Source organism: Sciurus carolinensis, chromosome 1, assembly GCF_902686445.1.
Source record: "Sciurus carolinensis chromosome 1, mSciCar1.2, whole genome shotgun sequence".
NCBI lineage: Eukaryota > Metazoa > Chordata > Mammalia > Rodentia > Sciuridae > Sciurus > Sciurus carolinensis.
The window spans coordinates 143,953,098-144,025,186 of NC_062213.1; the positions used below are offsets into that span (position 1 = coordinate 143,953,098).

At 36.3% G+C, this 72,089-nt stretch overlaps 1 protein-coding gene across 1 annotated transcript; it reads right to left on the bottom strand.

The window, feature by feature from the left end:
* Window positions 1-5,587: 5,587 nt before the first annotated feature.
* Ptgfr (prostaglandin F receptor) lies at window positions 5,588-46,817 on the bottom strand. The gene is given in 7 exon segments (XM_053743432.1): window positions 5,588-8,619; window positions 8,622-8,678; window positions 8,681-8,740; window positions 8,743-8,798; window positions 8,800-8,915; window positions 44,219-45,088; window positions 46,551-46,817. Coding segments are annotated over 6 exon segments (1,110 nt in total). The 5' UTR covers window positions 45,017-45,088; window positions 46,551-46,817; the 3' UTR covers window positions 5,588-8,596.
* Window positions 46,818-72,089: the final 25,272 nt, after the last annotated feature.

Sequence of the window (72,089 nt, forward strand, 5' to 3'; positions counted from 1 at the left end):
AAGAAAGTTTCCAATTATCTAGAACTGAATGATTCCTGTAACTGAATCTTCTGCTTCCTTTCCCAAGTGCTGAACTAATCAATTCTTTGTGATTTATCTCTAGATAAGAAAGTAGTGCAGACAGTTTGTAAAACTGAACTTGGAAATGTTTAGAATCATTTGTATGCCACAGTCCAGTAATTCCCAGAGTAAAGTCATTAACATTCCTATGACAAAATGAAATTCAGATGTCACTGGAGAGACTTGGCTATCTTAGATTCTCTTGTCTTGCTTACCAACAATTTATCAGTATAATTGGCCTACCCATTTTTGGTTTATTTGTTTTGCTCTTGGTTTTTGTTTTGTTTTGTTTTGTTTTATTTTGTTTTTCTGTTTTTTTGTTTTTGTTTTTTGTTTTTTTGCTTTGGACATTTTTTGTTTTGATTTTGTTACACTAACCTAATTTTCTACCACATCACCCATATAATGGTAAATTTATGAGGTGATGTACAAAGTCTCCTACAAGATATTAGAAACCTACAAGATATTTTTCTGTACTTCGTTTATTATAAAACAGTGCTATTAATAACAGTCTCAGGGTCTTTTTGGAGAATTAGAAATGTGCACCAATACCTGGGATAGAGTATACTTAAGAAATAAATTCCTACCCTCTTCCCTTTACACACATATTCCCCTTTCCCAGCTACCCTCCTATGTTTGGTGTAGAAGTACACAAGCATCAATTTAATGCCAAATGACATTACTACTCAAAACCTTCTTAAGTCAATTATCAAGTGAAAACTAATATTTTTATTGTATATATTATGGTTTAAATATTAGGTGCCCCCCAAAAGCTCATGTGTGAGATAATGCTAGAAGCTTCAGAGGTGAAAGGATTGGTTATAGAGCCTTAACCTAATCAATGTTGTTATCCACTGAGAGGCATTAAATGGGCAGTGACTGTTGGCAGACAGGATATGGCTGGAGGAGGTGGGTCACTGGGGCTTCCTTTGAGATTATGTTTGTCGTGGTGTGAAGAGAAGTCTCCCCTCCCCACCTCTCTCTCTCTCTCTCCTCTCTCTCTCTCTCTCTCTCTCTCCTCTCTCTCTATCTCTCTCTCTCTCTCCTTCCTGCTGCCAGGTACCAGTTGCTTTCTTCCTCCACATGCTTCCATCATGACTGTTCTGCCTCCCCTCAGCCTCAGAACAGGGAGGTGGCTGTCTATGGACTGAGACCTCTGAAACCATGAGGCAAAATAAACTTTTCTCCTCTAAAATTGTTCTTGTCAGGTTTTTTAGTCACAATGACAAAAAGACTGGTTAAAAGAGGGCATCATTATTATTGTTCATTTATTAAGTATACTTACAATGCCAATTTAAACTTGATAAGCATATTTCTAGAAAAACAAAAATTGACAGAAGAGTATTTTGGAGCTATATCTATTTAATATATGGTATATATATATATCATATGGTATATATTATATATAAAATGTAATATATAATATATATAGAATATAGAATCCTTAATCACTTTTAAATAACATCAAACAAATAGAATTCTTAATAATAGTTCCAATATTCAACCCATAAATTAGGGATTCAAAAGGCACTTTGTTTACTGTATTTAATTTTTCTCCAGGAAAGCAACATAGCCTGAGTTCTAGAAGGCTGGTATTTTAATCATTTCCCTGCACATTTAAGCAAACAGCTTCTCCAACTAGATTTTGTCTATTTGAAAATATATAATAATAAAATGGAATTGTCATACCACAGTAAAGATAAATTAGACAACTGATAAGCTTTATCACAACTTGATGAAGAGGCATGTGGTCAACTCCATTTAGTCTCAGGGTACAGGCATAGCTATTAATAAACACCTCTGATGATCCGAGGGGACTCAGAAATATTAGAGCAGAGAATATGGTTTTCAGGCTGCCTAGACTCTCCAGAAAGGATCTACTAAGACAAAATAGAAGAATTTTGTTTGTTACTCTAAGTGGTTTGGACTTGATCCTGGAGGCAGTGGAGAATGAATACAATTTGAAAGCAAGAAAGTAAAATAGCCATAATTATTTTTCAGAAAGAAAATTTCATATTTAATGTACATGGTCAGAGTGGTACCTTTGGAGAACAAAGTGGTAGGAGAAAAACCCACATAGGCTACTTGATTTGCAGTGGCTAATGTAATGAGGAGCAAAATGAAGAAGCTTAGATGTTGGGGCTCAACTACCACCTGCCATCTCTTAAACATCAGAATAAAAACTGATTTCTCTCTCTCTCTCTCTCTCTCTCTCTCTCTTTTTTTTTTTTTTTTTTGTCATTAGACAGTGGAGTTCTAATCATAGACTATATCTCAGGTGGTGTAATACTTTAAATGTTAATGGCTTTCTTACCTATTTGCAAAATTTACTCATAGTATAAATAGAAATGTTGAATTTCAAGGGATGGTAAAATCTACTATAAAGAATTACTGGTAGTGCTTATGAGAGATAAATGACCTCCAAAAGCAATGTAATATGATGACAGATTATCTTCCATTCTTAAAATTGGAGAAAATTTTCTTCTGAGACTACAGACATTAAATCCTCTCCCTGCTCTGCTCTGCTTCCCCTACCTCCACAAATCAGGAATCTGGAAAGTTCCTAAACACATGTAAACGTGAATGATAGCAACACCAGACCACAGGCTAAGTGGTTGGCATTGCTTCACTGGTCAGAATGAACCACTGTCTTAATTCTGAATTGAATCACAATCCATCATAGGTCTTTTAGAAAAGGCAAGCTAGTTCACATATATTTATATTTTAGTTGCACGCAAGTCATACTGAGCTTAAATCAGTAAAATACTAAACTGCTCCTCTCCACAGGACCAGAGAATGAGCTCGCAGCATGTTCAGGAGACACAGGGACCAAAAGCTATTTGATTCTATAGTTGGACTAATATTATAGAACAAAAGCACAGCCACCTCACAGATTCTTGCCTCAGGACCCTGGTACATAGGGGTCTTCTTGGAAAACCCTTCCTGATCATCACTTTTTCTAATCAATGGATTAATGAGAAATGGAAGATGTGTACCACAAGTCAAAAATTGATTCAGAATACATAGCTAGGTCTTCTGGAGAGTTCTGCATAAAGAGAAATGTTATTTCATAAGTCTTCACCAAAAAACATTAACTAAAGACATTTTTAATATCTGCCTAACTTCAATTTAGGAAGCAAATAGATAAAAATTGCTTCTAACTTAGTTTCTATAATTCTCTGAATATTTTTGAACTTTCTATTTTCTGAGTATCTGTGAGAAAATTACTCATCTTATAAAATTAACTCATAAAGTGGTGACAAATGTCTCAATTTTAAGAAAACTGTCTTGATATTTTCAGCTCTTCTAATAGTCCAAGTTTACAAATTAGTATATTTGGCACTGAGATTCAGAAAATACATTTGGAGAAACAACTACATAGAACATTTTATCTCTGTTTGCATTGGTATCCTGTGTAAGGCACACAGTGGACCAATGACATCTTCTCCAGAGGACAGAGAGGGATTGTGTTTTGCAAAAGCACAACCTGGACTTTTGCTTCTATAGCTTTTTTTCTTTTAACTTTCTTTTTTTTTTTTCTTTCCTTAGAAATACCATTTTATTGGACTTGTCTAAAAGACCTTGATTTTCAGTGCCTTTAGAATAGGATTTGTGTCCAAGTATTTTAATTTGTTCTTTGTCCATTTATTCTCAAACTGTCATTTCAATTATTTCTAATAAAACCCATTAAAATAATTTACTTGTCCCAGAAGAAAGCAGGAATGCTATATTTTATTGGGAAAATGAATACCCAGCCCCATCCTGGAAAGCCAGACTGATTAAGATTCATTTTACTAGGTAGGAATTATTGTAACACCAACAGGAGTCAGACAAGAATGGAAAATACCAGGATCAAAGAAGATTATAAACATAGAAGCGTAGGGAGGTAATGTAGAATAATCCAAATGGCCTTGAACTCTTTCTTGAAAAAAGGAAAACTTTGGTTAGAGTGACAAAATGTAAGTAATATTCCCAGACACTGGTGTGATTTTGCCTGTATACATTTTGAGGAAAAATCTTTTTGAAACTAGTAAGAGATTTGTAGATCCACTAAACCTTAGCTGATTTATGTTGGCCTTGTTTTTGCATGATTTTTTATTATCAGTACATATCACCCCTTGTTCTTCTAACCCCTTTCTGCATACATTTTTCACATCTAATTTGTTTGAAGTTGGGGAGGAATTAGGGTAGGAATGAAATTCCAGAACTAAAACAATGGTGCTATTTTGCATATATCAGAACGGCCTTATCTTTATAGATTATAACAGCATTCTCTCATTATTTATGTTTTATGACATTATATTCCTAAATTAAAAATAAATTTTCAAAAATAAATGGTTCCTGTTTAAATATCAATAGGAAGGCAAGAATTAAAACATTTTATTGAATGTTGAAATCATTAGTGCTATCAACTATTTTCAGTCTTCTTCCTGGTGTATTAACCTGCCTGAAGACCTAAATGTGTAAGTAAATATGTATTCCTTCTGGGTGCAAGCTCTAACAATCTGTGTATGATTCATCATGTCCTGTTGTTTCCCCTATATTATGGTGAATATTTGGTCACTTGAGTTCTTTGAAGTGATATAATGATGAGAGCTCCACTTTAGAGTGGATGGGAGTCACAGATAACCTAGGAACAATTTCTGAGTTTGTGACACTAAGATATGGGGGTTGTTTGCTATCCTAGACCTATCTAGGCTATCCAAGACCATACCTAGGCACCCGATTTTAGAAACAATCCCATCTAAATTATGAAACTATGGTAAGACTCAGGTAAAAGAAACTACATGTTGCAAAGAGTGGGCAGGGAAGGAATAACAGACAGCAATAAATGGAAACTAAGTTGAAAACTCTTCCCATCTACAAGCTGGTAAAAACAGCAATTCAGGTTCAAGAGTTGACAGTTTTATATGACCATCTTCAACATAACCACTCTCAAAAAAGGTTAGTCCACATTTATTATAAAGTCATTAAAGTTTCAAGCTATTCAAAGCACTAAAATTACATGGTTGCATACTGATGTAAGCAAAAAACACATACACATCATGATTAATCTCTATACAAACCAGCAAATATAAGAGCACAAATACAATTATCACATAACAAGAAAAAACATTTCATCTACTATTAAAATGTGTCGTAATGAGTGAAGTTCAACATTATTTACCAGGTAACAAAGTCTTCTGATCTTCAGATGAGGGAGCGAGAAATATACATGCCCAGCTTGATATTCTAACTCTAGATGGTTAATTAATTGGAGCAGTGATAGTGCACAGGTGAAGCTAGAGCAGTTTTCACAAAAGGTTCACTCTATATTCACATCTTATAAGTGCTATTATTAGATTGTAAATTCAAATTACACACAAAACTAAAGCAAGTTTGTTTTAAGTCTGAAAATGAGCAAACAAGACTACTTGTTACATACCACAGATTCCTCGCTCTCTCTCTCTTCTCTCTCTCTCTTCTCTCCTCTCTCTCTCTCTATATATATATATATATATATATATATATATATATATATACGCACACACACAACACAAACACACACGCTGACATTTAGGAATTTTCCAATTTAGTTACATAAATCATTATAAGCAACTTTCCATCTCTAGAAAGAAATTTCAAGGGGCATATTTCTATCACTTAATTGAACCCTTCAGTAAAACATTTGATGTTTCCGGATACCAGGAGTCAGCATTCTCTTTGTATTCATAATCACAAAAATCCATATGCATTTTTATCTTATTTTTTAAACAAATTCGCAGAGATTCTAAAAAGTCTGACAAGTTTAGCTTTTGCCTAGAATAATATAATTCTTCAGAAATCATAAGCTCACATAGCATTCAAAGTTGCATGATTACTACTTTGTCCAATGCAAAGGGAAATTCAGTTACCTTGAAGGTCTTGTTATAAATTTTAAAACAGAGCTTAAAACATTCAAACCGGTGAACCTGTTGAAATTATTTTTACTATTTATTTCCAGGAATCAGAACAAGTTTACTTCCACTTGGAACATTAATGAAAGTTATTGGTGGATGTTACCCTCTATTATTAATTATACAGAAAATTGCCAAACTATATGCAGCATATATAACAACAGAAACAAATTCTGAAATCAGCTATGCCCATTCTTATGTTTGTTTGCTTCCTTTAATTATGCTTTTGTTGGAATAAAATTCTAAATCATGCAAACACATGTTCTTTTACTTATTTTTTTTCCAGTTTTGATGTCAGTATCATGTGTTTAACATCATCTTAAAATCAATTAGTTTGCCCTAAAACAATGCTCACATAATACAGATAATCTTTCTAGAATACTCAAACTGACTCCGTTGTCACTCCCCAAAGCTTTGCATCCCACACATGGTCATGTCACAGATCTCAGTTCAGATACAGATGGCTAGATGACACCAATACAGCAACAATTTTGCCATTACATTTGAAGGCTCTGGGAGAAGAGGTCTGGGACCTCTGAATGAGTTTCTTCTCAGCGCCTACCCCAGTTGAAATACCTGGAAATATTTGCTGCAGGTTTTTTATCAACACGACAAGGGAAGGTAGAGATCTGGTCCCTTGTGCTTCAGTTCACAGGACACCAATATTCTTAAGTAGTTGTGGAAAATAAATATCTGCTTTGAAAGTAAATGAACCATCTGCAAGTTTGTCTTGGCTTTAAGTGCTCTTGAAACACATGAGAACATTTATGCAATGTAATAGCAATCACAAATTGCAGTGGCTTTTGAAACATGTATTATATACACAAACATGCACACACACATACACATGTATATATACATATACCATAATGACCAATATGTCACTGTCAGTTTAAACTGAAACATTCAAAAACTTTCCAATTCCACGTCCAATTTGCATCAAGAAATTTTTGTCTATAATTCAATTTGACAAGTATAGTATAGTAGCATATAGTATGTGCTCTACATATGAGAATAAATTGCAAGATTAATCATTTACTGGCCTTAAATTAAGTATATCATGTGCTAGTGTGTTGTGATTCTGCTTTAGATTCACAGAAAAAGTATTGCCTTCAAATCTTCAATGAGGTTATTTGCTAATTTCTTTAATTTACCCAGAAATTTGCCAAAAATCCATAAAAATTAACAATGACTTCCAATGTAAATTACCAATAAAAAACAGAAATTTATAAATACAATAATTTAAGTCTATCTGAATTCACAGAATTTCTTAGAGTCTGAAATAGTTTCTCACAGAAAATTAATTTTTAAAGAGACCCAATTTAATGAAAGCAAGAAATTTTTTAGAAATGCATTCCTTATTATAAAGCAGAACTACACCCTATTTTCTGATGGGCCTAGGACTTTTTAAATGAGTACTAAAATCTTTGGATTGAATTATGCAAATAAGCAAAGAAAAAGTCTGATTTATTACTGGAAATTTTGGGGAGATTATTACCCTTGATCTCTTGTTAGCTATTAAAATCATGCCCAAAAGCCTTGGCTGATTTCCAATCTTCCCCCTGCAAACTGTAGCACAGGTTTTAGAAGATGCTAATTTACACATTAGTGGACATGTTGTCAATAGAATATTCCATTTTCTGTACTGAGTATATTTGTGTACACGCATGCATGTAAGCAGAAACAGACTAGTTGCAGATAATCTTTGAATATTGTGCCGACTGTGTGTCTTTTATTCTATGGACCAGAAATGATGGATCACAGCAAAGCTCCTTGTACTTATCACTAGGTGTAGGTGGTTGCATTATCCATGATAGAGTTTTTTAGGAACTGCTGTCATGCAAATTGCCTATGTCCTGGGCTAAGTTAAAACCTCTGCAGCTCTAATGTGAATGTATATCAGTGCACTAAATTTTCAAAGGAAAAGATTATTTAAAATTTTTAAATCCATGACTTATCAAAAAGCCTTCAAACAATTGACCTCATAATAATAAAATGAAAGTAATCATATTTGTCAAATATGGTAAGAATGGGCCCATTCTAACAGATTCACAAGATCAGACAATCTGTGAGCCAGACCTGGCCTATGTCGTGGTTTTTGTTATAAGCCACAGTGAATCCCAGGTGCCATGGTCATGCATATATTGATTGAGGCTACATAATGACTAATAAAACAGGCCAGACAAAAATACATGGGTGTTCTATTTCAGTGAGCTTTGTCTATGAAGAATAGCTGCAAAGCAGTGATCCCAAAATAGCCAATCCACTGTGCAGGTAGCGTTAAGGTGTTCTCTAGTAGACAGGCCAAGTAAAAGTACATTAGGCCTCAACCATCATTTATTCCAAAAGCATCAAATCACACAGAAAGCTCAAAATTGTTTACTATTTGACTCTCATGCATTATTTCATTCTATCTCCAGTTGACAAAAACAAGTGAAAATGTGTAATCCTACACTAATTTGACAGATTTCAAAAGCTGAATCCAAAGAAAGTATCCCCAACTACCTTCTGACGACTGAACTTTCCAGTTTAGGCTATGTATATTTATCGAATTGAAATATTGCCAAAATTTTCTAATTATGTTCTAGTCCTACACTGACTTACTGTCCTACTAAACTAGGTGCTGCTGATTTTTTTCTGCAACTGGTGACTCAGAAATAGCAGCAACCTTTAAGGAATTTTAATAGAGCTAAGCTCCCAAATATGTAAGCTGATGACATGCACTCCACAGCAACGTCTGGCAGCTTGAAGAGATTCTAAGGACGGCCTTCCGGAAGAAGAATATATACCCAGGGACTAAGATTGATTCCATGTTGCCATTCGGAGAGGCAAAGAGGTGTTGTTCACAGGTTCCAGAGAATTATTTCCATTTATGCCAATGTTGGCATTGTTACCTAGAAAACAAGAAAACAGAGAAATCTGTGATTACATTTTTTTCAATTCTGTACTTTAACTTAATTAGCTGTGCTATATGACATTCATTCCATTTCCACAAAGTGATGTTATGCTGCTAAATACTGACAAAAATAAAATGAGTGATAGAATCACTGATACCGACATTTGAATCCTTTGAATTCAAATTGACATCAGAACCCCAACAACAGTAACTTCTAGAGAAGTCAGATGTGCACAGCTAGAATGATCAGAGAGAACAGATGTTGACATCAATAAATGCTTACATGTTTGTGGATAATATCTCAAGGCCAGAACACATTTATGCATTCAATAAAAAATAAAGTTATATTAAATACATAAATTATAGATTAGCTAACAAAATTTTTTAAATGCACTTAGAACATTTGATATTAATTTGTACATATTATATAATATCTATTCTGGAATGTTATTTTTAGAATTTTGTATTCTCTTTTCTGAATCTCTCATCCCAACCTTAAGTAGGCTAAAATATTCTCAAAAGTAAGCAATGGAATTTTCTAAGGACTTTGTAGAAATGAGCTCATCTCTATACTACTATTTTGACTTAATCTTAGTCATGCATATTTGGTCTCCTGTGTCTATTTCCTGATCACTATGATTATAAACAGTTCATTTTGTAGAATCAGTTCCATAAATGGTCCCAGCTACTACTAGAATGAAGCAAATCATTGAGTTCAGTTTTGACTTTCAAATAGTTGCAGAACAGACAAATAAGAGGACTTCAAAATACCTTGGTTATAAAATTAATAAAAAATAAATTAAACAGGAGATGAAACTGAATTAATGGTGCTGGGCCATTGTGCCACAAGGATTCAGAGATGGTCTAACAAAATCTAAAACTGCCAATGAAAGAAAATCCAGACCAAGGTCTCAAAGAACTTGCTGAGATCAATGGTTAAAGAATAAATACCCCCTCATTAAAACTTTCATGGCCTGTATGACAAAGTGCAAAACTCTTCAGTGGTGTTGTAATGGTGCATCTGTAAGTTTACCTCTATAATTCACTATGTTCCAACCACTGGCAAATATCTAGCTGTCAGAGATGCACCATGACCTAAAAGCAATGGCTTGTGTAACACCCTCATTTTGAACTCCTATCCCCTTTTCTCTGACTGACAAACTTCAATCCATCTCCAAACCTCATATAAAAATGGACTCACACCTGTGCATTTTTCCCCATCTTCATCAAGATAAATTCTTAGTTGCTCCCTCCTGTGTTATTTCCACTGCACCCTGTCCAATTAACACTTTGAACAATGCATAATAATTATGCATTTATCTGTATATCTATGAGTATCTTTTATTTTTTTCATATTTCTAGTACCCAGTACAAAGCTAATACCTAAAATGTACCCAGTAAATATGGATGAATTCAATTGTTATTTTTATTCTTTTCCTTTATTTCTGAAACACATCATCATCAGAGAAACCCTCTAACCATCTGTCACAAGGGTCCAATATTTTGAGGCATTAAGTGTTTCCAAAGTTTTTAATCCACTACTGAAGGATTCAGGGTGGTTTATTGGCACTTAAAGAAAGCAGGATATGCAGACATGCAGATCACGTGGGCAGTAGTTCTCTCCTCAGGGAAATAATGCATCAAAGGGCAGACCTAAATATTCAGTAGCTAATAAAAATAGTATTTTCTGCACAATAGTACGGGTCAAAATCAGACTCTCATATCATTGTTATATTATGCTGCCTTAAATTATGCCCCTAGGATTTAAAACTACACCTACCTATAAGGGATGATTCCTCTAAGAAGAAAACAGAGCCAAGACTTGACTGGCATTGGACTAGATATTTTCACTTTATATTTTTTGTTCACTCACCAAATACTTATTGACTATCTGCTATGTGCAGGCAATATGCTAGGAATTGAAGATAAAAATGGTAAACAAAGCAGAAACTGTGGAATTTATAGTCTGTTTGCTAGAATTGGGATGGGGGAGCATATAAGGATGAATGAATAAATATTTCTCTTGTCTCAGAAGTATTAAATGTATGTATTTCTATTAATGAATAAGTATGTTCCTGGGTAGCCACTCTGTAAATATGGGAGCAAATATACTCAGTGTAATTGCATGGAAGAGTTGGCCTTGCTTTAGAGATACACGAATTTAAAGCACCTCAGTTATATGACATGCAGCTCTCTGATTCTTTCTCTTCTGAAAACACTAGTGTGTTCACCAATGGTGAAAAGACACTGAATTTTCTAAAGGAGCTCAGGGCTCAGTCTTCTTTCCAAATACCAGGGCAGGGCCCAAGCACTCATAATAACACTCTCCTTCCTTGACCACCAGCCCCAGCCATGAAGAGAGGTTGCTCCAGAACCTTAGAAGGAATGATTGTTTAGCTACCCATAAAGCTGTAGGTGGAATATATCTGTAAAATAAATATCTTTAGTATATTATTGATAATACCATCATTGGTAATTCTGGATAACCTAGGTATGCAACAAAAGATAAATCATGATAATTTCACATAATGAAAACTTATGTAGGTACTTCTGTTTGTGATTCAGTTTTAACTTTTTAAAAAAGCAAGTCACCCAGTTGCATCAATTACATCATCTCAATTTTGAAAAAACAACTGTTGTTTTGTGGAAAAAAAAAGACTGGGGTATACATAAATGTTTTCATTGGTTAACCCTAGACAGTACAAACACAGAGGAATTTTTATTTTCTTCTTTGGTTTGTATCTAATTTACTAACATTTTGGATATACCATACATTGTTTTTTGCAAGTTGTGCTTTTTTTCCCCAAGTAATTTGTGGAAATACACTATTTTACCAAAGAATCAGAAATTGTATGAATTATTTATGTACATCCATGGGTATATGAGTGGGGTGGTACTGAAGGCGCCAAAGAATTGCCTGGAAAACTTAACTGTGATAAAACTGGCAGGAGATATGTGGGATGTGAGGTCAGGCTGAGGAATGTCTGCAAGCTGGGCCAACATAGTCATTTTCCCTGGACCCTGATGACAGTCACTTCACATGCCTGGAGAACATTCTTCTCTGACTGGCCCACCCAAACTTGCATTCCAGACAGTGTGTCCAGACTCTCATCAACACTCGGTCTTTCATCTAGCCCAAAAGAACTAGAGGACACAGAACTAGAGGAATACATATTATTTTTTAAAACATCTTCTATGGATTTGGCAAGTTACAATTGTTGATCTTTATCAATGATTACAATTCTTTTTTATTTTTTTTTTATATTTGGGGGTAGCAGGGATTGAACAAAATACTATTTTGTATTGTTATTTAGAGACAGGGGCTCACTGAGTTGCTTAGTACCTCATTGTTGCTGAGGCTGGTTTTGAACTCTGGATCCTCCTACCTCAGCCTCCAGAGCCCTTGGGATTACAGACATGTGCCACCATGTCTGGTTCAATTATTACAATTCTAACTGAGAAAACAGACAGGACCAAGTGTTTGCATAGTCTATGAAAACATTAGTTAACCTGATACCTCTAATACACTCAATACTAAGATAAGAGAGAAACAATGAAGTGAAAAATGTATAGGAAGGAGAGTTTAGGTGTATTACCAGATTTCAAGGAGTAAAATATGATAAAATCAAATATCAAAAAAAAAATCCATCTACTTGGGCCACATAATACAAGTATATCATCTGTTAAGTTCAAAATTAATCAATCAAACAGGCCACTATACTCATAGATAATATAGTCATGTAAACTAAAATTTTACTTTGGAAGTTATTTCACATTCCGTTCCCTACGCCTGTATGTCTGTTGACTACAGTCAGGACCCCAGTGTCTGTTTACAATTAAAAGCAATGGTAATTCAAGAATTATGCTTCTATTCCTTTGAGTATTCATAAAAGTATATCAATCTAGAAGCAAGTAGTTTTTGAGTGTCTGCTATGTTCAGGTTTTTTTTGCTAGATGCTAGTAATATAGAGAATACTTAGTTAAGTTCTACCTAACAAATTATATATTTTGCTAGTTATTTATTTTTTATTTGTTTTATCTAATACTAAAATATAATCTTAAAAGCATGCACTTTTGTCTGATTGGCTCTTTGCTGATCCCTAGTATCTGGCATACAGTAGGACAGTCAATCTCTGTTAAATAAATTGAATGAATGAAGTCTCTGAGAAGAGACCAACAAGAAAGAAGTAGCTACAAAAGCCTTAAAAAAAAAAAAAAAAAAAAAAACTTTCTCTAGCACAGTTCCAGAATAATATGCTTAAAAAAATAAAGCTTGGGAGACCAAGATGGCGGACTAGAGGGTGACTGCATCTCATGTTGCTCCGGAACTTAGGATTCAAGAAGAGGGGGTATTGAGAGACTCGGGACAAACTCAGACCGGCTGGGTGAGTCTCTCCCACTGGGTAAGGCTCAGCCCGGTGGCAGGCCTGGTCCACAGGCAGCTTCTAGATGCAGGACCACCCAGTGAGAGGCTTTCGCACACAGCCAGACCCCATCCCCAGACCCAGCGGCGGGCCCAGACAGCAGGCAGCTTCTCTCGGAGCAGGGCCGGCTAGCAAGAGGCCTCTGCACAACCAGGCTCCCCCCAGCCCCAGCGGTAGGCCTGGACCGCAAGCAGCTTCTCAAAGCAGGGTCAGCCTTCGAGAGGCTTCAGTGCACAGCCAGGCTCCCCCCGGCCCTGGTAGCAAGCCCGGATAGCAGGCGACGTCTCGGAGTAGGGCCAGCCAGCGAGAGGCTTCCGCGCACAACTAGGCTCCCCTGGCCTGGGCGGCAGGCCTGGACACAGGCCCAGACCAGCCATGTCCCAGCCCGCAGTCTAGTTCCCCTTTAGCAGACCATCGGTCAACAAGTGGAGGTGCCTCTGCCCACTAGCAGGGAATGTACCCCACCTGAAGGCCACCACCCCTAGAGGGGCAGCTTTCTTGCGGAGCACTGCATTATCAAGTTCCTCCAAGACTTCAGGATACTGAAGGCTAGGAGGTGATATACTGCAAATCTATAGGAACACTATAAGCCAATAGAGGAAATCTGCAATATCTCAGAGTTCCACTGATACCTGCCCAATATGAGAAAACAAGGGAAGAAAATGTCCCAAACAAACCTAGATACTACATCAATAAAACCCAATGACAGCATGGCAGAAGAAATGTCAGAAAGGGAGTTCAGAATATACATAATTAAAACGATCAGGGAAGCAAATGAGGAGATGAAGAGCAAATGCAGGCATTGAAGGATGAGATGAAAGAGTAAATGCAAGCATTGAATGATCGCACCAATCAACAGTTAAAACAGCAAATACGGGAAGCAAAAAATCATTTCAATAAGAGTTAGAGATACTGAAACAAAAACAAACCAAAATCCGTGAAATGAAGGAAACAATAAACCAAATTAAAACTCCATAGAAAGCATAACCAATAGGATAGAACACCTGGAAGACAGAACCTCAGATACTGAAGACAAATTATTTAATCTTGAAAACAAAGTTGACCAAACAGAGAACATGGTAAGAAATCATGAACAGAATCCACAAGAATTATGGGATATCATGAAAAGGCCAAATTTAAGAATTATTGGGATTGAGGAAGGCTTAGAGAAACAAACCAAAGGAATGAACAATCTATTCAATGAAATAATATCAGAAAATTTCCCAAATCTGAAGAATGAAATGGAAAATCAAGTACAAGAGGCTTATAGGACTTCAAATATACAAAATTACAACAGGCCCACACCAAGCCACATTATACTGAAAATTACCTAACATACAAAATAAAGACAGAATTTTAAAGGCTGCGAGAGAAAAGAATCAAATTACATTCAGGGGGAAACCAATACCGATATCAGCAGATTTTTCAATCCAGAGTGTAAAAGCTGGAAGGGCCTGGAACAACATTTTTCAAGTCCTGAAAGAAAATGGATGCCAACCAAGAATCTTATACCCAGCAAAACTTACCTTAAGATTTGACAACGAAATAAAATCCTTCCATGATAAACAAAGCTAAAAGAATTTACAAAAGAAAGCCAGCATTACAGAACATTCTCAGCAAAATATTCCTTGAAGAAGAGATGAGAACCAATGATGCCAATCAGCAATGGGAGGAACTAGCCTAAAGGAATAGCCAAATAAAGGAGAAACCAAGTCATGTCAAGAAACAAAAATGAGTCAAAAGACTGGGAATACAAATCATATCTCAATAATTACCCTGAATGTTAATGGCCTAAACTCATCAATCAAAAGACATAGACTGGCAGATTGGATTAAAAATAAAGATCCAACAATATGCTGCCTGCAAGAGACTCATCTCATAGAAAGAGATACCCATAGAATAAAGGTGAAAGGATGGGAAAAAACATACCATGCACATGGACACAGCAAAACATCCGCAGTATCCATCCTCGTATCACATAATGTGTACTTCAAGTCAAAGTTAGTCAGAAGGGATAAAGAAGGACATTTCATACTGCTTAAGGGAAGCATCACTCAGCAAGACATAACAATCATAAATATCTATGCCCCAAACATTGGCTCATCCATGTATGTCAAACAAATCCTTCTCAATTCCAGAAATCAAATAGACCACAACAGAATAATACTAGGTGATTTTAACACGCCTCTCTCACCACTGGAAAGATCCTCCAAACAAAACTTGAATAAAGAAACCATAGATCTCAATAACACAATCAATAATTTAGACTTAACGGACATATATAGAATATACCATCCAACAAAGAGTGAATGCACTTTCTTCTCAGCAGCACATGGATCCTTCTCTAAAATAGACCATATTTTATGCCATGAAGCTAATTTAGCAAATACAAGAAGATAGAGATACTACCTTGAACTCTATCAGATCATAATGGATTAAAATTAGAAATAAATGACAGAATAAAAAACAGAAACTACTCCAACACCTGGAGATTAAATAATACGCTATTGTATGATGAATGGATAACAGATGACATCAGGAGGAAAATAAAAAATTCTTAGAAGTAAACAAGAACAAAGACACATCATATCAAAATCTCTGGGACACTATGAAAGCAGTACTTAGAGGAAAATTTATTTCATGGAGCTCATTCAACAAAAGAAGAAAAAAATCAACAAATAAACGACTTAACACTACAACTCAAAGTCCTAGAAAAAGAAGAACAGAGCAACACCAAAAGTAGTAGAAGACAGGAAATATTTAAAATCAGAACTGAAATCAATGAAATTGAAACAATAGAAAAAATTGTTGGTTCTTTGAAACATAAACAAAATTAATAAACCCTTAGCCACACTAACAAAGAGAAGGAGAGAGAAACTCAATTACTAAAATTTGGAATGAACAAGGAAATATCACTACAGACATGAGTGAAATACAAAACATAATTAGAAGCTATTTTGAAAATCTATACTCCAACAAAACAGAAAATCACGAAGACATCAACAGGTTTCTAGAGACATATGAATTACCTAAACTGAACCAGAGACATACACAATTAAATAGATCAGTTTCAAGTAATGAAATAGAAGAAGTCATCAAAAGCCTACCAACAAAGAAAGTCCAGGACTAGATGGGTTCTCAGCCAAGTTCTACAAAACCTTTAAAGAAGAGCTCATTCCAATATTTCTCAAAGTATTCCATAAAATAGAAGAGGAGGGAACCCTCCCAAACTCATTCTATGAAGCCAATATCACCATGATACCTAAACCAGACAAAGACACATCGAGGAAAGAAAATTTCAGACCAATATTCTTAATGAACATCAACCCAAAAATTCTCAAAAAATCTTAGCAAATTGCATACAAAAATATATTAAAAAGATAGTGCACCACGATCAAGTGGGTTTTATCCCAGGGATGCAAGGTTGGTTCAACACCCAGAAATCAATAAATATAATTCACCATATCAACAGATTTAAAATCAAGATCACATGATTATTTCGATAGATGCAGAAAAAGCATTTGATAAAATACAGCATTCCTTCATGCTCAAAACACTAGAAAAAACAGGGATAGTGGGAACATTCCTTAACATTGTAAAGGCCATCTACACTAAGCCCATGGTCAATATCATTCCAAATGGTGAAAAACTGAAAGCATTCCCCCTAAAAACTGGAACAAGGCAGGGATGCCCTCTTTCCCCACTTCTAGTCAACATTGTCCTTGAAACTCTAGCCTGAGTTTTCTAAAATATCAAAACCAAAGTAGTTATTAGCAACTTATCTGTAAATTAAAGAGAAAACAAAATTGGAAGTCATAGTATCAAAATTGCATTGTTTCAGGAGCAAAAGACTACTTTATGTGATTACTTGCAACACTCTTTATAGCAAAAGTGGATTAAACCAGTAAACATTTCAGTGAGCCTTCTGTTCTGAAACACATGTTTTTCCAAAGAGAAAATTCAAACTGGTCCCGTTGGTTTATTATTACAAGTGTTTGGAAAGATTTCCCAAGGCATTTTCTAAGCTCTACTATAATAATTTATCATGTTATGGGAACTTTCAACAAAATGGGTATCCCTTTAAAAATAAGATATCCATAAATTTTAGAGGAAAATCAGTCTTTAAAAAGGCCAACCTAAACCTGCTCAGTGGCCCAGCAGCTGTAATCCAGGCACTGGGGAGGTGGAAGCAGGAGGATCACCTGAGCTCAGGAATTCAAGACCAGCCTGGGCATCACAGCAAGCTGTGCCTCAGAGGAAGGGAAGAAGGAAGAAGGGAGGGAGGAAGGGAGGAAAAAAACAGATAACCTAAGGCTACAGAGCAAATGCAAAGGCTCCCAGCAACTTTATGACTGAGTCATAGCATAACCTCTTACAGACAAATGAGATAACAGAATGTGGAGCTGGGAAAGAGCAGGGCCACTATTATCCAATGCCAATTTAACTCTAAAGCATACACAATATTGTTCAAGGTGAAAAGAATATACACTTAAAAAATTAAATTAAAAAAAAAAAACGGCCCAAGCTAATTATTCAGGCAATTAATTACAAATAATTCCATTTATCATGGTACTTAAGTCAATCTATTTGGTCACAAAGATAAGACAATTTGAGTTTTTGTTTTCATTTGTAAGTTTTTAGTTTTGCATTTGTTTTTTTACTTTCCAAATTAATTTTTTCTGGAGCTTTAAAGTAACATATTAAATTTTTGCTCAGGGTGCCTAAATAGCAAACAGAAATTTATCTTCCTTAGTTATAAATTAATACATATCCTACTATTCTCTAGAATAACAACCTACACTCTTAAATCTTTGATTAGATTCTCCCTCTCCCATGTAATTTTCAGTACTTTGAATACACATCCTATCTCATGGCCTTACCACACTACCCACCCAGTTCCAAATCCATTTCCTATTTGGGACAATCTATTGCAATGACTAGAGACCGCATGATTCTTTCTCTCATCACCTTGTTAATATTACTCATTCTGCAGCAGTTTGAGATGCATATCCTATGGTTTCAGTATACCATCAACTCCATCAAGATAAAAGACTTTCTCTTGTGGATACTGGAAACAAACTGCACATGCTCCAGATTTGGCTTATAATTGGCACTGTATAAATACCAAACAAAGAAAGAAAGAAATACCAAAGTGACAAATGAATGAATGGGAAGACATTTTAGGGTCCGTGGAAGCCACAAACCATGACCCTTGACACTCTTCTGGGCACATAGGGGGTATCTAAACATTAACCGGCATAAACCTCTGTAACACACAAAACTATCCCATCTTGCTTCAATGGTTCATCATCATTATGAAAAACAGTAACCAACATTCACCAAGTTCCTGATGTTATCATGTTAAAATACAATAAATGATAGACTAAGGAATTACAGAATTTTTAATATGATTCTTTCCTAAGGGGTCTTTTTTTTCTTTCTATCTTTCTTTATAATAGACTACGTTATTGAAATGGTAAGTTGGCACCTTGAAAACTTACCATATGCATGTCACTAATGTGCCTTTTTAGTATGACTTTATGTATGCAATCACAATGGCATTTTTGTATCCCGCTATTCATTACTTCACTGAGAACTCAGGAAGGCTCTCGCTTCCTAATAAATTTGCATAATGATGAAAACAAAAAAATTACAGTAAATATTTTGTTAGCTAAACTTATAGTTAAGATAAAGAAGTCATCAATCATTTCTTAAAATCAAACAATTTTACTACCTTGTGAAAATTTGGTACATTAATGCCATGCAAGCTTTTAAATGAAGATTCCCATGACTTTTTTTTTTTTTTTTGCAGTGCTGGGGATTGAACCCAGGGCCTTGTGCTTGCAAGGCAAGCACTCTACCAACTGAGCTATCTCCCCAGCTCCCATGACTTTTTAAAAGTTACATAAGTCCAACTTTTAAATAAAACAGGAATTTCACAACACACTATACAGTTATTAGATTGGTGTTCTCTCTGGATAAAAAATATTGATTGAGGGCTGGGGATATAGCTCAGTTGGGAGAGTGCTGGGTTTGATCCCTAGCACCACAAAAAAAAAAAAAAAAAAATATATATATATATATATATATATATATATATATATTGATTGCCAAATTTCTGTCTAACCATCTTTTATGAAGCATTTTGCCTTACCTAAAAATTCATGGTTGGTAACATGGATTATATCTTCTGCCACTATGCCTGAAGTCTGTGGTTTGTAGTAAAGTACTGTTAGTCCAAGGGTATTATATTTGTTTTTCACATTCTTCTTTCCCCAAAAAACTTAGTCTCTAGCTTAGATTTTGATTTGTGACCACTTTCCCAGGAAATTTGAATTAGACCATTTTTTTTTTCTGTTCCATTGTCTTCAGATGCCAACTACCTGACACTCATTCTCTGAAGATATTTCTCCATAATTTATAAAAACGTTTTAAGAAGTAAGCAACATTTTCAGGGGAAAGGGAAGAGGATGTACAAACTAACTTAACTTTTCTTTAGGGCAATACAGCAAAATATACAAGTCTTTAAAAGTCAATTCCCCTGAAACTATCAATTCCATGTCCATGAGTTTATTTAAGGATTAAATAAATAGTATGAAAAACTTCAAAGGATATTTATTTTAGTGTTGTTTATAAAATGAGAAAACAGAAGCAACTTCTCACAATCAGAAATTTATAAAAATAGATTATAGTATACCTACACAATGAAATAGTGCATAGCCATTAACATGATGTCAGGATGATCACAGGCAAATTTTTTATAATGTAATTGACAACAAAGATTATAAAACAAAGCTATTTCAGAAATTATTATAATAGCTAAAACTTAGTGCATAACTACTACCCATTTTCTGCAACTAAGTACCACTAATATTCCCATTTTAATAAGAAGGATAAAGGAGACAAAAGGAAGATAATTAAGTTGCCTAAGATCAAAGAGTTAGCAATGATAATCTGGTTTCCAATGTCAAAGAGAGTCCTTCTAATAGATGTATATGTGTGTGTTAACTTTCAATCATTGTGACAAAATACCTGAGGTAGTCAACTTGTCAGAAAGAAAGATTTACTTTGGCTCATGGTTTCATAGGTTTCAGTCCAGGGTCACTTAGCCCCATAGTGTTAGGCCTCTGGCACTGTACATCATGGAAGTGCACAGAAGGGGAAACTGCTCACCTAGTAATAGCCAGAAAGCAAAGAGAAAGAGGAGGGACTGAGGTTGAGGTCCCAACACCACCTTCAAATTTCATGACCTAGCTTCCTTCCACTAAGCCCCACCTCCCAATGGTTCCAACACCTCCAAATAGCACCACAGGCTGTGACCAAGCCTTCAACACATGAGACTTCGGGGGACATTAAGATCCAAACTATAACATATGCTTTGAGAAAAGCATAATAGAATATAGACGAAGACATAACTGTACTTAACAGAGGTCGGAAATGCACTTGTAGTAGACAGAATTTCCAAAATATCCCACCCTAATCCTTTGAACTGGTGCATATAATAAGACTCCTATAATTGTTATGCTACCTGGCCCTTCAGAGATGATATTATCAAGGTGGACCTAACCTAATCATGCAAGCACATTTAAAAGCAGAGAACTTTCTCCAGCTGGTAACACAAGACCAGAAAGATTCCTAGTATGAGAAGGATTCAGTGCACACTTTCTGGTTGATACACAGAGGGGCCACATGAGAAGGAACACAGACTGCCTCAGGAGCAGGCAGCAGTCCCCAGCCGACAGCCAGTCAGGACATGGGGACCTCAGACCCACAGCCACAAAACAAGGCAGTGGGTTGTGCCAATTGCCTGAATGAGCTTTCAAAAGGATTCTCCCCGAGACCTCAAAGTAAGAGCTCAATCCAGCTCTTACCTTAAGTGTGAGGCCCTTGTGAATCCAGACATCTTACTATAGATAAAATAAAATGGGTGCGGTTTCATGTTGCTGAATTTGTAGAAATTTGCTACAGAGCAGTTGAATATTAATATAGTACCTATGAGGGACTTAAACTAAGGGAACTTAGTGAAATTTTTATATCAAAAATCTACAACAGTCATTGCATTTAATAGATGAATTCTAAAATCTGGAACATGGCAAGGATGCCACAACTACTACCACTACTTAACACGGTACTATAATTTCTTGCCAATGCTATAAGAATAAAAAGATGAGATAAAAGAATTGAAAAAAAAGGACACAAACTTTTGTTACTTAGAAAAATGATTAGTCATTAAATATTTAAAATCAATGAGAGTTTGTCAAGTCGCTGAATAATCAGACTACAATAGTCTGCTTTGTGTCACTACAATTAAATACCTGAGGCAACTACTTTATTAAAAGAAAAGGTTTATATAGTGCACAGTTTTGGAGATTGAAAGTCCAAACAGCATAGTACAGGCTTTGCAGTCACCCCTTCTCTGCATTACCTCAGACACATATAGGTGGCTGGCAATCGCAACTGCATGTGTGGGATTACATCTCCAATCAGAAGCACAGAGAGAGGGTGGGGTCAAACCCAGACTTTTATAACAATCCTCTCAACGAAACCAACAAGGAGTCCTAAGAGAACTACCTTCTAATGGGCCACCCCCAATGACCTAAGACCTCCCACTAAGTTCCCATCCCAAGGTCCCATCACCTCCCAATAGCACCATCCTGAGGACTCAGCCTTTATAAATGGAACTTGGGGGACATTCAATATTCAAACCATGATGATTACCAACTGAAAAAAATAAAAAAGATTTCTCTATGCTAAAAATACCAACAATATACTACTATTTTATAAAGATATTTATATTCTATAGCATATAGAATATACAGTTCTATATAGGAATTATATAGTTACCTATATAACAATACAATATAAAAAATACCATTAAAATATCATACACAAAATATCAATAAGTTTATTTAATCAAGAAATTTACTTAACACAAAATTTAAAGGAAATTAGATTTTTTAACTTATGTATTTTTCAAATTTCATATAATGGACATATATTTGTTCAAAACAATATAGCATATCAATAGTCATATTTAAATGATGTGGAACATTGTCACCAATCAGAATGACACAGGCACACACAGTGACACAGTTTGGTCATACAAGGATATACCAGCTGAACAAGAGGCTTGAATCACATAGTTGTTAGTTGATTATTATAGTTCTCTCCCTGAAATAGCTCAGCAGGACAAACATTAGCCTTCCATTTCCTCCATGGATGGTTTCTCTCAATTAATTATTTTCTCTACAGTCAGGGAAGAAACAGCACAGTTACATCATGAAAGTAAGATGACTCACTTAAGAGACTATAGACAGAAAAGACACAACTGGCATAGAAGGGAGAAGATGGTGTCTGCAGAGCTGGGGAATGGAACTTAAAAGAGAGAAACTAGCCAGTATGGCCAGAACCTGAACAGTAGGATGACCATCCTACCCCACCTGCCTGAGGGCCAAGGGTAAAAAGTGTAGCTCAGATTGCTTCTCCCTGTATAAACTCAGAGTTGTCTAAAGAAGGTGAATGCTGGAGATCTTGCCATTACCTGCCTTCAGATTATGAAATGACAAGGGTGAAAAGCCCTCATGGAACTTGATTCTTAGACCCCAAGAGTTAATGAAAAGATAACAATGACAGCACACCAGAGTGGTAACACATCTTTTTATTTTATGAACACATTCAAGATAGGCAATAGAGAATATCCTCTGTACATCTTTATGATCAATTCCAAACTGAAGGCAAATCATCACCAAATTTCATAAACCATTCACTAATATCACTAGGAAAGGTCTAAGTAATCCCTGCCATAAATCTGAAATGACCATCAAAATCTGTCTTCCTGTCCTCAGGAGACTGTCAGAAAAGGCTCTAAAAATTTTTTTGCTTGCATGACTGTAAAACTGCAGCTCCAATTCCACTACTTTCTTTCCAGTATATTAATTCTCTGTTATTTTTTCCATCAAACTACCAAGTTTTGTGGTATTAGCAATACCAGAAAGTCAAGCCCTCCCTCTATAGTTAGGTGGAAGAACTGTATTCTTAAGAAGTTTTGGATAAAACCACAAAAATGGTCTCACTTAAGAGAATAGGATTTCCCAGAAATAACATGAGAAGACAGAAGTGAGACTTTGCATTCAGGTTGAACTAACTTTTAAATTTCTCTGGTTGGGTAAACCATTGACAGCTATCAGATCCAAAATCCCTCTAACCCTGAACTGCAAAAGTTCAGATGGTGTCTGGTTGGCTTCTTTGAGAAGAATTGACCTTATTAAACACAGTCATATTAAGAAGCACATCATGAAAAGAAAGGAGGTGGCATAAACCTGTAATGGCATTTACTACAAGTTTATGGAAAAGAAATATGTGTGAGGAAAAGATGAGGTAATTTAACCCAAGGAAGAAAAGAAAAAAAAAACTTGTAAGTCAATAATGAAATCAAAAGACAAGAATTGCGTTTCTGAAGAGAATCCAGTGTCATAACTGGTAGGTAAGAACTCACTCCTCAAGGACCACCAGAGGCCACAATGAACCCAGATTCATAGCTTTGGTCAAGAACTTGGCATAGACTAACTATAGACGAAGTTTCTCAGCAAAGGTGTCCCTTTGGAAAACCATGGGCACTTACCCTCAAGTTCTTCTCTAACAGAGCTAGTTCTGTTCACATGTCCCCAAATAAACTACAAATTCCTTTAAGGTTAGGATCCCATTTCAGACATATTAATGTATCTAAGTAACATATATTGCAAATTCCAATGGTAGGCATTCAATGAATGTTTTTCAAGTTACAGCAAAGTTTTATTAGAAAACCAAATGAAATCATGGTAAGAACAGTAATAATCATCTGCAGCACCTTCTACCAGATCCTTCCAGATCTCTAATGAAAACTCATATAACCTGATTTTATATTATATGTTAATATTATCATCAGTTATTATTCATATTTTCTAGAAAGTTAAAAGTGAAGTTCACATAAATCTTTAATAATTTGCCAAAAGACATGTGATTAGATGTTCAGGCTCAGGTGGTGAGAAATTTTTGCATAATACAATAGAAACTCCCCTAATTAGAAGCAGGGGTTAAAGTATAGACTAAAGACATTGGCCTTCTAGTCTAATAGAAATGGTTTTAGTATAGTCATCATGTGGAGTCACCACTGATCACGATGTTCAGTGATATAAACAACATAAATCAAGATATCTCTGCATATACTAGGTGCAGGTGCTAGATAAATATTTGGTAGATGAATGCAGAACCAAAGTCAAGTTTTCCAAATCAAGGAAGGAGTACTAACCCTTTCTTCCCAGTAACAGTAGCTAGGGAATAGTTAAGTACCTTGACTCAGAAAGCACAACTTCTTCTCAAGAGTTTTCTGAGCCATCTTTCTTTTTCTTGGTGGAAAGACACGCTTCTGCATGGGACTCAAATTTTAAAATATTTAAGGAAGGCCTTGTAGAAAAATTCTGCAAAATAAACGATGTGTCATATTCATGATTTACACAGTTTAAATGGCAAAACTGTGGCATTAAATCGAAAGTGAAAACTCAGAGGGTTTTTTAATTTTTTTTTTTTGTTGTTGTTGTTTCTGGTGCCAGGGATCCAACCAGGGCCTCAAATATGCTAGACAAGGGCTCTACCACTAAGCTGTATAGCAGTCCTGGCAACACACACACAGTGTTTTTTACGCCACAGTCCAGCTTTGACCAGACCCCAAAGAAGGGCCTACATCTAATCTCAGTCCATGGTCCATCTAAAGCTGATTTCTCTAAGGTCAAGAAACAGAGTGCTATTCAAAACTAAAACAGAGTTACCTAACTTTTTGTGTATTAAAGCTGTACAAAACTAAAATCAAAATAACGATAATAAAGAGTACTACAGTCAAATAGCTTCTTTTCAAACAAAAGAAAAATACAAGTCAATGACTACATAGTCTCAAAAGAATGTCCATAAAATTGACCTTTTCTGACCAAAAGTGAAGCTATATTGAGATTATGAACCAAGTAAAATGATATATTTCCTTTAATATTTTGCCACAAAGTGTAATTGTATTTTAAGCCTTAAGGAGAATTATTTTGAAAATGTTCCTTTTTTATTCACAAGCTAATCTTTATTTAATAGTGATGTATTTTTTGCCTTACTTCCCAATATAAGTGCTAGAAAAGTAATTTCTTTATTACTCATGCATTAAATGAAATTTCCAGCAAAACCTTTCTGCCATATCCTGCTTTATGAGCATTCATTCTCTACTCAACAAAGTGATATTTTTAAATCATGAATCAGATCATATCAATCATTAAGTTTCATTAAGAAACTCTCCAAAGGCTTCCAAAGAAATTTTAAGTCAAAATCACCACTGCTTGCAAGGTCCTACACAATCTGACTCCTACCTTCCCCTATGTCCTCCAATCCTCCCATCTTCACCTGCACGATCCTTGCTCCAGTTAATGACCTTTACTTTGTCCCTGGTTACAAAAAGTTCACCCTTCCCCTTGGGTTTTGTGCTGGCTCCTCCCTCTGTCCCCACCCTGTCCCAATACCATCCCATGGCTGGCTTTTTTTGGCCATGCAGAGATAAGTTCATCATGAGACTGTCCCCAACCACCCAGTCCAAAAGAGCCCCATGCGCACCCTCAGTCACAGCACTTATGGCTCTTTGAAATCCTGCTATTATGTTCATTTACTTATCTGTCCTCTCCAAACTGCCCCTAGCCCTCTGCAGCTGCCATCTGTGGAAGAAGGTGCCCTCCATGAGAGAAGAGGTGCTGCCTGTCTTGTCCAGCAGTGCAGTCCCAGCACCTTGAACGCTGTCTGACACTTGGGATGCACTAGGAAATATTTTTATTGAACAAATAAATGACTACTGCTAAACATGACATTTATGTATGTTTTAATTATTTTCTATAGTCAGTTCTCACTATGGCTATATCTTGGCCTCTCCTAAAAAAAAAAAAAAATCAAGGACTGTGATATCTTCAAGCCACAAATATGCCTGGGTATAACTGCAAACTGTAGCGTCCTGATAGCAAACACACCAGATTGTGCAAGACACTTGGGATAATAAACAAGCTGTTCGGTAAGAGGAACACGTTTTCAGGATAAAAGTTTGCTCTGCTATAGTCAAAATTCTGAAACTGGCTCCTCATGACACCCTCTGGTTTTAATTGAAGTCTGACTGATCCCCTCAAAGCACTTAGCAATGATATCTCTCCTCTGGATGGGGTTTTAACCTTTCAATGACAAAAAGAAGAGTACAAAGTCTTTTCAAAGGGTTAAAAAAAAAAAGTGGGGAAAAGGGTACTCTCATACTTTGTTGGTGAGACTGCAAATTGGTGTAACCACTCTGGAAAGCAGTGTGGAGATTCTTAGAAAACTAGGAATGGAATCACCATTTGACGTAGTGCTTCCATTCCTTAGTACATATCCAAGTGATTTTAAATCTGCATGCCACAGGAATGCAGCCACATCAGTGTTTATAGCAGCACAATTCACAATAGCTATGTTATGGAGCCAACCTAGGGGTTTTTGACAGATGAATGAATAAATAAATTGTGGTATATATGCACAATAGAATATTACTCAGCCATAAAAAAGAATAACTATGATATTTGCCAGTAAATGGATGGATCTGGAGATTATCATGATAAGTGAAATAAGCCAATACCCCCAAAAAATTAAAGTCAAATGTTTTCACTGATACATGGAAGATTAACCACAATAAAGTGGGGGGAGGGTGGAGAAGAGAAGTTCAGTAGATTAGACAAAGGGAATGAAGGGAAGGGAAAGGAGATAGGAGTAGGAAAGACAGTGGAATGAATCTGACATAATTTTCCCGGTACATATTTGAAAATATGTAAGAGAATCCCACCATCATATAGATCCACAAGAATGGGGTCTGAATTAGAATAAGATATAATCTATGCTTGTATAATTTTATCAAAGTGAATTCTATCGTCATGTAGAACTACACAGAATGAATAAAAATAATAAAATTAAAAAAAGAATTTAAAACCTCTGCATAAAATCCAGATTAATTTTAATACTTAATGTAAAATAACTGAGTTACCTAATTTTTTTTTTAATTTTGAAGTTTTAAATTTACCCAGATAAATTAGGACAAGTTAAGGTGAGGGACAGGTGAAGATAGGAGACAAAGGGAATTGCCAAAAGCTCTAGAAGGGAGAAGAGAAGCAGATATTGTTTAAAAAAAAATCATTGAAGGCAGCCAATTTTTTTTTAGAGATTACCCTCAATCAGGCCTATGCCAGCACAACAACAGAGTATAAAAATAATCCCATTTATTATGTTTATCTTTCTCCACAAAGTACAGTCAACTTTGAATTTTCTTCATGTCTGAAGAACCTTGGCTTACATATGAGAATATTTTAACTAAAAGGTCAGATGTGATATATCACTTATAATGTGCAATTGATCAGGTGCTAAATGCAAGTGTTACATGACTATGCCCTTTGAGTGAACCTTTTGAACATACATATTCATGAATGGTTTCCCTGTCTGTGGGCATACACAAGAAAAATGTCATGCGGATGCCCTGGGTTAGCATCTGTGGAGCACATTCAGTCCTGTCTGCACTCAGTGGGAGATATGTAGGTCGGGTTATTTTTATTAATTATTATTTCTTACACTACAAGACAAAACTAAGCAAGAATTTTAAATTTAAAATGATCATCACAATTATAGTTTTCTGGTTGTATTTTGAAAAAGTTTATACCTTTTTTTATCAAACAATAAAATTTTAAGAATAAAATCCTTGTGTGACATTCATGAGTATTTAATAATCACGGCCATAAGGCTGCTGTTTTGTTCGCTAATTTCATTTGTGACTAAAGGATTCTAAAGGATGAGCTGCATTTTCCTTAAGCCTTTCCAAGCAGTGTACCAGGCACCACAGGAAACAGAGTAGAAACATATGACATTGGCTCTGTCACTAAGGAGCTCCCTATTCACTTGCAAGATGAGAGAGTCACCAAACAAACAGTACAAATTCTATGTAGATAGAATCAGATCTTATATTTTATCCATAGAAAGAGAAAAATGCAAGATAAATAGAGCAGGTTCCATGGACAGTATTACAAATTTAAATAAAGACAAATCAAGAATTTCAGAATTATAATTCCTCGAATTAAAAAAATACAGATTTAAACCAGTATGATATGCTACAGTACGAATTCATCATGAAGAGGTCATTTTTAGCCACCAGTCACATACACATTTGACTACACTTCACGTGAGTTAAGCCATGCAACTATGGTATTTTAATCTATGAAAAACTGGAGTTTCTTTAAACAATTTTGGATGAAAAAAATGTTTAGTAACTTAACTAACATTCACATAGGAGTACTCTGATTTTAATTATAAAGGCACTATTTGGTAATAGGCAATCAATCGCCTGTACTTCAAGTCATGACTACATGTTAATCTCCTCTTCAAGCTGGGTGGTGTGGGTTCATCATCTAGGCCTGAAGTCCACAAAGAAGGCTCCTGACCATTTCCCACAGGTCCCAGTGCCCTTCAGTGGACAGGAAAAGTGAAGGTAATTCTAAAAGAAAACTTCACCCCTTCAGCTGAAACCTAAGGAGAGTTCTTTGACCTTCAGGCAGGGGCTGGAGGATAACAGAGAGATTCCGCAGGCTTGCTTGTATTCTGTGACCTTTTCAGAACCTGAAGAAACACCATTCAGAAATCACTGCAAAGCAAGATTTCTAACGGATTGCTCCTCGTCTCTTTATACTGTTTAGCATACAAATAATCTCTCAGTTGAAGTCAACTGATTAGAACATGAGTTTTTGGAAAGCAAATAAAACAAACAAAGAAGTCCAAGAGAAAGGTGGTACATTTAACTAACATTAAGATATGTTTATATATTAATGTCATATTCAAGGGAGGCATTTGAGACAAGGGTGTTGATATAGGTAAAACAGGTTATTCATTATTGTTGGGGGCTGTGCCATGCAGACGGCGCCAGGATGGCACCTGCCAGTCAGCCAGAGGTTGTCGGCAGCGAGGAGGTTAATTGACGTAAGCACACTCAGGTGACTTATCGTCCACGCACACAATGCATGCGCGTATGTTCTCAAGCACTCCTAATCTTGCTGCTCGGACATCTAGCTTCTTGCCTAATCTTTGCATAAGAGGCATGGCCCTACTTTCCACCTCCTGGAGGTAATATAAGCGGGCCATAGGCGGAAGGCGGAGCACGACAGTAAGGAGCAGGAGCAAGCAGAGAAAAGCGGCAAGCAGAGAGAAGCAGCGCACCTTTTGTTCACAGGATGCAGGATGCACCTTTAAGAAGAAGCTGCAGAAGCCTAAGAAGAAATAGATCTCTGATAAGCATAGAAGCCTTTCTTTATCTTTCTCTCAGTCTCTCTCCCCTCAAAGACTCTTTCTTATGCAAAGCCTCTCTCTCTCCCTAAGAAAAGTCTTTCTTCCTCTATAGCCCAGGGAACAAGCGAATAAGCAAGAAAGCAGCCCACTAAAGAAAGATAGTTAAAGTAGTTCGTTTCCGTCCACCACCGATAAAGATCCGCGCAAATTGTTGCTGCAGGCAGTGACAAATATCCGTGGATTTGGTACCACAAAGAGCCAGCGACACATTATCTTTACGGTCACACATAAAATAGCTTCCTAAATTGACCATGTGGAAACCTACATCAGTCTAAAACTATCTAAATAAGCAGACTGACTTTTGTATTATGATCATGTGGCTTATACAGACAAACCTGAAGTTGGCAATTAGGAGAAGGTCAACAGCACACAGTAGAAATTACTCTTAGACGGCTGTCACTTCCACAGTCCAAGGATGCTTTTAGCAAGCTGGCCTCCACATTCATCATCCATACATTAGACTTCTATGAGTTTAGAGAGAAGCAAGAAAAGGCAGAGACTGGGGTTGGGGTTGAGGCTCAGGGGTAATGCACCCATTTAGCACGTGTGAGGCACTGTGTTCGATCCTCAGCACTACAATAAAAATAAATAAATAAAGGCATTGTGTCCATCTACAACTAAAAAAATATTCTTTTAAAAAAGGCAGAGATTTTTCTTTATATGCCATGCAGTTAGAACTGTTTGGTAATTTTTTCCTTGACTGGCAACAGCAATTCTTTAAATTTCCTTGAAATAAGAATCAGCCTTAGCTATCTTTGGATTTTCAGTGGAGAAAAGAAGCACCACACATCCTTTAATAGCTCAAAGCCTGGAATATTGGAGACAGTTTTAAACTATTTGGTTGTCATATACTGTTCTAATTCAGAGATAGCATAAGGGGAAAATATGGAAATTATTGGTTACAAAAAATATATCATTATAAGAGCATACAAAGATTGAAATGCACTCAAATCTGATTCTCTGTTCACTGCAATAAATACAAGCATAATGATAGAGATATCATTTATCATCTTATGCTACAAACTGGAAATAAGCTTGATATTAGGAAATAAGAAGTAAGAAGACACTCAGTGCACTCTTTCTATGTGTAATTCTAATCCAGTTTTTCCAAAAAGTCCATTTCTAATTTAAGCAGACCCACAGGATATACTAGATTAGAGGGAAATCCTAAAAAGTTTCTTCCTAATGTTCAGATCTTGTGCAACTCCAAACCAAAATTAGGATAGGCTTAGAAGAGGGATAGACCACTAACAGGTATTGAGGACCACTGTGGTCAACATCGAATTCCTGGGACTAGGAAGAACCAACCAGCTTTCTAAACTGGAATCCATCCATGCTCTTTCACACTGACCCTCTTTATTTAACTTCACACTTTCTAAATTAGTGAACTTAAGCAGCTATCAGAATACAGACAACAAAATGAAAATAGAATATTTGCACTACACGTTGGTTTTTGATTTTTATTTTGTTGTTGTTCTTCTTTTGTCAGAATTCTGGAGGCAACCGAGAGGTATTGAGGGCATGAGAGCAAAAGAAAAGAAAATCTCTACTGGTTCTGTTTTGATCTGATGATTCTGTAATTCATTTAGTAAGAATGGCATTAGGCTATACTGAAAATACCAAAACATCTTACCAGGACAAATTTGAAAGTCAATTCAATAAAAAAAGAACTGATGATACTATTCATTTCAGTATCTTACAGATAAAATGACTGAACTGGAAATGATTAAATACTAAACTAATTTTAAAGCCCATTTTTATAGCTTAGACTGAATATTATCAGAGATATGTTTTAAAGTAACAATGACCTTTTGGTTTAAGAAGGTAATTGAACTTCACATTGCGCTATGTTCCTGCCCAAATTCCCATTGCCATGACCAAATAAGAAGCACCATATATGTTGCCAATTTTGTCAAAGGAAGGAAAGAGTTAAGAAGGGATCAAAAATAGAGAATAGGGGAATATGTGCACCCATGAAGTTCTCTGAGATGTAAAGTGGGAGCTGGTACACCATGTGGCGGACAGTGACTCATTTCCATGCTGCCCTTGGCACAGTAAAAGTAGTCAAGGCTACTCCGGCTCAGAGTGAGGGCCACAATGAATCAGAGGGAGGGAGTGCACCAGGTAACTGGACTGTAGTCATACTTACGGAAAGAGGCTATTCAGCAAAACCACGGACTTTCCATCCACACATAAGAGGAAAACTACTCTCACTCAATTTCAAAATACAGAATTGCAATAAAAACAGATTTCTCTAGATTAGTGTTGTAGAACTTTTGTAGAAAAGAAAAAGACATACAATGCATGGAAAGATAAGTCCTATGAATAACAAATCAAGGAACTCTGATATTCTTGTAATAATCATTGCATAAGAAAATAACAAAGTAAGCAGAAGTACAAACAGAAAAAAGAAAATTTCAATGAGGTAAAAAATCAAAATTGAGTCAGATTCAAGAGTACCCTGAATATGAGCAAAAAGTTTCAAAAATATTCCCACACCAAAATAAATTTCAAGAATAATCCTACCAGCAACCTCTCAGAAAGGAAAAGAATTAGATTGACTTCAGACTTCTTTATAGAGCTACATGAAGAAAACAAAGTAGAATAATGTTGACACTTTTAAGGAAAAACTATTTAGATATAAGAATTCACTAATCAACAAAACTATTAACCAAGGGAAATACCTTTTCAAACATATAATTTTTAAAGAAAGTCTTCTTATTCTTCACATTAAAATCTAACTACACTCCAGCAGATCTAGAAATCAATTAAAATCATAAACATTAGAATGGGGGGAAATAAAATCAAAAAGAAATTACAGAAATAACAAAGTCAATAGAACAAAATGTCAGTCAAATTCCACAAAATTGTTCACTGTTCATAGCATGATTAAGAAACAATTCATTCAACATTTAATAAATTTTATGGATTTCTCATTATGTGACAGAAACTATACTCTGTATATGCAATGATTAGCCAGAAGAACATACCCATATCCTAACCAAACTTCTGAAAATGTTGGAAATACGTTCAGAAAATGGAAAAAATAACAATCTGAATCTAAATCCAAGTAGGATGTTCCATTACAGTATGGCCAAAAATGTTCCTATGAAATCAACCTTCACTTAAATAACAACTAAAAGTTCTGAAAATGAAAAAAACACCACCACCACATGAAGACACTGGGGAGCAGCCAAAAACAGTCAAATTCTGGAAAAGATTTGGTATATAGGAAAAGGATAAGTGTCCCATTCACAGTTTCTGGCACACCCCAATCTGTGCCATGCAAAGTAACTAAACCCCTGATACAAAACTCACAGTATTTGCAGCCTGAAGAATCAGATGATAGAGTTAAGAAACAAGACAGGAACAAAGGGAAAACCCCAATGTTTACATAAAATCTTACCAAATCGTGGGCTGACCCTTGAACCACACATGCATGGGGCAGACCTCCATGCAATCTATGTAAAAATAGAAGAATTTAACTAATATTTGAGCTGCTTTGATAGAAATAGAGTTTGCGATTTGAGATTGATCAAATTAATTCCCTGTTAAACAGCAACATTAATACTCTTCAGAGAAGTATAACAGAATGCAATCTCTCTCACAATGTCTGAGATATAATTCAATAATACTCAACAAAGAAACAGGGAAACCTGAGTTACTATTAAAAAAAAAAAATTAAAACCAACAGAGATTTGATTAACAAAGACACTGGAATTAACCAAGAAATGTAAAGAAGCTAATATACTTTACTATAATACAATCAGGTTTTTTTGAGAGAATAAGTTAAGTGGTAAATTTCTGTATTGAGAATTTGGATATAATTAAAAAGATAAATAAAAATAGAAAACTTAAATGAAACAATAGTCAGAATTTTAAAAAAAACCTAAAACTCTTGTCAAGAAAAACATGCTGAAGTGATGCCAAATCATCATAAGTCAGCTACATTTAAATTCCTTAATTTTTTCTTGTACATAAAAAAGAATAATTTTTCCTTTGATTTTTAAAACAGGTATAATTGTAGTGTTGGAAGTAGAAGATTAAATTGTAAAAGAAAATTTGAAACTAATATAACATTTAAACACAAAAAATGACTCTCAAAAAATATATATAAATGGCCAATAACTGCATGAAAAGATGAGCAACATCATTAGTCATTAAGAAAATGCAAATCAAAGCTACAATGAGTTACTGTTTGACATTCCTTAGAGCAGTTATTAAAAAATAAACAAAAATAACAAGTGTTGGCAAAAATCTGGAGTAATCAGGACTCTTACACATTCTTGGTAGGAATGCAATATGGTGTTGTCCCTGTGGAAAACAGGTAACAATTCCTTAAAAAAGTAAATAAACATAGAATTATTACACAACCTGGAAATTCCACTCCTAGTTACATACCCAAAAGAACTGAAAACCAGTGCTCAAAAAAAACTTTGTACTCCATAGCCAAAGGGTGGAAATGACCTAAATGTCCATGAATAACAAATGGATTTTTTAAATGTGGTATCTACACATAAATTAATATTATGTTGTCACAAAAAGAAATGATGTACTGATACATGCTACAACATAAACTTTGAAAACATTAGGCTAAGTCAAAGAAGCCAGACATGAAAGACATGAAAGATTCCATCTATACAAAATATCCAGAATAGGCAAATCCATAAAGACAGAGATGAGGTTAGTAGTTTTCAGGAGCTTCAAGGAATGGGAAATGAGAAATTATTATCCATCGGTAAGGATTCCCTTTTGGTGAGATGGACAAGTTCTGTACCAGGTAGTGGTGATGATTGCATAGTATTGTGAGTGTCCTAAATGTTACTGAATTGCACCTAAATATGATTAAAATGATGAAAATTATGCTATGTGAATTTTTTCACAATAAAAAAGTACCAAGATTAGTATTTTCTTACTTTTATAGTATATAAAAACAATAAGATATTATATACAATAAAATCAAAAGTTTTAAAACCTTAGAATATAACAGATGCAAAGCAGTAATATGCTGAAATTCACAAATATTATTTAAAACATGACTTTGATAGAAAGATAGATCATGATTGATAAAGGGAATAATAAATTGAGCACAAGTCTTAATAAAATGTGAAGGGAATGAGAACTGTACACAAAGCTAAAGATAGAAAAATAAAATGGGATAAAGAGTCCATAAAGATCCAAACACAGATAAGAATTTCATATGTAATAAGCATTGGAGTTTAAAACAGTTGCAGGAAGATCCTTCAATAAAGTATTTGAGGGCAACAAGTTAACTGTTCAAAATAAAATACAGATAAGTTACTTGAAAATTAAACCATAACCAATAAACCATAAATGCATTATAAACATAAATAAAAATAAAAAGGCAAAGTACTAGAGGAATAAAAGAAATGAATACTGATACATCACCTTATTCTGAAAAAAAAAAAAAAAAAAAAAACATTTCTTAAACCTTAAACAAAAGGCAGTATCCACAAAGGAAAGTAGTGGTTAATTTCCTACTTATAAACAAAAACACCAAAGAAAAAGGCAATTGCTTTTACAACTGATTTTATAACTATTTTAATATATCAGAATAATCTCTTCTTTGCTGCCCAGAGTTCTTATAAATCACATAGAAAAATAAAAATTCCCATACATTCACAAAACAAAGGAGATAATGTTCAATCAACATAAGAGAAAAATGTTTAACCACTCTATTCATCAAAGAATTAAAATTATACATTGTCCTTATTAGAATGGTAATAGTTGTCTCTGGATAATGGAATTTGGAAGATATGTTTTTATTTAATTGACAGTTTGTTATATTTTTTAACAATGAAATTTTTTGTAAGTACTGTTGCCTAAGGCCATCAGTATTATGAACAATTAACTAACAATGATTGTTGTTCTAATATCTTGAACAGTGCCTGACACACAGTAGGTGCCCAATGTTTATCAATTCAGTTAATGAATAATTACTGGTGAATGACTAGTTTAGAAGTGACAGCTCTCTTCTGTAACACCATTATTCATTTACTAAATAATTTTAAAACTGGCAAAATCATTAGCTGACAACATTATCATTTAATAGTAACAGCAACAATAATGATAATAATATAATAACTGAAGAATATGTACTTCATACGTGTCAGACACCATTTTAATATATTAATCTATTTAATCCTTACACCAAACCTATACAATGGATGCTATTACTGTACCTATTTACATATGAGGAAATATAAGCACATAATGGTTCAAACCATATGGTCACAAAGTGGAAGAAACAAAACTGGAGCCCAGACTCTAAGTCACCACACTATGCTACCTCTCCAAGAGCTAAGACCTTCAGCTTTTACTTCACATAAGTTTTGAACTCTTTGAAAAAAGAGCTTTATCTTTCACTGTGTGGTACCATTCACAACTCCATGTATAATGCCTTATAATTAAAGGTCTCAACAATTTTTGCTAATTTTGACGTGATTCGAATTACTTGAAAATTAAGATCTTAATAAATTATAGAATTACAATTACAAATCACTTAAATGTTTGAACAGAATGAGATTCAAAAGATTAGCATCTCCAATCTTTACTTCTGATGAGATAATGAAATAAGGAGTAATAATCTGAAATTGAAGTGGAAGTAAATGCCCAAGAAAGTTTTCTGAAGCTATGAGCTTCTTCCCTAATATAACCAGCCTTTCTTAATGTAGGAGAAAATGGAAAACAACTGAACTAAAAGCAAATTATTATTTTTAATCAAGATGGTGAGCAGCAATAACAGAATTAGAATGAGTGTTTTTATATTTTGTCGTGCATTTACCATGTGCCAATCACTTTTATGAGATTTTAGGGAGATCAAACCATTTAACATGATAGTTCCTCTGAGTAAGTACTATCATGAGAATCAGTTCACAGATGTCAAAAATTAACTCCAAGGTCATAGCTAAGAAGCAATAAGGCTGAGATTCAAGTTCTTAGCCTGTTCTCAGCTACATTCATCTCAAGGGAAGGCTTAATTTGGGACAGTGCACAAAAAGCTGAAATAATTGCTTTTATATAATCCAACTGTCTTTGTCTCCTTTGCCATCACACCACAGCCACACTCCGTCCCAGCATTCCACAGTCTGAATTTTATTTGGGGATTCAAGAGCTGAGGAGTGAGGAAAACCACATCCCTGTCTGCATAACCCACAACTGCATCCACTCCTCTGTGGCATTAACACCCTTACACCCAGGTCAGGGAAACAGAATGACAGGTTCACACAAGCTCTGAAAGGTATATTTACAAAAATCAAAGACAAATTTCTTTTATTGGATGATGTCCTCCCTGAATACAGATAAATGACATTGATGTATCAGGTCAAATCAGTGTGGCTAAAAGAACCTCCCACAGCATATATAAATGGAATGAATTTTATATACTTCCTCTAAGTATCAGTCTGAACAAATAATATTAAGACTGGCAACCCAAGGAGATTTGGAACACAGCAACATCTTAAATTGTTTTTCAAATGTGCTGGGTCTTAATATAAAGCCCCAAACACATTAAACTAGAAAATTTTATACCCATGAGGGTATAAATTTAATCCACATGTTTCTGATTTGCTTGGGCTTAAATCATTCAACTAATGTTTTGTAAGTGCCACCTCCGTGTCCATGACATCTTTGGGCATTTTTATTAGTCTTTCTCTTTAAAAACAGGAAGTCGTTTTTGCCAAGAGTAAATGACCCTAAAATAACAAAGCATTTCAGACCACCATGCTCATTTTAAGCAACAGATTTTTGTGTAATTTCTCAACCCGGCAGTGTCTTTCTAATTGATTGACCTTCAATTGGCCGATTTTACACCACATATATCCTTGGAGGAAGATGATATTCTCTTCAAATGAGTTCAATTTCCATATATTTATCTAATCAAACCTTAAGCCTTACGTGTAAAATACCTGATACGTAGATAAGGCATGGACAAATGGACTTCTGGATCATTGCCCTTAGGCGGACTCGTCAGGAAATAAACTGAGACAGAACTCTGCCTGCAGGAAGCTTTCTGGAGAGTTGGAAGCAGCCAGGGTAGCAGAATTGAACAGAAGCAGACGTGCCCAGCAGATGTAAGGAAAGCCCTCAGCAGATGCCTCAGCAAGCTCTGAAGATGAAGAGGTCTTCAGATATGTACCAAATGAGGTGAAGAGCAAGGGCCTTGTATCTTCACATTCATCTGTCACCATTCACACGCAGAATGACCACAGAGACCCTGGGATACAACCTTGGTCAAGGCAGGCACCATCAGCTGATGGAAATTTTCCCAAATAACACTCCCCCAAAAGGAGAATCTGGGTGGGGTACCATGAGATCTTCTAAAAAGAGCTTTCAGATTTTTCTGAGAATTAATCATTAGTGAACATAAAACCTACCTCATCTTCTAGTGTCAACACTATGAATGGAACTATATATGTTCGTTCAATCAGCTGCTGAAGACATGACGTTAGTAAGGCCATTTTTCAGACAAATTTCAACATTTAGTGCAGAGATTTCATTTTATAACAACAACATGCAACATCTGGAAGTCTTTATTCAATGTAATTTACTTCTCTTGTCCCCTGACATGACTCCCTCAAAGATGAAACACCAATAAAAAACAAATATAACATGAAAAAATTGTGTGGCTGTAGAGTAAAAGTCAGTGCTAAAGACGATGGGGCAAAATTAATCCAAATTTCTATTGCCTAATATTTTCCTTTGCCTCAATACTTTGCATTCAATACTTGGTTTATTAGTTTATTCATTCAACAAACACCAATTAGTTACTCACTCTCTTTAGACACTAAAACATAGAACCTTACCACCACGTACAGAGACTAACAGAGAAAATGACACATCAACAAATTATTATAATATCATAAAAGTAAAATACCAAAACTAATTCACTGGTTCATCTGTGAAATTTCTCTAGATGCTCACAAAAGTCCTAAATTCTAGCCCCAGATTGAAACTTCAGAATGCTGGGGATTCTCCTGGACTTTTCCTTCTGTTGATACCCTCAGGGAACCTCCATACAGAGACGTTCCCTTCTCAGAGCTCTCCGAACCTGGTCACAAACTGGAAGCATTAAAAATATTCCTGGAGCCTACTCGACAGATCCTGATCTCAGTCATGAAGTGAATTCAAAGTGGAAACAAGTGTAGACAACCGAATGCAGCCTCCTTTACATGAAATTCATTTAACAAATATTTATGGATACCATTTATGTGCCCAGCATTGCTCTGGGAGCTGGAGATGTAGCAATCAACAGGGTCTCCTCCCTCAAGCAGCTTGCATGCCAGGGTAAAACTCAAAACCACCAGATGAACCAAGAGATCTGTACTATATGATCAGATACTGACAAGTGCTATAAGGGAAATAAAGCAGAGGTAGGAGACAGAGAGGAGAAGAGAAATCTTCCTTTCTAAAATAGCCTAAGTAGAAGAAGGAATATTTGAGTGATCAGAAAAGAGAAAGAGATAAAACCACAGAAATGCCAAGAAGAGAGTGTCCAAGCAAGAGAATGCCAAGGTTGGGGATGAGGGGTCTCCCACATCTCCCAGAACCACTCCTCTGCCAGCTACTCTCATTATCCTCATGCCCCTCCAAAGTGAGAAATAAACCAAAACGACCGCATTTATAAAAGAGCCCTCTTGGTTTTAATTAAGTGCAATACATTAGAAACCCTCTTAAGTGGTATAATCAGATCCAATATTGGATTAGCTAACCAATTTTTTAATTTGGAAAATAATTTAACAATTGTGTATATACACATACACAAATGTACACTTTTATGTTTATACAGAAGTACATACTATATATATATATATATATATATACACATGCACACACACAATTTATACATTTTGCACCTTTTCTTTTCACTTAAAACACAGAGAGGGACATTCATTCACCACCCTTTTGATATTAAGTGCAGACACACACACATATTCCCGTTACGTTATTTTTAAATATAATGATGAGAGTCAGCTTTCAAAGAGAACAATCTTCACTTAACAGGCAAATGTCCTATGATGTCACATCGCTCCATCATTTGCCATGATGGCTGTAAAAACTGGTCATTACAATGCCAGTACCTTTAAGTAATTTCAGTCAAAGTTCAATTAACAATCCAGTTCTGTGATCTTGTTTTGATAATCACCCTCGAAACCAAATGATGGTTAACTACACTGACTAGAAATATTAGCATAAAGTAACTCCCTTTCAAAAGTCAAACTCAAAATCTACATATGCAAGAGGACACTTTCTTGGATAAACTCAACTACATAAGAAATCGTTTTGCTTTTTATATACTTTATAGTTTTCCTCTATGCAAAATGATCCTGTTTCCCTAAAGAGATGATAAAACAAACAACTGGCCTTCTAGTAAAAGACAGCTGAAGTTTAACAGTTCACAAGTCTGCAGTTGCTGACTTAGGAAACATTAAAAATTACTATTTGGTTTCAGTATTTGCTTAACTCATACCTACAAAACTCAGAATCCATATTCTGGTCAATCATTTCCAATCTCTTGACATTCATACTACTTAAGTTACGTCAATCAGTCAACAAGTATTTAACGCTCTGCCAAATTGGTGAAATACACATAGCAATAATAATAAATCCCTCTTAGTGTTATGTGTTCTGGAAAGATAGCATTAAAAAGAACCATTACATGTATAAAGGCATAAACAAAGAATATTAAGAAAATATTCCTTGAAAGTGCTGGTAAATATTCCCCCACGAAACAGAAACATCAAAAAGAACCTCCTTGAGATCATTTACCAAGAAAAAAATAATTTGCCTGTGAACCACACAAGGTAATTTTAAAATTCTTTTTGACTCTCAAAAATGTTTGAAGTTAATATGTTTCTACATGGCACTGTAAGCTAAAAGGCTATTATAGTTCCTCACGTTTTTCAGTTACGACTATAATTAAGTGAATTTATATGAGTTAACCATGTTTACAATTATGAAACCCAGACACTGTAAATTTTTAAAAGTCAGTAATAAGTTATATTTTAAGAAAATGCAATGTTTATACAACATTTCTAAATCTCAATTTCTTTAGGGGGAAGAAAAGCACATTTTCCCCATTGGGAAAATAAAGCATATTACATTTTTTTCTAATTTCCTGAGTTTTTGGGTTTCTTCATTGTTGGAGTAGATTTGATTTAAATCATATTCTGAATATATTTTCTAGAGGAAACAATTTCATTTTCATGAATTTTTTCTGAAATGTTTGTAGACAGTTTATAGGACAGTGAAACTATTCTGCACGGTACCACATCGGTGGACAGATGTTATTATACATTTGTCAAAACCCATAGAATGTACAACACAGAGAACTTTAAGATAAACAACAGACTGTAGGTAATAATAATGTATCAACATTAGCTTATCAGTTTGCATCAAATGTGCCTCATTAATGCTAATGTTAATAATAAGGGTCATTGTGTGCAGGGAGGGGGGTTGCTGGTTAACTGGTTTATTTTTCTATAAAACTAAAACTACTCAAAAACATTAAAGCCTATTATAAAGAGAATTCAAACAAACATCGCCATCATTTAACCCTTGTATTGGTTAAATAAAATTCAGTCTATAAAATTAATATCCAGTATAAATCTGAACAATTTTAGATATTATGCCATTATTAAGTTTAGATGCACTGTATCCTGTCAAGTACAGACAAATATCTGCACCTTTCCCACTTCCTTCTCTCGTATATGCACTGCTACCTCTATTTCAGAGTAAGACTTGAAAATGACAGTGAACACAGGTAAAATAATGTGTTCAGATGTTCATTCAAATTACAAATCCAATCACTCAAACTTATCAGAGAAAAGGCACATGCTGCAAAGTAGTCCATTGGCCTGAAGGCTGTCACCATTATAGTTAACTATGGGAATCTAAAAACTTGGTTGTAGAGGTACTTTTAAAAAGTAAGAAGCCGGAGGTGGGCAGGAGAAAGGTGGCTTCATCATTAACACCTGTGCAAATCCTCCAGACATTTTAGGAAAAAAGAAAAATGTTTCAACTGAGGTATCAGTGTTGGTTATTTTGGTGTTTTCAAGCCTGAGTTTCTCACTAGGGTCACATTTACACCTGCCTGAATCCCTAAGATTCAGTTAAGGTCATATCAACAAACTTACAAATTCCTTGTTCAGAAATTACCATGAAGACCAGCCTCCACAGAAGGAGCTAAGACTGCAAAGAATCCTTGAAACAACTCAAAATATCAATCCATTAAGGAGAATCTGTGGTATACCTATTACACATCTAACACAGAAATAATTTCACGCTTAAAAGCATTTTACAAGTATTGACAGTGGCCATGGATGTCTCAATAACTCAGTCAAAGAGACAGCAGAGCTCAGAAAATGTTCCATAAAAATGAATTGTTTCCATTAGAAAATGTGACCAAAATATGAATCAAATCATAATATCTATTCCAACAATGAAAGAAATCAAATATTCAGGAAAGGAAATTAGAGAAAAGAGTAAATTCAAAATACCCAAGGCAAGAGAATAAAATTTCACTTTCTTAAGTCTATCACTCCTATTTCTCAAAGTCAAAAGCCAGAACAGAATTTTTAAGATTCCTCAGAACGATAATACAAATGATAACTTCAGTTATCCAGATTATCTCCTTTAATGCACTACCTCATTGCTTTAAGGTTTCCTCCAAAGCTATGACTATTTTGTAAGTTCCTGGAATATTTTTGAACACTTTTCTCAGTGTCTTCATATTCCCTTCACAACTCACAAATCAATTTTAATTCACTCATAATTATTTTGAAAAGGTACTTTTTTTCAAAATTTAATTTAGAAAATGAGGAAGAATCATTCCCCTTGTGGAATTAATTTAGTCAAGTGGCATAAATTAAGCACCTCAAAAAGTACCTCAACGCGATTCCAAATGTTGTTAAAACTCATCTTTTTCAATTCAAACAACTATGCTATAAGCATAGATCAATCAAACAACTACCATAAGCATAAATTGCTAATCCCTAACTTCAGCCTTCACTTCCAAATTAAAATACCTGACCTTACTTTGATTCACCTAAAGCCTCCTAAATTGATTTAAAAAGCAAGTCTCAAAAGGTTGACTTGTCACTAATAGACTCAGTCCCCTCCTGACTGGGTCCTTATAATCTGGCCAACTCAAGAACTACATGAAATTTTTTTAAATAATGTAACAATTCAAGAGCCTAAATTCAAATTGTGAGGCAATAAGTTGAATAGAAATGAAAAACTATTAGAAAAGCAGAAGTCATTTTGTTAAATAAATCAACTCTATCCTGGGATATGTCTGCAGTAACACTCTTTATGAATATTTATGTGTACAAAAATTATCAGGATTATTTATCAAAACTGCACTGGCAACAATGGTTGGACAATGAGTCTGTTTGGGACCTTGGAAAAATACATTACTAACAAGCACCTTCATGCCACCACCTGCCACAACCTATACCTTGCCTCTACCTTTGTCTTACCTCTCCTTTTGCCTCACTCACACCTTTTTCTAAGCTGTGTTATTATCTCTGGACGCCAGCCCACTTCTTAATTATTGCAGAGGAGGTAATGAAAATAATCTTTGCTGTCACTTGCTCCCTACAGAAGGATCTTTTTTTTTTTTCCTCTTTCATGGCATGCTATCATTCTTTCCATCATAAAGTAAAATACTGGGAGGAATTAAATTCATGTCATCTTTCATAAGTGTTATTTTGTTTTTTTTTTTTTCTTCTATCTAGAATGTCACATGAATGATTTGGGTTTGTTACTAATCCCTAATGTTAGCCTTCATTTCCAAATTAAAATACCAAGCTATCACATATATCTGCTGGCTAACTTGTTTTTTTAAAAAAAAAGATGAAAGAAAAAAGGAAGGGTCTCTGATCCTCCTATCAACCATACTTCTCCCAGGCTATCAGCATTGTTCTCAGGATTAGTACACTAATGATTTCTTCACTTCAATTATCCATATAGTTCACCTGAACTATCCAACTATCTGAAATCACCATATTTTATAAGTTGAGACCTAGTCATTACCGGTTTAAAAGAACTTAGTAGTTACTAGTCTTTATCTGCAAATTAAAAATCTGGATTACTTTCTGTCAAAACTTACTAGACTCTGATCCAATGTTGTGTTATAATTGGTCATTTTTTAGAAAGTAATCATAATCGGTATATTAAAAATGCATTACTTCTGTTAAAACTACTTTACTTCTACAGTACTGCATGCAAACAGGTAACACCATGGTTAGAATTGTTTAGCAACACATTTCTTTCAAATCAAAGCCTATGAAAATAAAACCAAGTATGTAATGCATAGCTTAATTCTAAGCCAGAGCTTGAGTGCTGAAATCAGTTTTGAGGAAGAGGAAATTCCAGCATTTGAAAGACTGAAGTTCCAGACCAGCAACTTTAATAAAGACAACAAACCTTGTATCAAACATGGAAAACCCAAGAAAGCAGAAATTGTCAAAACTTGAGGGTCTTACCAGAAATGGACTCCAGCAAATGCAGGATACACACATTATAGCCAGGAGCTGGATGACCATTTCAAAATGATGAGACCTGCCTTGTCTGTGCTGCTGACTTTTATATTTAACTTTTAAAAGTGTAATTCCTGTAATGGCATTACACAAGAATGAAACACCAAGGGCCAAGAGCCCCAAAAAAGAAAAAAGTAGAAGGTAAAATCTATCTTCCCAATCTTCAATATGTTCAGTGTTGTAGAAACACCAAGTCCTTGATGCTTGAATTTTATAGTCTCGATGCCCAAGGATAGGCAGCAAAGCAATAAAAACAGCGAACAAGCACACGCCACTCAACATCATTTTCACATGTGTGGATGTAATTTTCGTAGAATGAAATATTGGTTTGGTGACTCCGATACACCGCTCAATCGCCATCACACTGCCTAGAAAAAGTGGGCACAAACCAGAGAATACCATGCAGATACCAAAAACACTGCAAAGGACATTTGATTGATCAAAGCGAATCCAGTCTTTATCAGATGCATATACAAATACTGCTATAGTTCCATTGATGAGGTGACCAAAGAAGTCTGTGATTACCAAGCCACTAGCCAAAAGCAGAAATGATGCCTTGGACTTCTGTCTAAACCTCTGATATGCCTTCATGAGAATGGCAATGGCAAGGCTGTTTGACAAGATTCCCACTGTCATGAAGATTATTGAAAAAAATACTGAAAGTCGGTTTTCTGTCTGGCAGGTTGTATTTGAAAGGAACCCAGCTGCAGGAGACACTGGCTGTTTGGAATTGTTCATGGACATTGTTGTGGAGATAACAGCTGGCTGCTCAAGTCATCTCTCTCTCAAAACTGTGCAGGTTTGCAGTCCAGACATCTGTAGCATAAGAGAGGAATTTTAAATACCAAATTACCGATCATCTGACACTTAAGACCAAAGTATCCCAGCACCCTGTGGTGGGATCGGATTTGTCTGGCCTAGGCCTATGATAAGCAAGGTTGCATCATACTGAAAGTAGCACCCATCTGTTTTTGGTTTTTTTTTTTTTTTTTTTTTTTCTTTTCAAGGTTAAAAAAAAAAGTCAAAATTGAGAGCCCTTGGTTATCTTCCCTCTGCAAATGGGCTCGAGTGCTGATTTCACTCAAGCCCAAATCCTCAATGTCCTCCGGACGCTTAACTGACACATTCAAACTTTAAAGGTTTGCAAAATACTAACAAGATTCTATTTAAAAGCATAACAATCTATTTAAATAAATCATTTTTAAATTGCTTCTCCTTTTTCTGAAAGACTTTGTCCCCAAACTGCCGGTTATCCCCCAGGTGAACCACCTCTTTGTCAGGCAGACATATCAGTCTTCATTAAAGTTTGGGAGGGGGACCAACAAGCTCATGTTAAATGGAGCGTTTCTCAATATGTTTCTAAAACCTAAGTCACATAACACACGTATGGACTCCTGGAAGGCAGAGCGGTGAATCTTTGGGAAGGTTTTTCTGATCTAGTTACACCTGTGCAGAAATCCTCCTTTCTGATGATGAAAGGGGAGGTTCGCGCTTGCTCTGGGCACATCTGCCAAACTGCTGTTAAGTCACAGCTTCAGAGAAGCAATATTCAATGCAAAGTATTTTTGCTCTGTCCCCAAGGAGTTGAGTCCTGAGTCACAGGCACTAGATACACACTACGATAATCCCCCTGCCTGAAGTTGATTCGATTGGCGTTTCCCAAGTTGCTTTCCGGGAGGCTGGGAATCACGAAGCCAGTCTTTCCTGGGACCGAAACGGCCCCAATGGAGCCGGTTGGGCTACTCGGGGGACGGCTGCCTCCTCTAGGTCTTACTCACAGTACAACTTTCGCCTGTCACTAACCCTGCGGCCCCCAGCTTCTGCTTGCAACATATTCCCTAAACCTACTAAGTTGCTGAAACTTTCTGCAGTTGCTCAAACGCCAGAGATTGTTTTCCCTCCCACCCTGCCTGGGGGGCGCCAAAGGCTTGCCAAAGGCCTGAGCCGGCCCGGGTGAGGACACGAACTATAGCCGGCAGGGAACCACAGGGAGAGAAAGGGATCTTCCCTTTCGCCTATTTTGTCATCTGAGATCCCTTCTACCTGGTCCCCATCCGCCCAGCTCACAATCGGGACGGCCAGCCCGAACATCCTTCTTTATCTCCCCAGCTTAGGGAATCTGGTCCAAACTTGTTGCCAAGCGCAGCCTAAGGTGTCCTCCAGCGCGGTCGGCTGCATCTACCGCCCGGCGTCTCAGGAAGAGGGTGGGTTAAACCTGGGTTGGGTTGAACAACGAGAGGTAGATGCATGGGAATCTAGCGGTTGGAGAGATGGTTACCTCGGTATTCTGGGCGGCCAGCTGGGCTATCGCCGGAGCCCCAGAGCGCTTAGGTCCGTGCACCATGGTGCTTTCAGCCTAGTACAGCCGCCACCGCAAGTTCCAGGGAGAGCAGCCCAGCGCTCCTGCTCCAGCACCGGCTCAAGTCCCGGCTCCAGTCCCACCGCTGGTCGGCTCTACGCGGTTGATCCTCTCACCGGAAATTTGCTGGCAGCCCCTCTGATCCCGCTGCACCTAGCTACGCTCGCAGCCAGGACAGGATGGAGGGCGCGGGTGACCTCCGCCCCTTCTTCTCTTTCCTCCCCGCCCCCTTTTCCACCGGAGAGGGACAGGGAGAGACTAGGACAGCGCCATCAGATGCTGAGGCCACCCCAAATGCAGCAGAGCTGCCTTCTAAGCCACCGGACTAGCTACGGAAAGTTTTATTTTAAACTCATTTTCAAATTAAAGGGGCCATTTTTGAGGGTTCAAGAGAAGAATCCGGAGAGCTGAGGGTAGTCTAGTTTGTCGGACTGTCAGACTGAACTCATTTCAAGTCCAGCCCGAAAAGGATAAAGAGAGTAGTTAGAAAGGGACTGCGTATTTGCGGGAGAATATTGTATTAGATCTCCCTGGTGAGTGAAAAACAGGCATTCCATTTAAGGGTTGTAAATGAAGGCACAGCCCTACAGTGTACCCTTAGAGTACTGAACTCTTTTCCTGCTGTCTAAGAAATGAGAAGGGAAATGGGTGAGTGACCTTCAGGGATTATAAACACCCACTGGTGAGAGAATTTCTAGTGATACGTAGACTCAAAGAAATGTGCATCTAACAAATTTTGTGGAGATCAGTTTAAAATGAAGTAAAGAAATATTCATATTTCATTAATAATTACTATTTGATCCATTTTAAAATACTGTGATTTCTTTTGATTATATCACATCCATATCTATTAACTGTCTCATTTTTTTGCAGCCTAAAACTTAGGCGAATCTATTGGGCTTTTGTTCTTTTTACTTTTATAAAATATTGCCACCACCTATGAGAAAAACGGGTGCCACATGGAAACAAGTGTCATTTCTCCATTCTGGAATCAGAAGCAGACTCTAAATTCCTGGAAATTGGAAAGGATCATAAAATGCAAAAGTGATGAGGTCAAATAAGTTAGCCATTAATTGTAGAAAAGAATGGCTGCAGTTTTCCCTTGTGGTAGATATTGAGATTTTTTAAATTGATATGATCATAACTTGTAAAAAAAAAAAAAAACTTACTTAGGTATGGCCAAAGAAGTGAATGTTTGGTTAATTAAATATTTTGAATGAAATATTATACCAAGATGGTCAGCATCCAAAGAACAACTGGGTAATAAACCACACTGAAAATGTGAGCAACACAGAGCATGGCTCTTTTCTTTAATTACATTTCATCACATTTCATTACAATTATTGGTTTCCTTATGTCTCTCCCACTGAAATGAATTCCTACAGGGGTCTCGTTCATCTCTCTAGCCTCACCTAGGACAAGGTGTGACCACTCAACAAATGTTGTTTAAATTAATAAGCCCTACCAGTAAGCATTTCCACGATTATAGTCTTGAAACTCTCAGTCTTTCACTGGAGCACCCAACAATAGCTGCTCTAGCTACTGTATTAAAAAAGAAAAAAAAATTATTAATGCAACATCAAATCATAATTATGTAATATATTAAAAAGAATAATTATAATTATGTATATATAAATATTAAATATGTATATATAAATACATAAATATGTATATATAATTATTTATATATAAATAATTATAATTATGTAATATATTCAAAAGAGTACTAATTTATTTTTCTAAGCATTGCATAACTCACATTATATTTTAAAATCTACTTTGCATATGTTATTGGAATTTCGAGTCTACTCTCTAACCAAGACATATTTCACCTGAGTATTAATAAGAGATCCTAAGTACCTACATGTGTTCTCCTAAAGATAGAATACATCACTATTAGTAAAGCAAGTTCCTAATCTGTAAGGCAGAATAAACAATTAACTCCCTTCAAAAATACACACACACACACACACACAGATATTATGCCTGGGCTTATGCAACCCAGAGCTGATCCCCCTATTCATAGTCCCCAAAGATGGGTCCTTGAGAACTGTTGAATCATCACATGAGGACAAATAATAAAACAAAAATCTATGGAAGGAGGGGCTCCTGAAAAGCAGTATAGTTTTATTGCTATTTCTGAGGAGCAGCATTCTAATAAAACTAATCGCTTGTACATCCATTCAAAAAGTTCACTGAGAATTTAGCATTGTGCCAGAACTGAGATACCTCTGTGTGAACAAAGACTACAAGCCCCTGCTCTGGCTTCTAGACTAGGAGAACACATCTAGTTTTGTGGCATGCATGCTTAAAACCTTGATGTGATTTTAGGTATCCAGGATTATCTTTTGTTAAATGGAGGCAAAGCTGATGCCAACCTGTATACAAGAAGATAATTTATGACAGGTGTGTGCTTGGCAATCCTGGTTCATGATTAGATATAGGATACTTTACTCAGAAGATGTGCATGCTATAAGTCAGAGAATAGGGATTTAGTGACATTGAAGTTGAAATAAGACTCCATAAAAATCAAGGGGAGTGCTGGAAATTGATTTTTGTTGTTTTAATAAAACTGTCTAGAAAAGTGTTAATTGGAATTTGCCATCAAGATTGATATTGGAAACATGCCCAGTTGGTAGTAATGAAAATAACAACTTTTGTCTTTTTATTTTTTGTTTGTAACTATTCGGTACATAAAAAGTTGTATGTGTGACACATTTGCAAAGAGTGAATTATAAAAATAAAATAAAATAAACCCATGAGCCTACTACCCAATTAAGCAAGAGCTATATTGTTTCCTAGAGCTGCTGTAACAAAGTACCACAAACTGGGTAATTGAAACAAAAGAAATTTATTGTCTTAGGAGTTTGGAAGATAGAAGTCCAAAAACAAGGTGTCAGCAAGTTTGGTTCCTCTAAGAGCCATGGGGGAGAATCTGCTCTAGGCCATTTGCTTATTTCTAGTGATAAACTTGGGTCTTCCTTGTTTCTAGATGCATCACTTCAATTTCAACTTTCATTTTCACATATCATTCTCTTTGTGTAACCATCTTCATATGTCCATCTTCTTTGTAAAGACTTCAGTCAATTTGGATTAGGAGCCTACCCTACTCCAAAATGGCCTGATCTTAACTAATTATATCTGCAATGATCCTATTTCCACATGAGGAAACATTCTGAGATAATGGGGGTTAGAACTCCCACATCTTTTTTGAAGAAAACAGTTTAGCCCATAACAAAGACTATGCTAGAATACTGACAATGGTATATCTATCTGTATACTTCTCCCTCTTTCCCATTTCTCTGTGTCCCTCCCCTAGCTAACCACTGTCCTGAATTTGTGCCATCATTCTCTCATGGTTTTATATAGTTTAATCACATAAAGAGATGAACAAATATATTATTTACTTTTCCTTGTTTTGTAACATAACCTTCTGCAACTTGCTTTTTCAGGCAGGATTTTTTAAAGTTATGCATATCAATATATGCAGTAGCAAATTATTCTTCTATAAAGTTCTATAATATCCCAATATTTGGATATTCGAATTGTTGCAATATTATCTTTTCATAGCAATTGGGTTTATTTCCCCAATTTTATAAAATAGTCTACTGTGAATAGTCTTGCACACATCACCTTGTATAGGAATTTCTCTAGGATATATACCTAAAATGAAATTACTGAGTCATGAGGCATGAGAATGTCTATGAGTTCCCCTTCATCCACATTCATGACAAAGCTTGCTTATGTCTAACTTTTAATTTTAACCAGATGGTTGTAAAATGACATCTTATTGTGGGTTTAAACTATATTTCCTTTTGTATCCATGTTTCTTCTCCTATGAGATGTCTATTCATCTCTTTTGTCTAATTTTTATTGGGTTTTCTTATTGATTATTCATTGTTCTATATAATAACCTTCTAAAAGTTACATGTTTTGCAAATGTCTTTGTCCAAATCAGTTTTCCTCTTTGTTTTCTTTTTACTTTTTTTTTAACAAGACTTAATTTTAATGCAGTCAATTTAAATATTTTAAATCTCATCTCTTGTATTGTATTTTAGCATTTTTGGTGTTGCATTTTGAAAGTCCTTCCATACCCTGAAGTGTAAAGACATTCTACTACATATTCTCTAAATATTTTATCATTTTGTCATTTACATTTAAATCTTTAAACTTTCAGAAAATGATTTTTGATTATGATGTGAGGGTTTTTTCTCCATATGGATAACTAATTTTGTAGTGTCATTATAAAATAATCCCTCTATTATGGTTTTAATTTTGTCCTCAAATATGTATATGTCAAACTACTAATGCCCAGTACCTCGGAATGCAAATTTAGTTGAAGTTAGAATCCTTACAGAGGTAATCGAGTTAAAATGAGGTTGTTATGTGGACCCTAATCCAATACGTCTTACAAAAAGAAGATATTTGGAGACAGATTATGTATAAAGGGAAAACAAAAAGTAAACAAGAATGTGGCCATATCTACAAACCCAGAGAGGTCTGGAACAGATCCTTCCCTCACAGCCCTCAGAAGGAACTGAACTGCCAACCCCTTAATTTCAGACTTCTAGAATCCAGACTATGAGACTATAAATGTCTGTTGTTGAATCCACCCTTCTGTAACACTTTATTATGACAGCCCTGGCAAACTTACATACCCTTCCTTCTCCATGATCTAGAACACATAACTTTCATATATCTAATTTCCACATATATATAGAAAACTATCATTTGTTGTCTATCTACCCAACAATAAAATCTATACTATGTGTTTTAAACATTTAATCCTCTATAAAATTGTATGAGGTCCAAGTGGACATCATCCTTTACTCAAATTATAGCCACAACCCTGTCCTAATTGTCTCCAGTCTTACTTGACTCCAATTTAATGTTCCTACACAGTCTGATTGTCCTGTACTTTTTAGCAGGGACTAAAGTAGATATTGACCACATTCATACTCAAGCTCTTCTACTTATAACCAGTTTTGTAACTAGAAATTACACCAAGCTTTTTATGCCTTGGTTTCCTCATTTTAACAAAATAATAATAATAATAATAATAATAATACTCACCGTGTAGACTTGTTATGAGAATTCATTGAATTAAGAAGTTTGAAGAGTATTTCAGAGCTCCATATGTGGCAGATAAGACTATATATTTATAAAATGAAAGTGTGGTTACCTTTGTCTCCAATTTACAACTCTGAAATTGCTTCCCATTTCTCATTATTTCCCCAAGGCAGATTCTTTGGAGTTTTAGTTCATAATACATAGAGATGTAGATATAGATATTTAGTATTAGTTAGATTTGGGGGCTACAGTTAAACAAATGATAAACTGAATTTACTATAGGAAATTAGCAGATACTAATGTACATTATGAATCTTCTGGAAAAGAGAGGATGTTCAGCAGTCTCCCTGAACTCTAGTCCCTTGGAAAGTACTGTTTGGGAAGCTCGATTGTCACCCTTAGGATCAACTGTGCACTATTTAATGTGACCTCAGGGTCCTTCCTAATCTGTTCCAGCTACTTTCCTCCAGGACTTAACCTCATTCCTTACTCTTAGGACTCAGCCTCAGCTGATATCCTCAGCTCCTGAAATATGCATGCCTTCATTCACTTGACACCCCCTGTCTTCAGCAGTCTTCCTCCAACCCCTCCAGCATCCACTGACTCCCACTTAGCCTACAGGGCTTAGCACCCACACGTTAGCATGCCCTGTGCTGACTGCACATCTGCTCTCATCATTGTGTTTCCAGCACCTTCACATACTATGGAAGATGTTCTGGAATCAACGAATAAATAAATGAAGTAGATATATTATCAGTGTGGAACCCCAAGCACAAAGAAGTAACTTAGCTGGTTAGAATGGCAAGCACAAGTGACAAAGCCAAGTCTGTCTGACCACAAAACCCCCACTCTCACCAAGTCTTCATGCTGCCTCTGGGTTTAACAAAACATGAAGTGCTGTCTTTTAGGTACAAGGTTGTTGCTGCAAACTCTACCCCCAGAAGGACAGATGTCCATATTGTTTTGCTTTCAGTGCAGAAGGTTTTGCAATAACCCATCAACATTGTTTCACAATATTCCAGACCAACAGTGGCACTTTTTTTGTTAACTCTCCTTCTTTCTTCTGGGAGAGTTGGAAGGAAGCTTAATAGAAAGAACATATTTAGTGTACTCCTATTCTGTGCCCAACACTGTGACAGGCTCTTTTAATGTGCACAGGAATGGCATCACATAATTATTTTTATGCTCATTATAGAGAAAAGAAGTGAAGAAACTGAAGCTCAGAGAGCATGATTGATTTGCCCAAGATCACACAGCTGTGGTGAAAGAGTGACACAGCACAAGCTGTGAAGTCCTGGGCTCCTTCTATTCACTCTGGGAATAAAAAGGCAGTGCCCACGCTCTTCAACCTCATACCTCTTCCTATATTCCCTTTATCTGGGACCGTGAACCTGGATATTCCCTCCAGAGCCCTGGAAACCTATCACCATTCTACAAATTGATTTCACTCTTAAGGTGAGAGGGCATTATGCAAAGGATATTGAAGAAGCAGAGATGATTAAGTCCCTCTTTTTGTCAGTTGTTAACCCCTTCCACTTTTCACTTCTATTTTACCTTCATCCTTTTTCTTGGTGTGAGGGGGTGGGGTATGCTGGGGATTGAACCCAGGGCCTTGTGCATGCAAGGCAAGCACTCTACTCACTGAGCTATATCCCCAGCTTACCTTCATCCTTGATCAATCAGACTTCTATTTGCTCTTTCAGAATTTTATCTCACTTCAATATTTGGCATAGATACCTAGATCCAACTAAGACACAAACTGAGTCTACCTAGTTACTCTTTCTTTTACTGGCCCTCAGCAGGTGAGACATAGAACAGACAGTGTTTAGCAAAGCTGAAAGTAACAAGTTCGTTGTAACATGGAAAGGAGTGGACCAGATGCAGCATCACAGAAATGTCTGAAGGCCCCAAAAGCAGTGTGCCAAAAACAGAACACTGCTGTGGTACAAATTGCCATTTTCACTCTTTTTTTTTGTCCATGTTTACACATTAAAGATATAAAGTTTACATCTACTGAACACTAACTATGTCTCAAGCACCATGCTAAACACTTTGCATGTATTATTCGATTAGGTCTCACAAGAACTTGATAAGAAAAAGAAAAATCATAATCCTTATTTTGTACATGGGGCAACTGAGGCTTAGAAAGATTGATAGGCTAAATCACAAAATCATGGAGAAGGAATTCAGTTCCAGGTCTGCTCAGTTCCCTGGTCCCTGACCTTGGCCCATACTGACCGTGTCACTGAAGATAACAAGCAGCCAAGGCTCTCCTGCACACTTCATTTGGACACAGAGGGTTGTTCAAGTGCAAGCAACTCTTAGGGCATGCCCTTTTGTGGCTGAGTGATTATCAGGGGTCATCTTGACTCCTTGGCTGCATGCAATCGACTTGACTACAATTTTCACGTGAATTTCACTTCAGTGAAACTTCAAAACACCAGTATCTAAATCCAGAGCAAATCTGAAACTCCCACAAAGGATGATGAGACCATCCCTGATAAAGCACAGAAAATCACCTTTTTTAAAAACCATTAAAAAGTGGTCTAGGACTGCAATTCAAGTAAAGAAAACTTGAAGAGGGAAATAATGATAGGGTTACTGTTCCTCTAGCACAACAAGGAGAAAAAAAAACTGCTTTCCCTGAAAGATGGAGCTATCATGGTCATGGGAGCAATGATCTCTAAAGACCTGAACTTGACAGTAGAACTGACTTCTTGGATATTCACCCAATGCAGTCCCACTGGGCCTGCAGTTCAGAAAGAGTTCACACGTAGGGTCATTGCTCTGTAGGCACCATCTTGATGTTCTTAATTTCATCTCTGAATTTGTGTTTCATGAGTGAAGTTCAATGGGGCCATAGAAGATGCATCAGGGGCTTGCAACTGATATACAGTACTGCCTCCCTAGAGCAGGTTCTCAGCCACCCATTCCCCATCCCCAACACCACCCCTCAGTTTCCCCATTCCTACTCCACCTGGAAATTGCTTCCACCTTCACTAGGAAAGGGGCTTGCTCTCAAGCTTGGACATAAGTCCCCTGGATGGTGAGGAGAGAAATCCAGTAGCCATCAGGCCCAACCAAATGCACCCCAAATCACTGAGCAGGATCTCTGACAGCCTAATGGGCTCTGCACTGGTCCCAGGAGTGTTCTAGGCCTAAGTGCTCCCTCAACCAGCTCTATGCCTAAAGGGGTCCTCTATTCTTCTTTCCCACCCTCCTGATTCTGTCCTGAGATGTTCTCTTCAGACCAGTTAGAAGAATCCTCAGAGGACAAGCCACAGAATGCAAATTGCATAATTTTGGTGATTCTGCAACCAAATGAAATGTTCTGTTTGCATTTATATTGCATTGCACAACATAAAGATGAATAATAAAAGCCGTGATAATAATTTAACACTTTAATTTCATTTACTTAGAACGTAAGTAAAGAGCAAAAAAAAAAAAAAAAAAAAAAAAAAAAAAAACCACCACAAAAGAAAAGTTTTATATTTTAGTACACTTGACAGCACTTTTTCCCTGTTTTTTGCATTTGTCTCTCACCTTTCACACACTGAATGCAGCAAGTGGATCTCAGACATCTACATATCCCTTATTATTGTACCAGGGCTATAACATACAATCAATAAATATTTGGTTAGTGTTCCTACTTGCTAAACTGGCAAAGAGGTTGTCCTCTATATATATTTGAGTTTCCCATTAATTAGCACAATTCTTTGCTGGTGCTCATTAATGTGTGTTAAATAACTATTTACATTTGTGCTTTTTCCTTATCTCGGTGGTTATATCTCTCTAAACAATATGAAGTGAAGCATAAAGATTATATACTACATTAGTCATCCCATCATTGTGAAAAAATACCTGAGATAAACAACTTATAAGGAGGAAAAGTTTACTTTGGCTCATGGTTTCCAAAGTTTCAGTTCATGGTCAGTTGGTTCTGTTGCTTTTGGACCTGTGATGAGGCAGAATATCATGGTAGGAGTACATGTACTATAGGTTAGGTCTTAAAAGTCCCCAAAAGGCTGATGTTCTAAAGGCTAGGTAACTAGCCCATGGTGCTATTGAAAAGTGGTGGTACCATTAGGAGGTGTAGGGTCTAGTGGAAAGAAGTCAGGTCACTGGGGGTGTACCCTTGAAGGGGTATCAGAACCCAAGACACTTCCTCTTTCTTTGCTTCTCCCCTGCCATGAATTGTGTAGCTTCCACCACATGCTCCCCACCATGGTGTTCTGCCTATGGCTTGAGATTTCCAAAACCCTGAGCCAAAACAAATCTTTCCTCCTTATAAGTTGGAAAAGCTGACTGAACACAGCAGGGCAGAGGAGACTGCTCACCTCGTGGTAGACAGGAAGCAAAGAGAGGCAGGCTCCTAAAATGCATTTAAGGGGCACACTCCTGGTGAACTAGCTTCCTTTCACAAAGCCCCACCTCCAAAGGGTTCCACCACCTCCAAATAGGCACCATGGGCTAGGACCCAGCCTTCAACACATGGGTGACATTAAAGATCCAAACTATAGCATAGATAAGTTACTTTTGAATTATCAAAAGCATGAGGCAGAAGTGTTTTAAAAAGTGGAAGGAAAAGTTATTTCCAGCTTGAATTTTGCAACTAATTACTCATATCCTCTACTTGTTTCATATCTTAGTATAATGGAAGCATTACACCTTATTTTCTAAAAGTCAGTGATTATTCTAACATGAATGAGATTGTTTCTTCTATTGAAAAATTTCAAAAAAATCAAATTGAAAATAAAAAAACACTGTATTGTCATGAGTGTTTTAAAGATTAAAAAAAAATCTTCAGTTTCTGAGTGTGATTTCTCTGACCATAAAAAGACATTATCTTGTGAAAATGTCAGTCAGGGCCAGCATTACTAACCAGAGGGTGCAAAACCGCTGTGCAAACTTTGTGTCTGACAAAGGAAACTTTTTTTCACACATGGGGAAGTTTGTTCTTTCATATAGTTAAATCTTTATTCTCAATAATCATTAGACAGAAATGTCTCCATTTCTAGAATGCTTCTCCTGCACATCTGATGCACTCTGCATATCTGTCACAGTTGATGCCTTAAACACAATTAAACGAGGACAAAACGTTATATTAAAATGTGTACATTTTCCTGACAATCTCTCTTCCTTTAAACAAGATTAGTTACCCAGCAGATCAATATATTAGTCATCATTGACACCCCCTTTCTCCCCAACCCACCAATACCTCAATATGCAAATTATATCACTAATCAGATGGTTATCTTAGACAAGTAACTTGACCACTATGAGTTGTACATGTCTCACCTATGCCCTAGAGATGGACAGGGAGAGTAGAGAAAAGGAGGATAAATGGATAGGCTAGGACGATCTTTAAGTTTCTCTATTCATCAGGGCTCTTCAAAGAAACAGAATCAACAGGATGTGTTGGGTGGGCAGAAGGGAGATTTAGTATAATGAATTGCCTTACACATCTGTGAAGGGTGGCAAGTGCAGTAGGCTGGAGTCCTAGAAGAGCCAATAGTGCAATTCTAGTCCACTGGCCAGCAAGTAGAGACCCAGGCAATGTTCCAGTTCCTGTCTGAGGAAAATCTCCTGGAGAATTCCCTCTTGCTGGTAGAGGTCAAAATAAACCTTTCCTCTTTTTAAGGTGATTATTTTAGGTATTTGTTACAGTAATGGAAAGCTAACTAAGATTGCTTGAAACTGTTGGACTTTGGGAACTTAACTTGAAAAAATTTACATTGTAGAAGGAATAACTATTAATTATGTATAATAATAACATTACTATTATTAATCAATACAAAATCTTCCTAAAATAGAAATTTGGGACTAAAATCCTTCAGTAACTTCCAGTTAGTCATCAAGTAAAAACAATTCAGTTTCTGGATTTAAACTACTAAGAACTCCTCAGTTTGTTTCAGTCTTATATTTTTTCCCTTCACTTGACCTATACTTTGACCCGTTTTCCAAATACACCCCAGATTTTCTCATCTCAGAACCCATGCTGTCACTATTTCTTCTTCCCAAAATGTCCTTACCTCAATTTGGTTCAATAAATCCTGTCCATACTTAAAAAGCCCATTCAACCGTCATTCCTCTATCAGACAATTTATCCCTAGATGTCCTGCTTCCTATCTTGTTCTAAGCTGAAATGTTCTTTTCCCTGAAGTCTAAGATAAATAATTTTTCTCTCTTCTGAAGTATTACTCTATTGTGCGTTTTGATATGTGTGTTCTTATCTTATTATCCCTATTCATTATTAATTACCTAAGGGTGTGGACATCAATTAAATGTTTTAATTAATGTATGCTCACATCTCTGTAAGTAAGTATGCAATGGAATTTTTGAAAATCAAAGAAATTCAATAGAATGTTATACCCAAGTATTTCTAGTGTAATGATAAATTCTACATAATTCAAAACAGAAGTGAAAAGGAATGTAAAATTATAAGGAACTTAGATTTAGTGTAACAATTTTTGTTCTGGAAATAGAATCTGATGAAAAGAGGTAGTAGAGAATGAAGGGAGATGATAAAATATCCCTTACTTACTTTAAAATAATCCCTTGACCTTCAGCTTATTCTTGGACCTTCCAACTTAAATCATTGTTAGTAACTCATTACTCCTGAGATGTGTACAATTTCATCTACATGCTATAGTTACCACATAGACAAAACTCCTAATGCATAGTTAAACTGGAAGAGACTATCCCATCTTTTTGAAGAACTAAAGTAACAAAGAGAAAATAAGCACAATATATAAACCCATACACACATACACGCAAATAGCAAGTTTACCAAGTACTGATCCTTTGGATAACAAACTCAAAGGTCACTCTGACTCTACCCTTCTGATGATTAATTTTTTGTGTCATGGATCCCAGATATTTGGTCAAATATCATTCTGAATGTTTCTATGAAGAGATTTTTGGATAAGACTTACAATCATGGCAGTGGACTTTGGGCAAAGCAGATTTCCCTCCATAATGGTGTAGGGTCTCATCCAATCAGTTGAAAACCTGAATAGAACAAAAGAGACTTCCCTTGAATAAGAGGAGAGTATGCCAGCAGGTGGCCTTTGGACCTGAACTACATCTGTTTTTCCGTGCCTCTTTAATCTGCTGTCCTGTGTGGAAATTTTTAGAACTGCAAATCTTCAAAATAACATAAGCCAATTCCTTTAAAAATTAAAAATAGAACTCCTATGTGATCTGACAATCCCATTACAAGGTATATATCTAAATGAAATGAAATAATTATATCAAAAATATACTTGCACTCTCAACACTACTCACAATAGCCAGATATAGAATCAACCAAGGGATTCATCAATGGATGAATGGATAATTAAAATGTGGTACACACAACTTAAATAAATCAATTTCAAGCAATGAAATAAAAGAGGTCATCAAAAACCTACCAACAAAGAAAAGTCTGGGACCAGATGGGTTCTCAGCCAAGTTCTACAAAACCCTTAAAGAAGAGCTCATTCCAATACTTCTCAAAGTATTCCATGAAATAGAAGAGGAGGGAACGCTCCCAAACTCGTTCTATGAAGCCAATATCACCCTGATACCCAAACCAGACAGAGACACATCAAGGAAAGAAAATTTCAGACCAATATCCTTAATGAACATCGACGCAAAAATTCTCAACAAAATTTTAGCAAATCACATACAAATATATATTAAAAAGATAGTGCACCATGATCAAGTGGGTTTCCTCCCAGGGATGCAAAGTTGGTTCAACATTCGGAAATCAATAAATGTCATTCACCATATCAACAGACTTAAAGTTAAGAATCACATGATTATTTCAATAGATGCAGAAAAAGCATCCGATAAAATAAATACAGCATCCCTTCATGCTCAAAACACTAGAAAAAATTGGGGTAGTGGGAACATTCCTTAACATTATAAAGGCCATCTACGCTAAGCCCATGGCCAATATCATTCTAAATGGTGAAAAACTGAAAGCATTCCCCCTAAAAACTGGAACAAGGCAGGGATGCCCTCTTTCACCACTTCTATTCAACATCGTCCTTGAGACTCTAGCCAGAGCAATTAGACAAACCAAAGAAATTAAAGGGATATGAATTGGAAAAGAAGAACTCAAACTATCCCTGTTCGCTGATGACATGATTATATATTTAGAGGAACCTGGAAATTCCACCAGAAAACTATTAGAACTCATAAGTGAATTCAGTAAAGTAGCAGGTTACAAGATCAATGCTCATAAATCCAATGCATTTTTATACATAAGTGATGAATCTTCAGAAAGAGAAATTAGGAAAACTACCCCATTCACAATAGCATCAAAAAAAATAAAATACTTGGGAATCAATCTCACAAAAGAGGTGAAAGACCTCTACAATGAGAACTACAGAACACTAAAGAAAGAAATTAAAGAAAACCTTAGAAGGTGGAAAGATCTCCCATGTTCCTGGATAGGCAGAATTAATACTGTCAAAATGGCCATACTACCTAAAGTGCTATACAGATTTAATGCAATTCCAATTAAAATCCCAATGATGTACCTTGCAGAAATAGAGCAAGCAATTATGAAATTCATCTGGAAGAATAAAAAACCCAGAATAGCTAAAGCAATCCTTGGCAGAAAGAGTGAAGGAGGGGGTATCGCAATACCAGATCTTCAACTCTACTACAAAGCAATAGTAACAAAAACGGCATGGTATTGGTTCCCAAAATAGACAGGTAGATCAATGGTACAGAATAGAGGACATGGACACAAACCCAAATAAATACAATTTTCTCATACTAGACAAAGGGTCCAAAAATATGCAATGGAGAAAAGATAGCTTCTTCAACAAATGGTGCTGGGAAAACTGGAAAACCATATGCAACAGAATGAAATTAAACCCCTATCTCTCACCCTACACAAAACTCAACTCAAAATGGATCAAGGACCTCGGAATCAGACCAGAGACCCTGCATCTTATAGAAGAAAAAGTAGGTCCAAATCTTCAACTTGTTGGCCTAGGATCAGACTTCCTTAACAGAACTCCCATAGCACAAGAAATAAAAGCAAGAATCAACAACTGGGATAGATTCAAACTAAAAAGCTTTCTCTCAGCAAAGGAAACTATCAGCAATGCGAAGAGAGAGCCTACAGAGTGGGAGAATATCTTTGCCACTCATACTTCAGATAGAGCGCTAATTTCCAGAATCTATAAAGAACTCAAAAAACTCTACACCAAGAATACAAATAATCCAATCAACAAATGGGCTAAGGAAATGAACAGACACGTCACAGAAGAAGATGTACAAGCAATCAATAGATATATGAAAAAATGTTCAACATCTCTATTAATAAGGGAAATGCAAATCAAAACTACCCTAAGATTTCATCTCACCCCAATTAGAATGGCGATTATCAAGAACACAAGCAACGATAGGTGTTGGAGAGGATGTGGTGAAAAAGGAACACTCATACATTGCTGGTGGGGTTGCAAATTAGTACAGCCACTCTGGAAAGCAGTATGGAGATCCTCAGAAAGCTTGGAATGGAACCACCATTTGACCCAGCTATCCCACTCCTTGGCCTATATCCAAAGGACTTAAAATCAGCATACTACAGAGATACAGCCTCATCAATATTCATTGCTGCTCAATTCACCATAGCCAGATTGTGGAACCAACCTAGATGCCCTTCAGTTGATGAATGGATAAAGAAACTGTGGCATATATATACAATGGAATATTACTCCGCAATGAAGAATGATAAAATTATGGCATTTGCAGGCAAATGGATGAAATTGGAGAATATCATGCTAAGTGAGATAAGCCAATCTCAAAAAACTAAAGGACGAATGATCTCGCTGATAAGCGGATAAGGACATATAATGGGGGGTGGGAGGGGTTAGCATTAGGGTTAGGGTTAGGTTTAGGGTTAGGGATAAGGAGTGTGGTAAGAATGAAGGAAAGAAGGACTGTATAGAGGGAAAAGAGGAGTAGGAGGGGTGGGGGGGAAGGGAAAAAAAATAATGAATCAAACATCATTGCCCTATGTAAACGTATGATTACACAAATGGTATGCCTTGACTCCATGTACAAATAGAGAAACAACATGTATCCCATTTGTATACAATAAAAAAAATGTGGTACATATACACAACAAAATATTATTCAGTCATAAAAGAGAATAAAACCCATCATGTACAGCAACATGGGTAGAATGAGAAGATATGTTAAGTGTAATAGATACAGAAAGATAACATGTGGAAACAAAAAAGGCAATCTCATAAAAGAACAAACTAGAACAGTGTCACTAGAGACTGGGAGAGGTGGGGGACAGAAATAAGCTATACAAGGGGCATCAAAACACAGAAAGGAGGGATTGATTCTGGTTTTCTATAGCACAATAAGATAACTATTGATTATAACAATCTATGATATATTTTAAAATAACTATAAAAGAATAACACAAAAGTTTTCAACACAGTTGGGCATGGAGTGCCTGCCTGTCATCCCAGGGGCGCAGGAGGGTGAAGAAGGAGGATGGCAAGTTCAGGCCAGCCTCATAAATTTAGTGAGCCCCTAAGTGACTTAATGAGACTCCATCTCAACAAAAAGTTAAAAGGACTGGGATCATTCGTCCTTTAGTTTTTTGAGATTGGCTTATCTCACTTAGCATGATATTCTCCAATTTCATCCATTTGCCTGCAAATGCCATAATTTTATCATTCTTTATGGCGGAGTGATATTCCATTGTATATATATACCACATTTTCTTTATCCATTCATCAATTGAAGGACATCTAGGTTGGTTCCACAATCTGGCTATGGTGAATTGAGCAGCAATGAACATTGATGTGGCTGCATCTCTGTAGTATGCTGATTTTAAGTCCTTTGGATATAGGCCAAGGAGTGGGATAGCTGGGTCAAATGGTGTTTCCATTCCAAGCTTTCTGAGGAATCTCCATACTGCTTTCCAGAGTGGCTGCACTAATTTGCAACCCCACCAGCAATGTATGAGTGTACCTTTTTCCCCACATCCTCGCCAACACCTATTGTTGCTTGTGTTCTTGATAATCACCATTCTAATTGGGGTGAGATGGAATCTTCAGGTGGTTTTGATTTTCATTTCTCTTATTACTAGAGATGTTGAACATTTTTTCATATATCTGTTGATTGCTTCTACATCTGTGAAGTGTCTGTTCATTTCCTTAGCCCATTTGTTGATTGGATTATTTGTATTCTTGGTGTAGAGTTTTTTGAGTTCTTTATAGATTCTGGAAATTAGTACTCTATCTGAAGTATGAGTGGCAAAGATATTCTCCCACTCTGTAGGCTCTTTCTTCACATTACTGATAGTTTTCTTTGCCGAGAGAAAGCTTTTTAGTTTGAATCTATCCCAGGAATGATCTCGCTGATAAGCGGATGAGGACATATAATAGGGGGTTGAGGGGGTTAGCATTAAGGTTAGGGTTAGGTTTAGGGTTAGGGTTAAGGAGGGTGGTAAGAATGGAGGAAGGAAGGACTGTATAGAGGGAAAAGAGGGGTGAGAGGGGTGGGGGGAAGGGAAAAAAATAACAGAATGAATTAAACAACATTACCCTATGTAAATTTATGATTACACAAATGGTATGCCTTGACTCCATGTACAAATAGAGAAACAACATGTATCCCATTTGTTTACAATAAAAAAAAAGGACTGGGATACAGCTCAGTGGTAAAGTACCCCTGGGTTCAATTCCTAATACAAAAAAAAAATTTTTTAACATAAAAATGCTTGATGTTTGAGAAGATGAAAATATCTGTTATCCTAATCAGATCATTGTTCTTCATATACCTGTATCAAATTATGGCCTGTCCTCCATAAAATGTATAAATACTACATCTCGATAAAATAAATAAATAAATAGCTCTGTGTATGTGTGCATGTATATTTGTGTGTGTGTGTGTGTGTGTGTGTGTGTGTGTGTGTTATATTTCTTCAGAGAACCTTACTAAGAAACCCCCAACCCTATTCCTTGGCCTGCTAAATTAAATTCATCCTTCTTTATACCATGAAGATGGTCAGGGAACCAGTCGAATGGAATAGCATTTCACTCAGACCACCACCAGTCACACAATGAATAAGAAACCATATGAGAAGCCCACTTAAATACAGTGGGTAAATGTAGTGGGATTAGAGGATGACTCAGCTCACTGGAGAAGCAGGTGCCTAGAACTCATCCCAGGTCCCCATACACAAGGCCTCCTCCAATTCCCTTGCCAGTGGTCTAGGGCACTGATATGCCTCCATCTAACATCAGAACAGACCAGGAATTTGCAAAAACTAAAAGTAAAGAGTAACCAGGGAAGCCAAGAATAGTCACTCCCAGTTAATTCAAACATTGGTTTATTCATTTATTCAGCAAGTAAGTGTTTACTTGTTTAGATTGAACAAAATTCTGAATGCCTGAGAGTTTCTGGAGTTTGCCACATATTATATAGCCCAGATTTAAGTAAGCAAGAGATCTTTGATAGAACTAGCATAGTAAACATAATCCAAATACAACATGGGAGGAAGAAAGCAAAATTGAACTTATAATTACTGCACATCTGCAGGTGATTTTAGAATTTAACCACATCCAGGGTGTGGAATGGAAAACACATTGGGTAAACCTTGCTGCTGTTTAGGGTACTTGGAATCTGAAATGGACCACTGGGCCAGACCCATGTTGGCAGTCACTGTGTGGCTATGCCTTCACTTGCCAGGGCATCTGCTCCAGGTAACCATGCCAGGCTTTTCTGCCACACAGGCCTGCAGTTAACCCAGCCAGTTAAAATTTAGTCATTATTTTATTTTATTTATTTATTTATTTTTTGCAGTACTGGGGATCAAACTCAGGGCCTTGTGCTTGCAGGGCAAGCACTCTACCAGTTGAGCTATCTCCCCAGCCCTAGTCATTATTTTTTATACCCCTGCCTCACACATAGAATCTGCCATAGTTTAAACACATCAGATCTAGACATAGCACCAAGTAATCTACATGATTAAAAAAAGGAAAAAAATTAAGAAATTATATCATGAAAATAAGAATTTAAATAATCAAAAAGTATAAAATAGAAAGAGAAGTTGATGTCAGATGAACTTTAGTTTCCAATAGATTTCTCATATATTTACACTCAAATGCTAGGGGAACGTCTTATCCGTCTGCTCTCTAAAATACAGCTAGAGAGGAGGAGTAAGCTCTAGTGTCATACCTGGCACAGCAGGGAGACCACAGAAACAAAAATTTACTGTATATCTCCTGATAGGCAGAAGATGTTAAGTGTCCCCAACACAGAGAAGTGATGACTATCTGAGGTGATCAAATTATTTCATCAGTACTCATTGTGTACATGTATTAAAATTTCACACTGCACCCCATAAATAAGTATAGTTATTAGGTGTCAATTAAAAATAAAAATTTTCAAAACCCCAAAACCTATTTTAAAAAAAAATGGCTATGAAAAACTTGCATTTCACACACAAAATCAATCTGTGGATTAATTTCATTCTTTCAAATAATTTGGTGTCTTAAAACTAATACTGGGGATGTGTCTGTACATAGTCATCCTCCAGCTCATTCTGTTAATAATTTTTTTTAATTGAACACTATTTTGCTGAATTGGCTAGATATTTGGTATTGTCTAGAAAATAACCTCTACTAAATCTGTAAAATCATTTCTTCTTCCCAATAGTAAACTTTACACTGGCCTACATGATCAGCCAGCAGTTACCCCTCTAATCTTTTTTATTTCTCTCCTTTTTTACCTGGTGGTGGTGGTGGTACTTTCTGAAGCACACACACTAGACTGCTTGTTCCCTCCACCTAGAATAGTTTCCCACATATATCCACTTGGCAAACTCTTTTACCAACTTCATGCCTATGCCAAATCTCACTTTCTCAATGAGGTCTACTCTGACTCTCCTAGATAAAATGTAAACTGTTGCCTAAGTCCCTCTCAATACAACTAGATGAGGCACTCTCCACACCTCTTACCCTGCATGTGTTTCTCTTTTATTCCACAGCACCTATACCAGCTAACACACTATGTGATTGATTGGTTGGTTGTCACTATTATTTACCTCTATTGCCTCATCTAGAATGAAAGCCCTATGTTTGTCATACTGTTATAACAAATTACCACAAACTTGGTAGTTAAAAAAAATGATAAATGTGTCTTCTTACCATTCTGGATGTCGAAAGTCCAAAATCAACTTTACTGGGCAAAAGGCAAGGTGCTGGCAGGAATGGAGAATTATAAGGATCTGGGTTTGAAAACTAGTGCCACTATTTAACCTCAATTTTCTCATCTATCAACAGACATCAAACTTACCTCATAATGTTGATTTAAAGAACATATTATGTGATGCATATGAAGCAATGGAACACGGCAATACATATCTTGTACAGAGTAAATGATGCAAAGTTACACCTTCTGAGGGGCAGGGGATATCAGTGCCCTGGGCAGGGAGCACTATGGTGATGGGTGTGGTGATGGGTGCCCTCCCATTTGTGATGAGAAAGTCTGATTCTGCTCTACTGTAGCATTAAACTACGCGTTCAAAACAATTATGCGCTTCTGTCTCTATCAAGTTTTCATGAAAAGAATTCATTAAAATTAATGAACAAAGTCAGCTAAAATTAATTAGATCAGTTCTGTTGTAGTGACTCATTTGGTCCCCTCGCTGAGCAAAGACATTGTCTTACTTGCCTCATCAACAGTGATGTTGTATAGCCTTGACCGTCAGGAGCACAGTAAGCTGGCCTGTTGTGCTACATTGCCTTGATCTCCCACCCTGGAGTTAAAATGACAATTATATCCCATTAAATGAGAGCAGACTCTTTATTTCTCTTATTCCAGATGCTTAATAAAGGTTCTCATGAAGTGTTGTACACTTAAAAAGCCCTTGACATTCCCTATTTTCATAAGTAAAGTAAACTTCACTTTGTCAACAGCACACTTGGACCTTCAGAGATAATCCACATTTCTGAGAACTACTCTGAATCCAAGCACTAACTCATCTTTACATCCACCAACCCACCCATCGTTTCACTCCCAGGACAATACCATGAAGCAGGTACTCTTAGTATCCCAGTATTGCAGATGAGGAAACTGAGGAGCCAAGAGCATAAGAAATTCAACCGGGGTCTCCAGATTCGTAAGTGGTGGATTGAGAGCAAACTCAGGCAGAAACGACTGAGAGCCAACATTCTTAACCCAATCCTGCTGACTAAATCCCCAGCCAAGATACCAGCGGAAACTGAAACGTCTTATTACTGGCATTTCACTAACAAAAGTAAAATGACCAAAAGGGAAAGGAAATATGTAAATAGGGATTTTTCCTCACTGAAGATTTTGTACATTCCACATTACCAGAAAAGTTAACTCGTTCCTCTGTGCCCATCCCAAATCTTTAATCATTTGTACTAGAATCAAATATTTATATAACACCCATCAGCTAGATATTGTGCTAGACATGAAAAGTGGTTTCCTCTCTCATAACTGAGAAAACTGTGAGTTAGGAACTCACTTGGCATTTACCTACGGCTTCACCTCACACATAGCAGCTGAACTCACATGCCTAAATAAACCAGCATGTGATCGACGTTGAAATAATATATCAGGAATAATAAAAATAAAATAATCTAGTATGTTGTTGCATGTGGTTACCTATTACATGATATACAACACTTTATGGATTGATAATTTTTTCTCATACTTTATATATAAAAATCTATATAATATATATTTATATTTACATATTTTATATAATTTATAACATTTCTCATATTAACAATGTCATTAAATATTTTTATAACCTTTCCTTATTTATTTTTAACCAGTATGTTTCCATGCAAATATATAATTATATAGTGTTTCATTCTCTTGCAAATTAAAATGTATGTATATATACACCCGGATAAGTCCTATGGGAATACTGATTCATGGTTTATGGAATTAACTGCAACAACTGAATTACTTATGTTGTTACCAGGAATAGACAAATGAGCAGCCTGAACCTAAATTCGTATCTCCCTCCCACTCAAGTCCCTCCATTGCTCGAGCAGAGTGCATCATCTCTGGTTGCATTGGCAATTACATGGACCTCTCTGAGTTGATTTCCTTAGCTGCAACTTGGGGGATGATAAAGTGCTACCTCTAGTGTGGCTCTTTTCCAGCACGTGTCAATATGGGAGATCACTTTCATTCCCATAGATAAATAGCTCCCTACTGAAGGACCACCTCCCTTCTATGCAGGTGCACACAGACACACACACATACACACATGCACCAGAGTCTCCTCTACATCCCGTTCACCCTCTTGGCTGCAGTTAAAATATTAAAGTCTTGAAACAAAAAGCTCTAGCAAGAATCCTTTCCAATGAACCAGAGCCCCTACCCTTCAGGTTTTGAAATATCTTGAATTTTACTTCTGCCTACCTCATGGGATTGTTGTGAGGAGTAAATTAATTTTACTCTTATTATTGAAAATGTTCTGTAAATGTGTGTTGTTTCTTTGATCAACACTAATAGTTAATGCACAGCAATAACCATACATACACCATTTAAATATATTTCCCCTAACACTTCCTTAATTATCACAATGCATCAATTCTTAAAACTATTTGAAGGACAAAGCAAGTGCTTCTCAGAACAGTGGAAGTTAAATAGTAAAAAAGATCCCTATGAGAAAACTTCAACTGCAAATATGTGTGCTTATCAATGCTAATAAGCAAAACAGATAACATTTGCAAGAATTGCAAATTTGAAAGGGTTAAGAGTATATCTAATAATGACTGATGTTGTTAGATATGAATATAGCTATTGTATTTCTTCCAACATAAAATATGAGCTTTTCAAACATAATAAAATTTTTAAAATGACTTTTCCTTAGAGTACAATGAGAACGTAATTAAGTGATAAGAGATCTTTAACTGCATTGGATAAATAAAAAAAAAGCAAATTTCAAAATAATAATCCAGAGAAGTTTTGTAATATTAGATTATTTGTTTGAACAAAATATGGAATTCTTTAGATCAATGCTAAAAATACATTTCATTTTATAATTTCATGAAAAACTAGATTTTTAAGCCAAAACTTTCATTTCTCCTAGTGGCACCCAGGAACCTACGAAAACAGACTTCATGTTCATGTATGTGCAAGCCTGTGCACACAGGGAAGGCAGAATTCATTCACCTGCTCTGAAGCAGAGGCAACAGCCAATGTCTCCAATGCATCTATTTTCTCTTAAAACTGAATAACAATGGATTTTTAACTACTATTAACTGAACATGTCGTCACTTCACCCTACCATCATCTTCTTTCCACGAGCATTGAAGACAGATATTATAATTCATCACACTAAAAATTAATTCTTAGTGTTTTGGGTTTGTTTGTTTTTTTAAGTTTCAGATAATATATGAAAGTTGAAACTTAGATTCTAAATATCTTCCAAAAAAGATATACTATGAAAAATTAATATTAGCCATCTACTGGTATTATTCTAAAACCCAAGAAAGAAGACAAAGTGACTCAAAGGAGGGTCAGGAAGCAAAGTTCCAAAAACTGGGAGTATCACCTGAGCTGGCTGGCGGAGCAGTCTAGCCTGAATGGTTCTCTTCTCACCAAACATGGCACCTATGGGGAGGAAGTCAGTGTTAAACTACTTCCAACAGACTGGGAGGAAGATTTGAGATAAATGCTTGAGTCATACTATCATTTTGCTCATTTAAAAAAGAAAGAAATTAAAAATTTTCCATTTGAAAAATAGTCATTGTTTACCAGAGGAAAATCTGAAAATGTGCATGATTCCAATTAAATATTTTTTGCCATTAAAACGACAACCCTCAATGGCAAATGAAAACATTAGGAGTTTAAACTAAAAGTCACAGCAGGCCAGAGCACAATGGCAGCTGAGTGAGACACACCATCAGTCTACTCCACAGAAACATCAGCTTAAACAGCTATTCACACACCAAACCACTTTCATAACAGCTCAGGAAACCAGGTGAGAGATCACAGTACCTGGATTTAGCATGATTATAAGAAAGATATAATGAAAAAGATAGAAAGGAAAGATCACCCTTCCCCCAATTCTAAGCAATGGCAAAGGGAAAGAGATATCTCCTACTTGGGAGAGGGAAATGGAATTAAAGCAGGCCTTAGACTTGAAACCTAGTACCAGGAACACCATGGTGAAAACCAGTACTAGGCAGAACCTCACAGTCCCTGCCCTCCGGTCGGGGCCCACAGACTGAGCCTCTGGACCCACATTGGCCAGAGGCCCAATCAACTCCCCCATCTCTCCCAGCTAAAGGAAGCACAACACAGAACAGGATTCCATCTGCTTGGGGTGTCACAGGAAAGGAAACACAGGACTTTGCCTTAGAACTCAACCTAAGTGCCCTTTGACAGATAAATGGATAAAGAGAAAATGGATAAAGAAATATACACAATGGAGTATTACTTAGCCATAAAGAAGAATCACTTTATGATATTTGCCAGTAAGTGGATGGATATGAGGACTGTCTTGCCAAGTGAAATAAGCCAATCCCAAAAAACCAAGGCCAAATGTTTTCTCTGATATGTGGAAGCTAACAACTAGTGGGGGTGAGGGAGGAGTAAGAAGTTCAATGGAATAGAAAAAGAGGAAAGAAAAAAAGGAAGGGGGGATGGGAAAAGAAAAGACAGTAGAATGATCTGACATAACTTTTCTATGCACATATATGAATATACCAGCGTGAATCTTGCCATTGTGTACATCCACAAGAAAGTAATTTTAAAAAATAACTGTGGGTAAATGGCAGACAATCAATAGAAGGAAGTGAGTAGGCAGTGGGGAAGGGAAGGAGAAGGAAAGATACTGAGTACTGAATTAGAACAAGATATATCCCATGGTTTTATAATTATGTCAAAATGTATTCTATTGTCATATACAAATTAAAAGAACCCATAATACAGAAAAAGAACTCAATGCTGGACCACCCTCATGAAGCATGCTACCAGGAAGAATTCAGGCTGGCCACTGCTCCCAGATAGAGTCTCTGAACCTGCCGCAGCACCATGCAGAGACCTGCACCTCAGTGAGAAGGTCTCATTGTCACCTGCGTAATCACCAGCTATGAAATGTGCTTAGTGCACATACCCAAGACTGTATGGGTTCCCGTGGCCCTGAGACTGAGATGCAATCCATCTTGGTAACAACTATGGCAGCAAGGAACTACTTACCCTATCCTTCTCTCCCAGCTGCAGGAAGCAAAGCACACACAGAATCATTGTCTGCTTGGGGAAAAGAAAAGGGAGGTAGTTGCCAAGGCATAGAAGCCTGGGGCCAGTACTTCCTCAGTGAGCCCCTGAATCCGGCAGAATTCTACAGCACCTAACCATAGACTTGCCGCTGTGAATGAGGCATCTGCCTAGGATTTGTGGGTGTGGACACACAAATTGTCACTGTATATGACATGATCTTATATACAGAAAACACAAAAGACTCCATAAAAAACCTATTAAAACTAATAAATAAATTCAGCAAAATAGCAGATACAAAATCAACATACGAAAATCAGTAACATTGCGATACCACAAGAGTACATTACCTGAAAGAGAGAAATCCTATTTATAATTTCTACAAAAAATACCAAGGAATAAAATATGAAGAGGTAAAATAGCTCTACATAAGAACTATCAGACATTGATGGTAAAAATTGAAAAGGACACCAAAAAATGAAAAGGCAACCCATGTTCATGAATTGGAAGAATTAAGATTGTTCACATGTCATCTGCAGAGTCAATGCAATCTCTATAAAAATATCAATGACATTTTCCCCAGAACTAGAAAAAAAAATCCTAAAATTTGGATGGAAACACAAAAACTTCCAAATAGTCAAAAGCACAAAGTAGGGCATATTACACTATCTAACTTCAGAATATACTAAAAAACTACAATAATCAAAACAACATGGTATTGGCATCAAAACAGACACATAGACCAATGGAACAGAAGAGAGACTCCAGAAATAAACCCAAGTATCTACAACCAACTGATTCTGAACAAAGGGGCCAAAAGCACACGTTGTTTTCAGTAAATGGCACTGGGAAAACTGGACATCTGAATACAGAAGTTTTAAACTCAACCCCTATTGCTCACCATGTACAAATGCCAACTCAGAATGGATTAAAGCCCTGAAACCATAAAACTACTAGAGGAAAAACATAATGGAAACACTTCAAAACACTGGTGTAGGCCAAGGTTTTTTGAACAAGACCCCAAAAGCACAGATAACTAAATCAAAAATAAACAAATGGGAGTTTATTCATCAGTTTCCTGTTATTTAAAAAAAAAAAATCAGATAATCAACTTGAGAAGACTAAAGACTTATTGAGACTCATGGTTTTGGA